Source organism: Hemitrygon akajei, chromosome 11 (genome assembly GCF_048418815.1).
Source record: "Hemitrygon akajei chromosome 11, sHemAka1.3, whole genome shotgun sequence".
NCBI classification, from domain to species: Eukaryota; Metazoa; Chordata; class Chondrichthyes; order Myliobatiformes; family Dasyatidae; genus Hemitrygon; species Hemitrygon akajei.
This window is the reverse complement of record NC_133134.1, coordinates 165,454,930-165,527,018: the sequence shown is the minus strand read 5'-3', so window position 1 is coordinate 165,527,018 and position 72,089 is coordinate 165,454,930.

The following is a 72,089-nucleotide window of genomic DNA, read 5'->3' as shown; positions in this document are numbered from 1 at the left end:
TTGCAGACCATTAATAAAGTTATCGTTTGCTGCTACGTTTGTCTTCACTGCCCTGCCCTTGGGCAAGCCTCCTTTGCACGTCCTGACGCCATGTCCCCTTGGTGTGATGACCAATGCACCACTTGCCCCCAGGATGGCTCACTGCACCTGCACGCTTGCCTTTCGACATTGCCGAACTTTAAAAAAAAGTTATTCGCTCAACCAAATTGTTGGTATGTATTATGAATAGCTGAGTTCTCTAATGTATCCCACTGGTCAATGTCTGCTGCCCTGGAAAGCTTCCACTCATTTCTACTCCCTATTCGCTATCTGTCAACAAATTTTCAATCCTCGCCAGTACGTAACCTCCAATAACATCTGCTTTAATTTTACATACTAACTTTCCTCATGGGACTTTATTAAATGCCTTCTGAAAATCCTAGTACACACATTCAGTTTTCAAAGTCAGATTCAGATCAGTTTGTCAAGTGCCCCAGTGTGCAATGAAATTCTTTGCTTGTGTGAAGTTTCCAGAGTAAACAGTGCACACATAATAAAAAAAATACACCTTCAAGCATAAAATGGTTCTAAGCAGAAGTTAAAAGAGCCTTAGGTCCCACACCACCGGCTTCAGAAACAATTATTACCCCTCAACCATCAGGCAGGAGATAAAGAACCTCAGGTCCTTCACTACCAAGTTCAGGAACTGTTATTACCCCTCAACCATCAGGCAGGAGGTAAAGGAGCCTCAGGTCCCACATTGCCAAGTTCAGAAACAATTATTACATCTCAACCATCAGGCAGGAGGGAAAAGCAACCTCAGGTCCCACACCACCATGTTCAGGAACAGTTATTACCCCTCAACTATCAATCAGGAGCCTCAGGTCCCACACAGCCTCACCAGGTTCAGGAACAGTTATTACCCTACAACCAACAGGCAAAGTTCAAAGTAAAAAATTTTTATCAGAGTACATACGTATCACCGCATACAACCCTGAGATGTATTATCAGAGTACGTACATGTAGAGCTCTCAGTACCATTAACTGTGGTGTTAACTGTTCAGGCTAACAACATGGCTTCTCTGTAATGTTATTTAATGCTGTAATGGGTTTCTGTGTCTGGGATGTTTGGGTTATAACTGCAGATAAGGGGGGGAACTAACCAATGGAGAATTGTTATGCTATGTTGTATGTGTGAGCTGAGTGGGAGTTCGCGGTCTTTTTTGGGAGGCGAGTGAGGAGGACAGAAGTGTGAGAAGTGGACAGCGGTTCCAGGGCGGCAGATACTGGACGTTGGCAGTTCGGACGGTGGCTGAAGGCTCGGAAGGTCGTTGTGGATGGAACCGGAGGCGTGAGCTCCAATGTATTAAAATATTATGTGCACAAACTGATAAACTTATTGATTTGGCGCCTTTAGGTCATCTGTTTCCACTAACCCATCACTAAGAAATAACTATAAAGTTGTGATTATTTATTTGCCTTTGGTGTATTGTCTGATATTTGTGTTGTGAGCGTGTACTGGGAGGGGGGGAGCATTACACCGTATTCACACCGAAGTATTGCACTATTGGCGGGGCGATGGCGGTTCACCCTAGGCGAACGGGGGTAAACTGGGGGCACAGATGCTACATACATATCACCACATACAACCCAGAGGCTCTGTTCCCGTGGAGATGCTTAGTGAATCTATAGACCAGTAACTGCCAACAGGCTTAAAGAACAACAAACTCAGCAGATGCAAATATAAATAATTACAATAAATAACGAGCACATGAAATAACAAAATAAGGAGTACTTAAAGTGAGGATACCAGAAATGGATGAGCGTAGTTATTCCCTTTTGTTCAAGAGCCTGATGGTTGAGGAGTAGTAACTGTTCCTGAACCTGGTGGGAGCCTCAGGTCCCACACCACCAGGGGCAGGAACAGTTATTACCCTCCAACCACCATGTTCCTGACTCACTCACCTCAACACTGAACTGATCCCACAACCTGCCATCTCATTTTCAAGGTCTCTACAAATCATGTTGTCAGTATTATTTATTTTTAGTTTGCACAAGTTGTCTTCTTTTGCACATTGGTTTTCAGTCTTTGTTTATGTGTAGTTTTTCATGAATTCTATTGTATTTCTTTATTTTCCTGTAAATGCCTGCAAGAAAATGAATCTCAAGACAGTTTATGGTGACATAATGCACATGTACAATACCGTGCAAAAGTTTAAGGCTCTTAAATATAGTTAGGGTGCCTTACTTTTGTACAGCACTGTAGTAATTTTATGTATTGCACTGTACTGATGCTGCAAAAAAACAAAATTCATGACATATGTGAGAGATGATAAACCCAGTTCTGATATGAGTCTCTATTGTGAACTGAGAGTGGGAAAGGTGCAGGGAGAGGGGAATCATGGTTGGGAAAAGGGAAGGGAGTGGGAAGCACCAGAGAGACATTCTGCAATGATCGATACACCAATTATTTGGAATCAAATAACCTTGCAGGCAAGGTCTTCAGGCTTCAGGCTGGGTGTGTCTGCACTCATGTCAACCACCTGTCCTGACACTCCTTCTCTGCCACCTGTCCCACACCTCTCCCGCAGTGCTCCACCCTCACAACTCCCAACATCCTTTGCTCCCACCAGATTTACAAACGTGCTCTCCGCTCCACATTAACAAATGCAGTACTGTGCAAAAGTCTTAGGAACAAAACAACAACAGCAAAACACGCTCTGTTCCTCCCTCCCACCCACGCACCTAGATAGTCCTTTAACTCCAGGACAGGCCTCCAACAGACGTGAACTTGGGCCTGCAGATACCTGCCTTCGACCATCCCAGAGGACTCACAGAGATTTGTAGACTTGATTCCAATCAATGGGCCTCGACCTCTAGACTTCCAATTCGTCCTCAGGCCTCGATCCTCATCATCAATCTCAGGGAATGCTGATCACCAAACATCAGGCCTTAAAATCTGGAGTTATCAATGACAGGAACCTGAACACTAGGCCTCAAACTCTGGTCTCATCAACTTGCAAATCCAGGGGATCATCTGAACTCGATCTTTCTGCCACATGGATCTTGCTGACAACTTGCCGATCCCTCAAAGTTACCACATGTTGATAGGGTGGTTAAGAAGCTGGATGTACATTTGTCTTCATTAGTAGGGGATTGAGCTCAAGAGCCATGAGGTAATGTTGCAGCTCTATAAAACTCTGGTTAGACCACACTTGGAATATTATGTTCAGCTATGTTCCCTCTAAGCTGTGTGCACACACGTTTTTCAACCAGTGCAAAAGGAAATTAATGTGCGCACAAAAGGTTAGTTACCTAAAATAATGTAGTAATTAATAATTATACTTATTGAAAATAATCTTTTAGCTGAATGTTTCTGTTAACTAGTTAGTCAGTTTTTTAAATACCACGTCAATAATTTACGTCACCTCACCTTCCCTGTCCCAGTTTGTACAGCTGCATCACGGTGGCAGCCATCTTTGGAGGACAGTGTTTATATCATAAAGTTTACAAAGATCTGTTTCAAATCCTGTAGATAGCTTACGAAGTTTTTATTGATAAAAATATTGATTCACTATGTTGAATTCAAAAGAAGCGAAGGGCGTGAAGTGCAAAAGAACTGCAATTTTGTTTAAAGTTGAATGGCTTAACAAAATAGTAGAAACTACTACACCGAAAGCTCATGAGGTCATGAACGTTCAGCTACCAGAAATATTTATGTATGATTCGGAAACTGGAGTTATCTGTTTGTATTGTCGTGATGCGAAAGTTGCTGGAGAATTTGCTAGTGGAAAGAAGTGGGATGATATTTGGAAACTTGACTTTTTGAAGCGCCATTTGGCAAGTAAATCGCATTTGGACGGTGTACAAAAGCTCAGGCAACAGGACCTGTCATTACCCGTTACAGGAGTGCTACGCATGTTACGGTTGAGTGCAGACGAACAAGAGCGAAACCCAGAGAAGATCAAAGTCTAAAATGTCTGAAATATCATGTTATTCTGTGCAGTTTTATGTCAAGTATTTAGTAAACCTACATAAACTGTGCCACATGTGCATTCAGTGCGCACACACTTTTGTCACAGGAAAATAATTTGCACAACATAAGATTTTTGCGCATACTGACTACTACTAAAAGTTAGAGGGAACATTGGTGTTCAGTTCTGGTCACCTCATTATAGGAACAATGTGGAAGCTTTAGAGAGGGTGCAGTGGATGCAACCTGGATTAGAGAGCATGTCTTATGAGAATAGGTTAAGTGAGAATGGAGAGAATGGGGATGAGAAGTGACTTGATAAATGTGCACAAGAAGATTGGAAGTATAGACTGAGTGGATAGCAGCAGACTTTTTCCCAGGGCAGAAATAGTTAATATTAAGGGACATTATTCTATGATGCATGGGGGAAAGCATGAGGAGGATGTCAAATGTAAGTCCATTTAGAACAGAGAGGAGGAGGAATTTTGTTAGCCAGAGGGTGGTGAATCTGTGGAATTCATTGCCACAAATGGCTGTGGAGGCCAAATCATTGGGTATATTTAAAGCTGAGGTTGATAGATCTTTGATTAGTCAGAACATCAAAGGTAATGGGGAAAAGACAGAAGAATGGGGTTGAGAGGGAAAATAAATCAGCCAAGATGGAATGGTGGAGCAGACTCGATGGGCCAAATGGCCTAATTCTGCTCCCATGTCTTCTGGTCTTATGGCAAGTTTTTTTACGCAGAGAATGATAGTTGCGGGGAAGGTGCTGCCAGGGACAGATACATGGGGATATTTTAAAAAGACCTTTAGATGGGCAGATGGATGAAAGGAAAATGAAGGGATATGTAGGAGAGAAGGAGTAGATTGATCTTAGAGTAGGTCATATAAGTTCAGTGCAAGATTATAGGCCTAAGGGTCTGTGGTGTTCTGTTTTCATTGGCATTTCCTTACTCCGAAGATGTATCTCTGAGTTGTATACTGCACACATACTTAGATAATAAATGGACCTTGAACCTTACTAACAAAAATTTGCAAGATTCTTTCTGGAACATTTCTGGAACATCACTTATGTACTCTTGTGTGAATACAGGATCAAAGTCCAGTATTTGTTTAACAGCTCTGTCATTTCCTAGTCTCTCGTTCCAAACTCTCTGCCTCGGTCTGGGGAGAGTTACATTTCACCTAATAGAAACTTTTTTTTGGCTTTCTACATATAACTTCATTACAGCAATACATCTTTACTGAATTGTTAATTCAGTAAAGAATTACTGAATTATTTGTTAAAGAATTGTTAATTATTGATTACAATACTTCTGTTGATTAGGAATATCGATGCTGCTGTAAATTTCTAACTGTGAGTATTTCTTCCTATAGATGGCAGCTTCTGATTGCTGCTTCCTATGGATTGAATATTAGTTCTCACCAGAGTTTGCAGACGTAATAATAGCCTGTCATTATAAAATACTACATATGAGTATTACTTGTAGTTAATTACTTACAAATGGAGTATTGATTCTTTCTCTACGAAAACAACACACGCATTGTTCCATAGATTATAATCTGTGCAAGAATTCTTGCATATAGTAAATTGCTAAGAGAGTGTGTGTGTGTTGGTCATTACTGTAGATGGTAGGCTGTGATTATTGGTCTTTGACCTAGAGTTAAACCATGTGACTGCATCACTGTCTGGTACGGGAATTGCAAGGCAGCTGACCGCAAGACCCTGCAAAGGATTGCAAGGACTGTTGGGAAGATCATCGAGGTCTCTCTTCTACTCATCCAGGACATTTATCAGAAGTGCTGCATACACAGGACCCTTATCATCGTCAGGAGTCCGTCCCATTCATCCCAGACTCACTTTGACCCCTGCCAACAGGCAGGCGGTACGGCAGCAATAGGACAAGAACTGTTAGGATCAGAAACAACTTCTTGCCCAAAGCCGTGAGACCACTGAACTCTCTGCCAGCACACAGATCTCATTGAATATGAAGTGTTATGCTGCTTACTTTCTGACTGGCATCATAAATGCACGTTATGCTAAATGCCAATCTTCTGGAGTCTATTTTATTATTTGTTAGCAACACACACACACACACACACACACACAGTGCTGAAGGAACTCAGCAGGCCAGGCAGCATCTTATGGGGAAAAAGTACAATTATTTAATTTATTTGTGGTAATATTACTTTATGTGCTGTGTGTGAGTTATATGTGCTGTGTCGTGCCCTTTGGTCTGGAGGGACATTGTTTTGTTTGGCGCTATGCATGTGTACGGGTGAATGATAATAAATCTGAACTCGAACTTGTGACTGTTGATTGCTATTTTAGATATCTCAGAACCTGAATATTGGTTCCTAATGTAAGTTGCAAATAGGGTGAACATAAAGCTCTCGTAGGTGAATTGTGTGTATTTTTTCATTGATTCCATTGTGTGTCTTTGTTCTTCTGGGAATGCCTTCAAGAAAATGAATCTCAGGGTAGCATATGGTGACATATATGTACTTTGATAATGAATTTACTTTGAACTTTGAACATTGATATCAACTGCAAACAGTTCTGCCCACCTACCCACAGGCAGTAGGTCATGAAGCTGGAAAGGGCATGGAAAATATTCACAAGGATAATATCAGGAGCAGAGGTGCTATCGAAACTTAACAACCCAGGTACCAGTCTGCAGGTGGGTTACAAACTTCCTCTTTGACAGGAGGCGGCACGTGACACTAAGCAAGCGCATCTCCACGTTCTGCTCCGTCAGCACCGGGGCGCCCCAGGGCCGTGTTCTCTTCCCTCTCCTATTTTCATAAATGCGTGCAGATATTTATGTATTTTTACACATTTTATTGCATATAACATTTATTCATTTATCCACATTTTATTCCATATTTCATGTTTTATGTAATTATTTGTCCTTTATAATCATGGAATAGAGTTTTTGTTGCACATCATGCCCTAATCATCACACCACAGTAAATTCCCAATTCAGCAAATTTATTACCAAAGTACATGTACGTCACCATGTATAACCTGAAATTCATTTTCATGTGGGTGTACTTCCAATCTATAGCATAATAACCACAACACATAAGAGGCTGAGGTGTGACCTTAGATTTCATGAGGTATATGGATATGGTGAATAGTCAGTGTTTTTCTGCTCCAAGGGTAGTCATAGCCGAAGGGTGGTAGTGGGGACGAGCTCCCACTGCTAAACAAATGCTCTTCATGCCGTGCGTCTCAAATAGCCTCTGAGAACCATGTCCACCTCCTGGCCTTCACGTGTGGCATAGTTCTTATGCCCACCGGAGCTGTTCTCACTGACAGGAGAAGGGGCAAAGGCGGGCCACTGGCACCTTAAAACCAGCTGCTCCGGGCAGATGGGGCTCGTTAACCACTGATGGTAGCTCATCTAGGAGAGGGAAAACTCTGATTTCAAACCTCTGCTGCCTTGCGGCTATACCTGCTCACGGGAAAGGCTTTGGGAGTAAACCCCGAGGAAAAATCCGGAGTCGGAGTCCGGAGGGCGGCTGACTGCTGTACCCAGCACCGGCACGGCAACTCCTGCGATGCTGCTAGCACCAAACTGTATCGACTTCCGTCGTTCCTTTGGGCCAGCGGTCACCAATCACAGTTCAATTCCCGCCACGGTCCGTAAGGATCTCCACGTGATCGTGTGGATTTCCTCCAGGTGCTCCAGTTTCCTCCCAAATTCCAAAAGTGTACAGGTTAGTAGGTTAATTGGTCACATGGGAGTACCCTCGGTGGCCATTTTATTAGGTCCACCTGCTCATTAGTGCAAGATATTGGGTCAGGTGACCAATAGCCTGGGCAATCCAAGTTGGCTTGAAGGAGGCAGAAGAGACTACAGATGCTGGGATCTAGAGCAGCACGCAAAAAGCTGGAGGAACTCAATGGGTCAAGCAGCATCAGTAATATCTACTAGAGACTCTGCCTCAAGAAGGTATTATCCGTTATCAAAGATCCTCACCATGTGTTCCATCTTCTCACAGCTATCAGGAGATGCAGAGGGCAGGCAGAAGATACAGACATTGGACGTCCTGGACCACTTGGTTGCACTTTGTCCGGAACCTCCCCCATGACCTTACTGCCACGTGTGACCCTACAGGGAGCTAAACTGAAGACCACACCACTCTTGGGGTCTCAATAACTCACAAGTTTCTCCACCTGTCCTGAACCCCATGGGCCTCCGCAGTGAGCCATAAAGCGATGGGCTTCTATGTTTCTCAAGCACCCGTATGTGCTAATTGTTGTCTTAACGAGAGGCTTTCTGTTTAATCTTGGCAAGTTAATTGTGACTGGCACGGGTTTTCCACTTTCTGTGATTATTTAAAGCGGAGTCCCGGTTAACATTCATCATAGGGGACCTTAAGTTAAGAACGGTTCATCTTTTGATGTCGCTCCATCTGTTGGTATTCCTATGTATAAACTTCTGTTTCTATCTCTTCATGGGAGCCTGTCGTTCCTCCGCACCTAGGTTCAGTCATTACCGGCGTTCGCTATGACACCACCATGACAAGGTGATGATCCTTGAAAGGTGCTCTCTGAATACAATGCCCTATTATAGCCAAAACCACCTGCATACTTCCAACTGTTCACTTCAATAGCACAAATAAAGTAACATCCCAACCAGCTGAAGAGAACTAAAACACAGATAACGTTCGGTTACCCACCAACATGTGGGACGGCCCCTCATCCTTGCCTGGATGAGCTTGTGCTTGGCACTGAAAGGGTTAACTGTCTGGTCCCGTCATGGTGACATCAGAGCGGTGGTATAAGATTGCAAGGAAAATATTAGTAACTGCTTGTTATTTCACTTTTGCAATTGATATTTGGAAGATATTATTGCACCTGTGATATCAGGGATGTTCATTCCCTTATGCTGAGTGTGTTTGTGTATACTTGTCAGAGTGATGAATGGTATTGCTTTGACATACACACATGGTGCTCCAGCGAAGAAATGAAATCTCTTCTACTCATTAATGGGATGTGGCCATCTCTGGTGAATACGTCCCTGACAGCCCTGGGAAATGATAGGGAGCTCCAGGATGTTTTTCAGACGGTTAGATATTTATTTCCCACAAATCAAAGTCAGACATTTAAATGGTGAGCTTTCTGGCAATGTGCTTGGGCACCAGGTCCACCAAATTTGTTGGCCTCACAGTGATGAGGATCAGCAAGCAGCAGAGTCCTGTCGTATTGTATGAGGATGTCCTTGATCTCGATCCTGGAGGCTTTGTCTCCATACCTCTGGTAGTAAGTCTCCAGTGTCTAGTACTGGATAGATGGTTAGCGTAGATTTGAGCTTTGTGACCACCACCCTTCACACGAACTCTGATGTTAATACCAGCAAATCTTTCTCTGCTCATGAGCAGAACTGGACCACAGTTGTAGACTCATTTCGGGGACTCTGAAGTTCATGTTATTTTGTTTATTTCCTTTTTTACTGTTTGCACGATATGATCGGGGTGCTTCAGTGCTGAGCTACCTCTGCAGCTGTGACCTGTGGCCATCGGCACAGTGCAAAGAACTAACTTCAGAACAGAGCTGAGGACACACTTCGCTGACTCTGTGGATAATATTATTTGCCTACTTTTTATTGTTTGCACAATTAGTTTCTTTTCGCACATTGGATGGTCTTATTGTATGGGGCCTTTCTTTGACTGAGTTCCATTATGTTTGTTTTTTCCTGCAAGAACAGGAATCTCAAGGTTGTGTACTACAGGCATACAACCTCATTCATAGCTCAAACTCCACCTCCATCCCCTCTGCATCAATAACCCCCATCCTCCCTCCCCAACACCCATTCACATTAATCACTATATCTCCGACACCTCAGGTGACCGCTGTGCGTGTGGATTTACTGGTAAAAGACTCACCCTCCCTGCCGATTCCCTATAGTCCTAAATCTCCTGATCTTTCCAACATTTATCAATCTCTGCCTTAAATATATCCAGTGTCTGACTTCCACCACCCTTGGGTGTGGAGAATTCCAGAGATTACTGAGAGATTCACCACACTCTAAAAATATTCTACGCACCTCCGCTTTAAGTGACTAGCCCCTTATTTTGTAAACATATCCCCTTGTTCATTACCCTGCCACCTGTGGACACATCTCAACGTCTACGCTATTAAATCCCATAGGATTTCATATATTTTGAAAAGGTAACCCCCAATTCTTCCAAATTCCAAGGAATACTATCCCAAACTACCTTGATAGAACCTTACTCACATCCCATTAATTATCCTGGTGAATGCCTTTTGGAAATCCTTCAGTGCTGCTCTATCCTGTTTCAGGTATGTGGACCAGAACTGTGCTCGGCATTTCAGGTGTGGCCTCCCTGACACCTTGTACAACTGGAACAAATTCTTAAACTCCAACCTCTTCACAACAAAGGCTAAAGTATCATTTGCATTCTTAACTATTTGTTGGACCTGCCTGCTATCTTCCTGTGATTAATCAACTACAACTAATATTTGTGTTGTCTTTCCATTCAGTTAATACTGGGTGGCAGGGCGGAGATACGTCTCTACTAAAGGAGGTGTGAGGTGTTCCTTCCCCCTGCTAGCCTGCAGGTCAGCCTTGGACAAGGAGAAGCACCTGATTAGTGCCCCCCCACTCCCCACACCCAATTGGGGTCATGTGAAGCCATGGGAGCAGGTGGTGGACGGTCGTACGAGCAGCCGGTGCATATCACAAGTCCTGGTTATGTGATCACTGATGCCAGGCAGACAATCTCTGAAGAGTATTGATAATGGCTGGAGACACCTGTCTTGTAAAGACACTGCCCAGAAGAAGGCAATGGCAAACCACTTCTATAGAAAAATTTGCCAAGAACCATCATGATCGTAAGACCATGATCACCCATGACATATGACACAGCACGTAATGATGACGATGATAGGAAGATGCATTGAGAATATACAACGCAGTATCTCAGAGCAAGGAAATCGAGAAACAAAATCATGTCTGGTTTTGGGGGTGTCTGACTCTGCTAATCGTTTTAAATGATTATTCAAGTCCAGTTATAACTAACATCAGTGTAGGAAATCCACATTTCGCTGATGAAACAAAGATTGGTGAACTATGAGCAACACACACAAAATGCTGGTGGAATGCAGCTGTCCTGACGAAGGGTCTCAGCCCGGAAGGTCAACAGTGCTTCTCCCTATAGACGCTGCCTGGCCTGCTGCATTTCACCAGCATTTTGTGTGTGTTGCTTGAATTTCCAGCATCTGCAGATTTCCTCATGTTTGGTCAACTATGCATCTTCATAGGGATAAGGTGACTAAGAATAGACCATAATCACCCACGTCATGCGACATGGCACATAATGATGATTATGGAATTCACCTTAGCTCAGTGAATACCCACATTAAATCGTTTGTCAGGATTTTGCCCAATTATCTATAGGGATTCTGTCTTTTCTATCTATAGGGACGTAGGATGCAGAGCTAGGCTGAGAAGTGGCAGATGGAATGCAACCAGAAAAGTGTGAGGTGATTCACTTCAGAAGGTCAAACTTAAAGCCAAATTAACCTTGTAATGGCAGGAGTCTTAGCAGTGTGAAGGAACAGACAGAACCCGAGGGTCCACACCTATAAATCCCTCAAAGTTGCCACCGAAGATTGAGATAGCATATGGTGGGTTAGCCTTCATTAGTCAAGAAATTGAGGTAATGTTGCAGCTCTATTAAACTCTGGTTAGGCCACACCTGGAGTATTGTGTTTAGTTCTGGTCGCCTCACTATAGGAAGGATGTGGTAACTTTGGAGAGGGTGCAGAGGAGATTCACCAGGATGCTGCCTGGATTAGAGAGGGTGCAGAGGAGATTCACCAGGATGCTGCCTGGATTAGAGAGGGTGCAGAGGAGATTCACCAGGCTGCTGCCTGGATTAGAGAGGGTGCAGAGGAGATTCACCAGGATGCTGTCTGGATTAGAGAGGGTGCAGAGGAGATTTCCCAGGATGCTGCCTGGATTAGAGAGGGTGCAGAGGAGATTCACCAGGATGCTGCCTGGATTAGAGAGGGTGCAGAGGAGATTCACCAGGCTGCTGCCTGAATTAGAGAGGGTGCAGAGGAGATTTACCAGGATGCTGCCTGGATTAGAGAGGGTGCAGAGGAGATTTCCCAGGATGCTGCCTGGATTAGAGAGGGTGCAGAGGAGATTCACCAGGATGCTGCCTGGATTAGAGAGGGTGCAGAGGAGATTCACCAGGATGCTGCCTGAATTAGAGAGGGTGCAGAGGAGATTCACCAGGATGCTGCCTGGATTAGAGAGGGTGCAGAGGAGATTCACCAGGATGCTGCCTGGATTAGAGAGGGTGCAGAGGAGATTCACCAGGATGCTGTCTGGATTAGAGAGGGTGCAGAGGAGATTTCCCAGGATGCTGCCTGGATTAGAGAGGATGCAGAGGAGATTCACCAGGATGCTGCCTGGATTAGAGAGGATGCAGAGGAGATTCACCAGGATGCTGTCTGGATTAGAGAGGGTGCAGAGGAGATTCACCAGGATGCTGCCTGGATTAGAGAGGGTGCAGAGGAGATTCACCAGGATGCTGTCTGGATTAGAGAGGGTGCAGAGGAGATTTCCCAGGATGCTGCCTGGATTAGAGAGGGTGCAGAGGAGATTCACCAGGATGCTGCCTGGATTAGAGAGGGTGCAGAGGAGATTCACCAGGCTGCTGCCTGAATTAGAGAGGGTGCAGAGGAGATTTACCAGGATGCTGCCTGGATTAGAGAGGGTGCAGAGGAGATTTCCCAGGATGCTGCCTGGATTGGAGAGGGTGCAGAGGAGATTCACCAGGATGCTGCCTGGATTAGAGAGGGTGCAGAGGAGATTCACCAGGATGCTGCCTGGATTAGAGAGGGTGCAGAGGAGATTCACCAGGATGCTGCCTGGATTGGAGAGCACATCTTATGAGGTTAGGCTGAGTGAGCTGGGGCTTTTCTCTCTGGACTGAAGGAGGATGAGATGTGACTTGATGGAGGTGAGCATGTTAATAAGAGGCATACATAGAGTGAACAGCCAGGCTTTTTCCAAGGCAGGAAATGGCTAATACACAGAAGCATAATTTTAAGACGATTGGAGTAGAGTATAGTGAGGGGATGTCAGAGGGAAGTGTTTTACACAGAGAGTGCTGGTGCATGGAATATGGCACTAGGGGTGGTGGTAGAGGCAGATACGTTAAGCACATTTAACAAATTCTTATTCACATGGATGAAAGAAATATCGAGGGCTATATAGAAGGGAAGGTTTAGATTGGCCTTGGAGTAGGTTAAAAGGTCAGAACAAGATCGTGGGCTTAAGGGCTTATGCTGTGAGGGATTAGTGAAGTCTATCTGCCTGAAATGTCAACTGTTTATTCATCTCCATAGAGGCTACCTGACCTGCTGAGTTCCACCGGCACTTTGTGTGAGATGCTCTGGGTTTCCAGCATCTGCTGAGTGAGGATTTGCTGCTCATTACAAAGTGCTTTCCCAACTATTGCTGAATGTTTGGCAATCTTGGAGACTCTACATTTGGTTCCCTCCTCTGGATCATGGCCCAGCTGTACTGTACAGGACACTGCTGAGGCCAGATTTGGGATATCGTGTCCCGCTGTCGGAAAGTTGTCGTTAATCTGGAAAGAGCACAGAAAAGATTTATGCTGTTGAGACTTGAGTGACTGAGTTATAAGGAGAGATCTGGCAATACACACAAAATACGTACTTTGATTAACAAATTTACTTTGAATTTGATTTTATTTGCATTCTAATCTTTTTATGATTCTGTATTAGAACTCTAAATTCCTTTACATGGAGAGATTTTGTAGTTTTACTCCACTTAAAAATTAATTTGTTTTTCGATTCTGCCTTCCCAACACTTTTCACATTGTACTCCCTCTGACATCTCCCCACACAAAGACACACTTCTCCTACCCATATATAGTTGTACTTTACAAGGTGCAACTACATCTTATGCAGTTTACACTCAATTGAGACTTTATTATCTAATAAAGTGGGTACTGAATTTATGTTCATGGTCTTCTGCGACTGTAGCCCATCTGCTTTAAGATTTGTAGCCCATCTCTGTATGTTCAGAGATGCTCTTCTGCACACCACTGCATGATGTGTGGTTAGTTAAGTTTCTGTCGCCCTCCTGTCAGTTTGGACCAGCCTGGCCAATCGCCTCTGACCTCTCTCATTAACAAGGAGTTTCCTCCCACAGAACTGCTGCTCACTGGATGTTTTTTGCACCATTCTCCATAAACTCTAGAGACTGCTGTGCACGGAAATCCCAGGAGCTCAACATTTTCTGAGATACTCAAACCACCCCATCTGGCGCCAACAATCATTCCACGGTCAAAACCACTCAGATGACATTTCTTCTATATTCTGACATTTGGTCTGAAAAACAACTGAGCCTTTTGACCATGTCTGCATGCTTTTATGCATTGAGTTGCTGCCATATGATTGGCTGATTAGATATTTGCATTAATGAGCTGGTGTACAGGTGTTCCTAATAAAGTGGCCACTGAGTGCATGTCTTTCCACTGTACTGCAACCACAGACAACAAATTCAGAAACATCATATAAGACAATAATAATAACCTGATTCTGCTTCTTATTCAGTTCTAATCACTCCGTTACAGGAGGATGTAGAGGTTTGAAGAGAATGCAGAAGAGATTCACCAGGATGCTGCTTGGCTTAGGGAGAGCTTGGACAAACTTGAGTCATTCTCTGTGGGGCAACAGAGGCTGAGGGAAGACCTGACAGAAGATTAAAGATGTACTTTATTTGTCACATGTACGGTACACTAAAACATTGAGAAATGTGTTAACGACCACCACAGTCTGACGGTGTGCTGGGGTCAGCCCAGAAGCGTTGCCAGCCTTCAGGCGCCAACATGGCATGCCCCCAACTCACTTAGCCTAACCCGTATGTCTCCAGAATGTGGGAGATGACCGGAGCACCCGGAGGAATCCCACACGCGGTCATGAGGAAATACAGACAGCGGTGGGAATTGAATCCCAATCTTGCTGCTGGTGCTGTAAAGCATCGCGATGACCACTGCGCCACCATACTCTGCTACACAGAGCCATAGCTTTACGTGAGGGCCCACAGCAGATAAAAACTCCACTACAGTTTCATCGCCCAAAGGCAGTGATAGGGCAGACAGTCAAAATCTTTTCCCAGGGTGGAAATGTAAGTACTAGAGAGCGTGCATTTAAGGTAAAGGGGTAGGGGGAAGGTTCAAGGACAATTTTTTAAACAGAGAGTAGTAGGTGGCTAGAAATGTCTGTTGGGGGGAGATGGAGCAAGCCGATGTGATAGAGGCAGTTAAGAGGTTGTTAGATAAACATACAGGAATGGACGGATGTGGATCATGTTCAGAAAGAAGAGATTGAGTTTAATTCTGTATTGTGTTCAGCACAGACATCATGGGCTGAAGGGCCTGTTCCTACTCTATGTTCTGTGTTTTCTCCCTTCCCTTCTTTAGACCTGTTCAATTAGGACGGTAGACGGGACAGTGGAATGCTCCTCTTGCAGCATGTGGGAGATGGCTACCAGTGTGTGAAGTGCGAGAAATGCATACAGCTGCATTTTCTAACATACTTCATTTAGGAGCTGGAGCTGGAACTGGATGAACGCTGGATCATTCAGGTGGCTGACGGGGAGATAGAAAAGGCATATAGAGAGGTAGTTACAACCAAGGTGCAGGACACAGGAAACTGGGTGACAGTTAGGGAAAGGGGTCAAGGAGCCAGTGCAGAGTGGCCATCCCCCTCAACAACAGGTATATCACTTTTGAATACTTTTGGGGGGGGGTTTGTCCTAACAGAGGCAAGTCACAGTGGTCGGGTCTCTGGCACTGAATCTGGCTCTATGATTCAGAAGGAAAAGCACACTGTAGTGATAAGGGCACAGACAGGAGGTTCTGTGGGTGAGAACAAGATTCCCAGTTGGTATGTTGCCTCCCGGGTGCCAGGGCCCAGGTTATCTTGGCTTGAGCCCTCAGAGTGAACAGCTAGAGGTTGTGGTCCATGTAGTTACCGATGACCTAGGTATGACAAGTCATGTTCAGGGAGATAGGTCTTAACTTAAAGGGCAGGACCCCCATGGTTGTGATCTCAGGATTGCTAGTGAGGCCAGAACTGTGAAGATTATACAGTTTAATATGTGGCTAAGGAGTTGGTGTGGGGGGGGGGGCATATGATCTTCCAAGGAAGGTGAGATCTGTACAGAAGGGACAGTTTGCACCTGAACTGGAAGGGGATTAATATCCTAGCAGGAAGGTTTGTTAATGGTTTAATGGAAGGTTTCCTAAGAAGGTTGGCGTCATTCAATGTCTGTAGTGAGATGCTGAAGATGTTCTATAGGTCAGTTGTGGAGAGCGCCCTCTTCTTTGTGGTGGCGTGTTGGGGAGGAAGCATTAAGAAGAGGGACGCCTCACGTCTTAATAAGCTGGTAAGGAAGGCGGGCTCTGTCGTGGGCAAAGTACTGGAGAGTTTAACATCGGTAGCTGAGCGAGGGGCGCTGAGTAGGCTACGGTCAATTATGGAAAACTCTGAACATCCTCTACATAGCACCATCCAGAGACAGAGAAGCAGTTTCAGCGACAGGTTACTATCGATGCAATGCTCCTCAGACAGGATGAAGAGGTCAATACTCCCCAATGCCATTAGGCTTTACAATTCAACCGCCAGGACTTAAGAACTTTTTAAAAGCTATTATTAATGCTTTTTGAGATAGTGATTTAGATGCATATCATATTTTTTTACTGAGTTAAGTATTGTATGTAATTAGTTTTGCTACAACAAGTGTATGGGACATTGGAAAAAAGTTGAATTTCCCCATAGGGATGAATAAAGTATCTATCTATCTATCTATCTATCTATGTGTCACAGTGGGTTTTAAACTAGAGTTGCAGGGGGATGGGAATCAGAGTGCCAGAACAGTTAGTAGTGAGGTTGCTGAGGCAGATATTGGTAAGACCTCAGAGCAAGTTAGGAATTGTGGTGCGACCAGTGTCCTGAGCTGTGTATATTTCAATGCAGGTGGATAATTGTGCTGAAGATGAGGCAGTTGGTCAACAAACAGAGGCAATGTGTAGTGAAGAGAGACAGCTGATAGGGTATAATTGTGGTCAACAGGATGAATTGTAATGTAAAAGACAGACAAAATCAAACGAGGTGAATACAGGAGTGAAGGTGTTATATTTGAATGCGTGCAGTGTATGGAATAAGGTAGATGAACTTGTAGCATTGTTACAGATGGTAATGTACGATGTTGAGTGCTGACGTTATTGTTCTGTATTTGCAGCACAAAAATCACACACAATAAGATAAAGAACATATTGATTAAAATATATATATAAAAATACATTATATACATAGCAAACATGAGGAAATCTACAGATGCTGGAAATTCAAGCAACACACACAAAATGCTGGTGGAACGCAGCATATTATATACATAGATTGATTTTAAGTCAATAAGTGACACTAGGCACAGGAGTGTCTGTACATTAAGTGACTCTGACAGGAAATGATAAAGTAGTGGTGGATGGAGGTGTGGAGGGGTGGGTTAGTGGCTGGAGGTGTTGATCAACCTTACTGCTTGGGGAAAGTAACTGCTTTAGAGTCTGGTGGTCTTGGTGTGGATGCTACATAGCCTCGTCCCTGATGGGAATGAGTCAGACAGTCCATGAACAGGGTGGGGGAGGGTGTTGAGGATGGTGTAGGAGGAACTGAGTAGATCAGGAAGAGAGGAGAAATGAGACAGAGGGAGACCAAGGTAGCTAAAAATGGAGAATTCAATGTGACAAATTAGGTCTGTAATAAATACTGAGTAGGATATCTGGAGAGTTTTCCTGACTTTGGAAAGGGAATGTTGACATTCTTTGCATCCACCTGACAGGCAAAAAGAGCTTGGCTTACCTTCAGAGCCAAGGGGTGGAATTGTCAGTTTGCTTATCTGCCCTACCATCGCCTGCTGAATTTATAGTCACGTAGGGCTGGGGTGGGGGGGGGGTCAAATCATTGGGTGTATTTAAGGCATTGATAGATTCTTGATTTGTGGGGTGGAGGCGTTAATGGTTATGGGAAGGGGGTGGAGTGAAAGGGGTTGAAAAAAAAATCAACATCAAGGTCGGAGTTGGGTTTATTGCCAGATGAGAAGTACTTTGTATGGTGGAGGGGACTAAATGGGCTGAGTGGCCTATATCTTATCAAATTTCAAAGTTCAAAGTAAATTTGGGGCGGCATGGTAGTGGTTAGTACAACACTTTACAATACCAGTGATCTGGGTTCAATTCCTGCTGCTGCCTGTAAGGAGTTTGTATGTTCTGCCTGTGATCATGTGCGTTTCCTCCAAGTGCTCCAGTTTCCTCCAACAGCCCAACTGGTAGGTTAATTGGTCATTGTAAATTGTCCTAGGATTAAATCAGGGGTTTGCTGGGCAGTATGGAACAGCCTATTCCACGCTGCGTCTAAATAAATAAATTGTTAGAGAGATTGACAGATAAATAAATAAATAGATTTATTATCAAAATATATATATTTCACCATGATATTTTTTCTTGCAGGCATTCACAGTAGAATAAAGAAATACAATCGAATCAACAAAAACTGCACACAGGCAAAGACTGACAAACAACCAATGTGCAAAAGAAGATAAACTGTGCAAATACGATAAATAATAAACAATACTGAGAAAATGAATTGTTTGTTGTGGAATCAGTTCATTGTTGAGGAGAGTGAAGCTATGCACGCTGGATAAGGAGCCTGATGGTTGAAGGGTAATAACTGTTCCTGAACCTGGTGCGGTGGGACCCAAGGCTCCCGTACCTCCTGCCCGTTGGTAGTAGCAAGAAGAGAGCACGGTCTGGGTGATGGACACTGGTTTCTTGTGGCAGCGATACTTGCAGATGGGAGGGTTTTTCTTGCGATGGGACGGGCTGTATCCCACCACTTTCTGTGGGCTTTTCCATTCCATACTGGTGTTTCCATACCAGGCCTTGATGTAGCCAGTCAGTATACTCTCCGCTCTGCATCTATAGAAGCCTGGCAAGTGACGAGCCGAATCTGCTCAAACTTTGAAGGTCTAAAGGTCGACGCTTCACGTGAATATGGTAAGAGTGGCAGTGCTTTTAAGACAGGAAACGTCCCACCCCAGGGATTAGCACCTCTGGTACGATGCTGGAAACATTGACACAGTGAGGAAGTGAGGCTGAACCCGACGTGACCAAGCTGTGGGCAAATTGCGTTTAAGTTCACTTCTTGAACTAATTGGCAAGCCCCTGATGTTGGACTGTTGGACAGGATTGGAAGTTTCAGCTTTCAAGATATAGAAATAATAAAAGATTAGCAGAAATATTTTGTTAATTTACATCTCAAACTGTTAGCTGTCAGTTTTGCATGAGCTGTAAGCTTCTGATGTGATAGCAATGTGAGGGACACAATTTCCCTGCAGCTGAATAAATAGTCTCGCAATTAAGGGTCACAGGACTTTGCCTTTCATATTAGCAGGAGATTAAAATATGAAAACATTGCAGTAACTAAGCCGTGTTGTTTCATTTGGATAGTGACTATATTACTTTGTTACGACCCACAGTGATTTCAGTCCCTCTTTGGGAGGGAAAGAGTAAAGGAATTTACTCATGAAATGTCAAGATGAGCAGGAATGTTCCCTCTGTTCTTTAGGGTGTACCAGTGGCTTCGACTCATCAGGCTTAGGCGAGATCGGGCTTGGGCAAAGTTAAGTATTGGGTAGGTTTCTCAATTTCTGTTCTCATTTGTTCATCCTTATCTGTTAGGGTGTGGTAATGTCATGACAATGACTCCAGGGATAGTGTTTTGTACTCTGTGTGGGATGTGGGAAGTCTGGGAGATCTCCAGTCTCCCAGATAAACACATCCGCACCAGGAGCACCGAGCTGCAGCTCCTCAGAGAACATATTAAGGAACTGGAGCTGCAGCTCGATGGCCTTTGGCTCATTGGAAGAATGAGGAGGTGGCAGACAGGAGCTACAGGGAGGTAGTCATCCCTAGGTTGCAGGAGACGGGTAACGGGGTGACTGTCAGGAGAAGGAGGGGAAATGCACAGCCAGTGCAGAGTACACCAGTGGCTGTTCCTCTCAGTAATGGGTATAAAACGTTGGATACTATTGATGGGGATGACCTACCGGGGGAGCCACAGTGACCGGCTCTCTTGCTCTGAGTCTGGTGTGGCTCAGAAGAGCAGAGAGGTGAAGAGGACCGCAGTGGTGATCGGAGATTCCACAGTCAGAGGAACAGAGACGAGGTCCTGTGGGCATCCGGATGGCCTTTGCCTTCTTAGTGCCATTATCAGGAATGTCTTGGATCATGTCCTTGGCATTCTTAAGGGCAAAGGGGAGCAGTCAGAAGTCTTGGTACATATTGGCACCAATGACATAGATTTGATTAGATTCAACTTTATTGTCGTTGTGCCAAGTACAGATACAAAGCCAATGAAATGCAGTTAGCATCTAACCAGAAATGCAAAGAATAGTGTTATTTACAAAATAACTGTGTATAAAAAGTAAGTGCTACAGCACACAGACATAAAAGTACTGAGACAAAGTACAACGTGGGTGCAATACTGCTTAGCGCTGTGATGGGAGGTTCAGCAGGGTCACAGCCTCAGGGAAGAAGCTCTTCCTGATCCTGCTGGTGTGGGAGCGGAGGCTCCTGTAGCACCTACCGGATGGGAGGAGAGTAAAAAGTCCATGGTTAGGGTGAGATGCATCCTTGATAATGCTTTTCGCCCTGCCCAGGCAGCGTTTATGGTAGATGTTCTCAATGGTGGGCAATTGGGTGCTGATAATCTGCTGGGCAGTTTTCACCACTCGCTGGAGTGAGAAGCATGAGGATTGAGGAGATAAGGTGAGGAGATCCTGAAGAGAGATTTTAGGGAGCCAGGTATAAAGCTGAAAAATAGGATCTCCAGGGTAGTAATCTCTGGATTGCTTCCTGTGCCACGTGCCAATGGGGGTAAAAATAGGATAATCTGGCAGATGAATGTGTGGCTGAGGAACTGGTGTGGGGCACAGGGATACAGATCTATGGATCATTGGGGACTCTTCTGGGGTAAGAATGACCTGTAAGTCACTGAATCATGGCTGAAACAAGCTTATAACTGGGAGCTTAACGTCCAAGGATACACATTGTGTCAAAAGGACAGGCAGGAAGGCAGAGAGGGCAACGTTGCTCTGTTGGTAAAAAATGAAATCAAATCATTAGAAAGAGGTGACAGAGGGTCAGAAGGTGCTGAATCATTGTGGATGGAGCTAAGCAACTGCAAGGCTAAAAAGACCCCCTTGGAAGTTGTATATAGACCTCAAATAGTATTAAGGATGTGGTTTAAAAATTACAATGGGAGATAGAAAATGCATGCCAAACGGACAATGGTACAATAATCATGGGGGATTTCAATATGCAGGTAAATTGGGAAAATTAGGTTGGTGCTAGATCCCAAGAAGGGGAATTTCTAGAATACCTACCTTTTTTAGACCAATTTGTTGTGCAAGTGCAGTGAACCAACATTAATTGGAGAGCTTAAGGTAAAGGAACCTTTAGGTTTAAGTGACCCTAATATGATCACATTCACCCTGAAATTTGAGAAGGAGAAGCTAAATGTCAGATGTATCAGCAATACAGTGAAGTACAGGGAATTAGAGAGGAATGAGAGGGGAGCTGGATTGGAAAATAACACAGGCAGAGATAGTGGAGGAGCAGCAATGGCTGGAATTTCTGGAAGCAATTCGGAAGGCACTGGATATATACATCCCAAAGAGGAAGAAGTATTCTAATGGTGAGATGATACAACCATAACTAACAAGAAAAGTCAAAGCCAACATAAAAGCCAAAGAGAGGGCATATAACAGAGCAAAAATTAGTGGAAAGTTAGAGGATTGGGAAGCTTTTAAGACCCAACAGAAGGCACCTAAAAAGTCATTAAGAAGGAAAAGATAGAATACAAAAGTAAGTGAGGCAATAATATTAAAGAGGATGCAAAAAGTTTCTTCAGATATACAAAGTGTAAGGGACAGGCAAGAGTGGATATCAGACCTCCGGAAAATGACATTGGAGAGGTTGTAATGAGGAACAAAGAAATGGCAGATGAAATGACTAAGTATTTTGTATCAGACATCACTGTGGAAGACACTAGCATTATGCTGGAAGTTCGAGAGTGTCAGGGGGCAGAAGTGAGTGAAGTTGCCATTACGAGGGAGAAGGTGCTTAGAAACTGAAAGGTCTGAAGGTAGATAAGTCATCTGGATGCCCCAGGTTCTGAAAAGGTGGCTAAACAGACTGTGGAGGCATTAGTAATGATCTTTCAAGAATCACTAGATTCTGGAATGGTTCCAGAAGACTGGAAAATTGCAAATGTCATTCCACTCTTCAAGAAGGGATAAAGGGAGGAGAAAGGAAGTTATAAGCCAATTCGTCTGACCTCAGTGGTTGGGAAGATGTTGGAGTCGATTGTTAAGGATGTGGTTTTGGGATACTTGGAGGCACAGGATAAAATAGGCTGCAGTCAGCACGGTTTCCTGAAGGGAAAATCTTACCTAACAAATCTTTTGGAATTCTTTGAAGAAATAACAAGCAGGATAGACAAAGGAGAATTGGCTGATGTTGTCTTTGGATTTGACAAGGTGCCACGCATGAAGCTGCTTAACAAGCCTTGAGCCCATGGTATTACAGGAAGGATTCTAGCATGGAGAAAGCAGTGGCTGATTGGCAGGAGGCAAAGAGTTGGAATAAATAGAGCCTTTTCTGGCTGGCTGCTAACGACTGTTGGTGTCCCACAGGGGTCTGTGTTGGGACCCCTTCTTTTTACATTATACATCATTGATTTGGATGACAGAATTGATGGCTTTGGTGCAAAGATAAGTAGAGGGACAGGCTATTTTGAGAAGCTACAGACAGACAGACAAATGAAGAGAATGGGCAAAGAAGTGGCAGATGGAACGCAGTGTCAGGAAAAGTATGTTCATGCACTTGATTAGAAGATGTAATAGGATAGACTATTTTCTAAATGGACAGATAACACGAAAAGAAAACTGAGGGGCAAGGGGACTTGGGAGTTCTTGTGCAGAATTCCCTGAAGGTTAATTTGCAGGTTGAGTCTGTGGTGAGGAAGCCAAATGCAATGTTAGCATTCATTTCCAGGGGATTAGAATATAAAGGCAAGGATGTAATGTTAAGACTTTATAAAGCACTGGTGAGGCCTCACTTGGAGTATTGTGTGCAGTTTTGGCCCTTTACCTTAGAAAGGATGTGCTGACATTAGAGAGGGTTCAAAGAAGGTTCACAAAAATTATTCCAGGATTGAACAGCTCTGGCCTGATATCATTAAAATTTGGAAGAATGAGGGATGACCTCACTGAAACCTATCAAATGGTGAAAGGCATTGATAGAGGGGATGTGGAGGGGATATGGTGGGAGAGCCGAAGACCAGAGGACACAACCTCAGAATAGAGGGGCGTCATTTTAGAACGGAGATGAATTTCTTTAGCCAGAGAGTGGTGTATCTGTGGAGGCCAAGTCTTTATGTATATTTAAGGCAGAGGTTGATAAATTCTCGATTGGTCAGGGCATGAAGGGATGCAGGGTGAGGGCAGCAAATTGGGGCGGAGAGGAAAAGGGTATCAGCCATGATGAAATGGTGGAGTAGACTCGATGGGCCAAAATGGCCTGATTCTGCTCCTATGTCTTATGGTCTTAGGGTCTTAATGATGACTCGTAGAATCATCTTTACCCTTCACCTTCTCCCAAAACGCAGAGTCATACAGCACAGAAACAGGTCCTTCAGCCCAGCTTAAACAACACATGCAAAATGCTGGAGGAACTCAGCTGGTCAGACAGCGTCTATGGAGAGGAACAAACAAGTAACTTTTCAGGCCAAGAATCATTGGTCCAACTCACTCATACTGACTGTTTTAGAAGATCGAACACAGAACATCACAGCACATTTCAGGCCCTTAGGCCCACAATGTTGGGCTGACTTTTTAGCCCACTGCAAGATCAATCTAACCCTTTCCTCCTCCATAGCCCTCCATTTTTCTATCATCCATGTATCTATATAAGTGGCTTTTAAATGTCCCTAATCCATCTGCCTCTACTACCATTCCTGACAGGGCATTCCACACGCTCACCGCTCTCTGTGTAAAATGAAGCCTATCTTGGACATCCCTCACATACTTCCCTCCAATCACCTTAAAGCTATGCCCCCTCTTATTATCTTGTACAGAACTGTGCAAGGGTCTCAGGCACATATATAAATGGTGCTAGAGTACCTAAGATTTTTACACAGCATAGCAGTGTAGTAATTTTATGTATAACATTGTAATGCTGCCTGCAAAAAAAACAAATTTCTTGACAGGGTCTGCACCCATGCCAGCCCTCGCCCCTGGCACTCCTTCACTGCCAACTGTCCCACACCCCTGCCACAGTGCTCCACCCTCACCATTCCCAACATCTTTTGCTCCCGCCAGATTTACATATGTGCTGTCTGCTCCACGTTGACAAATACAGTATGCCGCAAAAGTCTTAGGCTTATATATATATGTGTGTGCATAAGAGTTTTGCTGTACATTTCTGTCAAGCTGCCTCTTACCTCCCTTTTGCCCAGCAAATTAGTCCCATCTGCTCACATTTGGCCCATAGCCCTCGAAACCTCTCCTATCCATGTACCTATCGAGATGGTTTTAAACGTTGCTGCTGTACCTGCCCCAGCCACTACTTCTTTCAGCTCATTCCGAGTACACACCACCCTCTGTGTGAAGGAGCTGTCCCCTGAGGTCCCTTTAAAATCTCTCACTTCTGATCTTAATCCTATACCTTCTTGGGTTTTGCACCCACTCCCCGGGGAAAGATCTATGTGTGTTCACCCTGTCTGTGCCCACCGTTATCACATCAGGTTGCCCCTCACTTTCAATTAGTGAATAAACTCCTCATCCATACAGCCTCTCCTCGTAACTCGGGCCCCCTGGTCAAGGTAACACCCTGGTGAATCTTTTCTGCAGTCTTTATAGTTTAATAATATCTTTCCAATAACAGGGTTGAAAGGTTCAAAATGTTCAAAGGTTCATTTATTATCAAAGCAGGTGTCCATGTACAACTCTGAAATTTGTCTTCTCCAGACAGCCACAAAACAAAGAATGAAGGTGAAAGTTGTTCAGAGAGAAACACCAAACCCACCCTCCTGCACAAAAAGGGAGCCGTAACCCCCCCAATCATCAACCCCCCAAAACTCCTCCCTTCACATAAAACAGAACATCGATCCCCAAACAACCCCTCCTCGGCACAAAAAGAATAACTGAACACAGCAGAACAACAAAACAGAAAAGGAACAGGCGATAAAAACCACTGAATGTAAAAATCCCAAGTCTGAAAAAGTCCACAACCCATAAACACAGAACCACGAAGCCATCCTCCGATATCGCCGACATTCGTTGGAAGAGAGGGACACCGCACGAGGCAGAGAGGCCTGCCCACCTGCCACAGTGAGCCACACAGCAATAGGCCACTCGCAGATCCCTTCTCCGGCAGCGATCAAAAGGAAGACAGTCGACACTGAACCCTCACTCGCCTTCTGCAATCGCCTCGGTGTCAGTACTCTGCAAGAGGCCTCAGCAGCATCTTGTACATCGCCAGGATAACTTCCCTGTTCCTATACTCAGTGCCCTGAGTCATGCAGGTCGGTGAGGAAAACACCTTCACCATCCTGTCTACCTCCGTTGTCACGGATACGAGGAAGAAAGAGGGTCATAGATCAAAGCACAGGAACAGTTCCAGCTGGCTGCATGTGTGACAGTCCATGGCACTGGAACACTAGAGGCCGTGGAGAGTGCTGGAGCCAGCCACTTGTTTGCACAGGTTTGCCCTTACAGGAGGCGACGGCTTAGGAATGTGACGCCCATCATCAGGAACAGCCGCTCTCTGGCCTTGCCGTTTTCTCGATGCTGGCATCTGCAGGAGGTCCAGGAGCCTGAAGACCCACACCTTGAGGTTCCACAGTAACTTCTTTCCCACTGCCTTCAAGGTCTTGAACTGACCTTAAATTCCTCAGCACCGATTCACACCTATTTCTCTCTCTCAGTCTTGCACAAGTCTCATTTACTTTACACACAGGGAAGTTACGTATAATTCATGTAATTCTCCCCATCTTGCATTGTGTTGCTGCTGCAAAAGAGAAGTCTTTTATACCCTGTGTACGGGGTGTCTGTGGAGGGATAACACCTCTGGTGAAAGGGCTTGTCGTGTCCCCACCGGACAGGTGTTTGCGTGAGACAGCGGCCACACCCCAGTACAGCGCTCCGGCAGACAGGCTACACCGGGTGAGGGTAGTCGGTGCAACTCATACCCCAGTGACATAGGTACATGCCTGTCCCAGCTCCGGCGGACTGGGCAGGTGAAATCTACAGTGAGATCCAACGGCCAGGATGACAGTACTGTGACGCTCCGTGCAGAGTGAAGGGTGTGACACGGCACAGAAGACGTCACGGTCATCCACTGCAACCAAGGAAGACCCCAGTTTGTGACGCTTGTTCGTACCACTGGACCCGGACGTCTGAGGTTGAGAGACTGGAACTGCCCCAGTGCAAAGGCTTTTCCACTTTAAAAACGCCTCCCACACAGGATTCCTGCCATCATCGGACACAATGGACACCAACATGATGCATGCTGGCAATGAATTTGAACTCAAACTTGGGGAGGTCTGTCAATCTGTTGAGTTTGTCAACGAACTTCTTTTGGAAGACAGCCAGGTCAGGCAGGATCTGTGGAGAGAGAAGCAAAGTTTCATGACTGAATCCATTTGTCCATTCAACGGAGTGAATGAGTCAGCCCCTCGAGCCTCACTACTGAGGTCAAGACTTGCACCCACCTGATACAACTCCATCACAGAGCTCCTGAGCTCCGTCCATCATGGCAAGCAGGTTTTCCCAGTGGGCATGCATTTCAAATTGACTTCCTATTTCCATTCTGACATGTTGGTCCATGGCTTCCCCTACTGCCATGATAAGGGCACAGTCAGGTTGGAGGATCATATTCTGTCTGGGTTGTCTCCAACCTGATGGTATGAACATCAATTTCTCTGGCTTCTGATAATTCCTCCGCCTTCCTCTTTCCTCCTTCTCTCTTTTTCCATTCCCATTCTGATTCCCCTCTTACCCCTTCTCTTCTCTTCACCTGCCCCCTCCTCCTTCCCTTTCCCCTTTGGTCCACTTTCCTCTCCTATCAGATTTCTTCTTTTTCAGCCCTTCATTTTTTCCATCTATCACCTCCCAGCTTCTTACTTCACTCCTTTCCCTCACCCACCCAACTTCCACCTCACCTGGTCTCATCTGTCATCTTCCAGCTTGTATTCCTTCCCCTCTTCCCACCTTATTCTGGCTTCTCTCTTTCCAGCCCTGATGAAGGGTCTCAGCCCGAAACATCGGCTCTTTATTCCTCTCCATAGACGCTGCCTGACCTGCTGAGTTCCTCCAGCATTGTGTGTGTGTTGCATGGATTTCCAGCATCTGCAGATTTTCTTGTGTCCATCATCTTCCTTGGCATTTGGCCAGGAAAATATTCCCTAATCCTTAAGTTGAAGAATATAGAGTTTGGCAGTGGAAGTGTGTTCCACATTTCCACCACCCTTTGTGAAAGGAATTGTTCTCGCCCCATGGAAGATCTGCTCCAGTTTCCAGATTATGTCTCCTTACCCTTGAGCGGGAAAGATCTACAACTCCTGTCAATCAATTTAAGAAAATCCAAATCCCCACTAAAGGCACTGTTTAGTCTTTAGCATTCTGGGAAATCCTGCTCAATTGCCTCACCTCGGATGTGATGACTTTTATAGACAATACTGTATGTCCTGGCAAAGTATTCTTTCACAGACAGAATGATGTCTCAGCACTCCAGATGTGCTCTGGTCAGATGTTCTTACATCAGAAGTTAAATTAGACCATGAGACCATATGACATACTGTAGGAGCAGGAGTAGGCCATTCGGCCCAGCAAGTCTGTTCTGCCAAACAATCATGTCTGATTTATTATCCCCTCAACCCCATTCTCCTGGTTTTTCCCCATAACCTTTGATATCCTAGCTAATCAAGAACCGATCAGCCTCTGCTTTAAATGTACCTAATGACTTGGCCTTCACAGCCATCTGAGGTAATGAATTCCACAGATACACTACCCTCTTGCTAAAGGAATTCCTCCTAACCTCTATCCTTAAGGAACATCCTTCTACACTGAGGCTGTGCCCTCTTGTCAGACTCCCCCACTGTAGGAAACATCTTCTCCACATCCTTTCTATCCCAACCCTTCAATATTCAGTAGGTTTCAATGAGATCCTCTCCTCATCCTTCTGAACCTCAGATCTAGAGCCATCAAATACTCCTTATATTTTAACTCTTTCATTCCCGAGTTCACCATGATTATTGCAGCCCCAGAGAAAAAGGGAGAGCAACACCTCATTTTCCAACTAGGTAGCCCAACCTGATGGCATGAACGTCAATTTCTCCTTCCACTGATAATAATTTTTCTCTCCTCCTCCCTCTTCTATTCCCCACTCTGGCCTCTTACCTCTCCTTCTCACTTACCTATCACATCCCCCTGGATACCTCCCTTCTTCCCTTCCTCCCATGGTCCACTCTCTTCTCCAATCAGATCTTTTGTCTAGCCCCTTACCTTTTCCACCTATCACCTTCCAGCTTCTTACTTCATCCTCCTCCCCCCACCTTTTTCTTCTGGCACCTTGCCCCCTTCCTTTCCAGTCCTGATGAAGGGTCTCAGACCAAAGCATTGACCATCTATTCATTGCCATAGATGTTGCCTGCCCTGTTGAGTTTCTTCAGCATTTTGTGTCTGTTGCTTTGGATTTCCAGTGTCTTCAGAAGGTTTAGCATTTTTTGTTATAAATAACCATTGCACTCATGTGACCTGTCTGTATGGCTTCCCAAAGTTCATTGGGTCTTCAATGAAGTCCTCTCATTGCACTGTCTCTTTCCTGTTCATTCAGACATACACAAGTATACAGCCAAATGGAACGTCGTTGCTCTGAAGCCAAAGAGCAAAACACAGAACATACACAGCACCTATAGTTACCAAAAGACCATAAGATATAGGAGTAAAATTAGGCCATTTGGTCTATTGAGTCAGCTCCTCCATATCATTGCGGTCTATCCATTTTCTTCTTGGCCCCAATCTCCTGCCTTCTCCCGTATTCCTTCATGACCTGACTAATCAAGAAGCTATCAACCCCTGCCTTAAATATACCCAATGACTTATTCTCCATAGCCTCCTGTGGCAATGAATTCCACAGATTCACCAGTCTCTGGCTAAAGATGTCCCTCTATCCTAAGGCTGTGTCCTCTGGCTGTAGACTTCCCCACCATAGGAAACATCCTCTCCACATCCGCTCTACTGAGGCCTTTCACCATTTGATAGGTTTCAACATGGTCACCTCTCATTCTTCTAAATTCCAGTGAATACAGGCCCAGAGCCATCAAACGCTCCTCATATGACAAGCTTTTCAATCCTCAACTTATTTTCATGAACCTCCTTTGAACCCCCGCTAATGTCAGCACATCCGTTCCAGGATAAGGGGCCCAAAACTGCCCACAATACTCCAAGTGAGGCTTTCTAAAATCTCAACATTACATCCTTGCTTTTATATTCTAGTCCTCTTGAAATGAATGCTAACATTGCATTTGCCTTCCTCACCACAGAGTCAACCTGCAAATTAACCCTCAGGGAAATCCTGCATAAGGACTCCCAAGTTTCTTTATACTTCCAATTTTTGAATTTCTCTCCATTTAGAAAATTGTCTGTACTTATATTTCTTCTACCAAAGTGCATGACCGTACACTTGTTGACACTGTATCCTATCTGCCACTACTTTGCCCATTCTCCTAATCTGTCTAAGTCCTTCTGTAGCCTCCCTACTTTCTCAAAGCTACCTGCTCGTCCACCTATCCACAAAGCCATCAATTCCATCATCCAAATGAAAAGAACCATTTGTCACCAGTAGCTAACCTGTAAAGGCTCCCGTTATCCCACTAGTTCCTCCAGCCAATCAGCTACTGCTTTATCCATGCTGGAATCTTTCCAGTAACACCTCGGGCTTGTGGCTTGTTAAGAGGCCTCATGTCCAACAGATTTTCTCTTCAGGAAGCTATGGTGACTGAGGCCTCCACCAGTCAGAGTCGGTCATTGATATTGCGTCCGAGATGTCTACGCGATACGCAAGCCTGGGCAGTGTGATATGGAGAACAAGCTGTTGTCTATACGGCAGGATCCCCCTCTCCATGCACGTGATGAACCCAAAGGAACGGCAGAGCCCGATACAGTTTGGTACCAGCAGCATCGCAGGAGTTGCCGGATGTAGGACTGCCTTAGGGTCTCCACCTCCAGATTTTTCCCTCCGAGTTTACTCCCGAAGCCTTCCCCTTAGGTGGATATAGCTGCAAGGCAGTGGGGGGTTTGAGATCAGAGTTTTCTTCTCATAGATGAGCTGCCGACCATGGCTAATGAACCCTATGTTGACCAGGACCTATTTGATCATGTACCTCCAAGTACCCCCAAACCACATCCTTAACAATTGACTCCAACATCTGACAATCCAACCACTGAGGTCAGACTAACTGGCCTATAATTTCCTTTCTTCTGCCTCTCTCCCTTCTTGAATAGTGGAGTGACATTTGCAATTTTCCTGTTCTCTGGAACCATTCCAGAATCAATTGATTCTTGAATGATCATTAATAATGCCTCCACAATCTCTTCAGCCACCTCGTTCAGAACCTGATGTACATCATCAGGTCCAGGTGACCTATCTACCTTCAGACCTTTCAGTTTCCCAAGAACCTTCTCCCTAGTAATGGCAAGTTCATACACCACTCTCATAGTTACAATAGCACTTGCAGGCACATAATGTTAGCACAAGTCCCAGAGTGGCATGGCCTGAAGATTGATGGTGCATGAGATGTTGTTCTAGAGCTACGTTTCTCCAAGAGCAAGCACACAGCAGTTCCTCATCCCTCGCCGGTTTAGCCGCAGATAAAGACTAATGAGCTTGTCTCATGCTGGGTCAGCAATCCAACTTGTCTTGCATGGAGCAAACGCTGAGGAGCAGCCCCAATGGGAACCCAGCACGGATCCCAGTGTCTGCCACTCCACCGTTCTCTCTGGGTGGCTGTAACGACAGTAAGAGGGCGGCTCACCCAACAACCCAAGTCACGCTGCTCCCTCCGTCGGTCTCTGTAACGAAACCGTGAACCAGACTTGTAGGATTTTGTAGTACCAATGTCCAGCGGGTCTTGCGTTCACAAGTAATATGTTTAAGACACACACTTGCACCATTTGTTGGACCTGGGGAGGCCACAGTGACCAAGTGCGCCACCATCTTCCCATTTTCCCTAGTTGCTTGTTCCTTTGTCCTGTCCTCCTATTCCAACCCTCTCTAGCTCATGGCCCAGAGAGTGATCCTGAGATTACTTCTCTGGAGGGCCTGCTGTCTAAACTTCAACCTGTCTCCCTATACTATCCAGGATCTCTTCTCCCTTCCTGCCTATCTCTACTTGCACCAGAAACGTCTTGGCTTTATACTTTCCAGTCCCACTCTCTTCTGTGTAGGTCAGAGCCGCTGTACTGGATCAGGTGTCAAGCTGATGCCCTCTCAGGGTGAATAAAGACACTCCATAGGGCTCTTCTGAAGCACAGCTGGAAGGTCCTCCCGAGTACTCCAAGCCAATGCTTAAACTAGCCTCCCCTCTAAGGTCTCTGTCTGTACTTCTTGCTGCCTTGGGAAAGCAGCCAAAGACCCCTCCACCCCGTGTACTCTCTCTTTTCTCCTCTCCCATCGGCCAGTAGATACAAAAACCCAAAAATATCTACCACTGGGCCTAAAGACAGCTTCTATCCTGCTGTTATCAGACCAACGAACAGCACCCTGGTTCAATATGATGGACTCATGACATCACAATCTGACTCATTATGACCTCGCACCTTATTGTCACTATGGCGACACTATTTATTTATTATTTATTGAGATACAGCGCAGAATAGGCCTTTCCCCTTCACCTTATCCACACCCCCCGTAATTATATAAACCTCTGTAAGGTCACCCTGTAGCCGTCTTCACTCAAGGGGAGAGAGTCCTAGGCTATCTGGTCTCCATCACCGGACTCTCAGCACCACGTTCAGGAACCTCTCAACCATCAGGCTCATGAACTTCACACAGCTTCACTTGCCCCATCACTGAACGACCAACGGACTCACTTTCAACGACTCTTCATCTCATGTTCTCCATGCTTATTGCTTATTTATTTAATATAATTATTTTGCTTTTTTTTCATATTTGCACAGTTTGTTGTCTTCTGCACTCTGATTGAATGCCCTAGTTGGGCAGACAATCCTTGATTCTGTTATGGTTATTATTCTATAGATTTATTGAGTATGCCCACAAGAAAATCATTTTCAGGGATGTACATGGTGATATATATGTACTTTGATAATGGATTTACTTTGAACTTTCAAGTTTAACTCAACATCCTTGTGATCTTTGTGGTACAGCCCATGTTCTGTGTCCACCTGTCTCCATCAGTCTCCTCCACCACAGCTGAGAGTAACACAGATACCTTAGAAGGTGAATGAGGTTTGGTAAGTCACCTCCTTCACCTTCTAAGAAAGTAAGGACATTGGCGCCCTTTCCTTGTGAATGCATCAAGGTGCTGAGCCCAGGTCAGGCCCAGGACACATCAGTGCCCAGGAATTATAGCTGATGACTCCCTCCACCGTCCATCTCCAGTGTAGATCTGGTGCATGTACAGAAATCTAAAAAAATTCACGGCAATTTCAATGAGGCAGGAATCTAAGAATCTGCAGAGAGTAGTAGGTTCAGCCCGATACATCACGGGTACATCCCTCCCCACCATCAGTTGTTTATACAAATGGCACTGCCTCAAGAAGGCAATATCTGTCATCAAAAATCCCCACCATCTGGGCCATGCCACCTTCTCCCAGCTACCCCACAGCGGCAAGCCTGAAATTCCACAGGCCCAGGTTCAAGAACAGCTACATCCCTTCAACCATTTGGTTCTTGAACCAGTTGTAAATCCCTAACCCCTACAGTTTAGCAACACGGTGACTTTTGAACACTTTACACTAAACTGGGCTTTTTCAGTTTTTTTATTTTACTTGTGGTTTTCTTGTAAAATTTTTGTTTTTGTTGTGAAGGTTGTGTATCCGATGCTGCTGCCAGTTGTGCTCTGTGCCCATGTACTTGTACAAAGACCCCACCACCCAGGACATGCTCTCTTCTCACTGCTGCAGGAGGTACAGGAGTCTCAGGAACCACACCACCAGGTTCAGGAACAGTTATTACCCCTCAACCATCAAGATAACTTCACTTACCTCAACTCTGAAATGATTACACAACCTACAGACTCACTTTCGAGGACTCTACGATCCATGTTCTCAGTGTAACTATTTGTGTTTTTGTATTTGCACAGTGTGTAGCGTTCCATTGACTCTGTTGTATTTCTTTCTACTACTATGAATGCCTGCAAGTAAAGGAATTTCAGGGTTGCATAAGGTGTTACAAACCCACTTTGATAATACATTGACTTTCAACTTTTAACTTTAAAAACAGGCTTGACCTTGAGTTGATAATTGATGATGACATTCCAAAGCATGACAGTTAGAGAGTGCAGTAAGATAAAGTGACCACGTTTTGTAGTGTTATAGTTGGAGACTACATTACATTACAGCTGCAGAATATGTGTAGTGTAGGCAGACATATCAAGTGCAAGGGCCACATTGGGATAGACTGGGAGACCAAGAGTTCATCTTTGGCATATTAGAGATCTCTTTAAGAGCCTGATAACAGAATCTGTCTTTGAGCATGGTGGTACGTGTTCTCAAACTCCTATGTTTTCTCCTTGGCAGGAGGAGGGAATAGAGAATGAGTGGCAAGAGAGAGGAGAGAATGACCGAGTGGGATGTGTCCTTGATTATGTTGGCTACTTTCCCAAGGCAGTGAGAAGTTTAGACAGAGTCACTGGTGTAAAGGGTGGTTTGTGTGATGGACTACCTGTCCATGTATCTCACTGGGGAGGGGGTGTGTGACGGACTACCTGTCCATGTATCTCACTGGGGAGGGGGTTGTGTGACAGACTACCTGTCCATGTATCTCACTGGGGAGGGGGTTGTGTGATGGACAACCTGTCCATGTATCTCACTGGGGAGGGGGTTGTGTGACAGACTACCTGTCCATGTATCTCACTGGGGAGGGGGTTGTGTGACAGACTACCTGTCCATGTATCTCACTGGGGAGGGGGTTGTGTGATGGACAACCTGTCCATGTATCTCACTGGGGAGGGGGTTGTGTGACAGACTACCTGTCCATGTATCTCACTGGGGAGGGGGTGTGTGACGGACTACCTATCCATGTATCTCACTGGGGAGGGGGGTGTGTGACGGACTACCTGTCCATGTATCTCACTGGGGAGGGGGTTGTGTGACGGACTACCTGTCCATGTATCTCACTGGGGGGGGGGGGTTTGTGTGATGGACAACCTGTCCATGTATCTCACTGGGGAGGGGTTTGTGTGATGGACAACCTATCCATGTATCTCACTGGGGAGGGGGTTGTGTGATGGACAACCTGTCCATGTATCTCACTGGGGAGGGGGTTGTGTGACGGACTAACTATCCATGTATCTCACTGGGGAGGGGGTTGTGTGATGGACAACCTGTCCATGTATCTCACTGGGGAGGGGTTTGTGTGATGGACAACCTGTCCATGTATCTCACTGGGGAGGGGTTTGTGTGATGGACAACCTGTCCATGTATCTCACTGGGGAGGGGGTTGTGTGACGGACTACCTATCCATGTATCTCACTGGGGAGGGGGTTGTGTGATGGACAACCTGTCCATGTATCTCACTGGGGAGGGGTTTGTGTGATGGACAACCTGTCCATGTATCTCACTGGGGAGGGGGTTGTGTGACGGACTACCTGTCCATGTATCTCACTGGGGAGGGGGTTGTGTGACGGACTACCTATCCATGTATCTCACTGGGGAGGGGTTTGTGTGATGGACAACCTGTCCATGTATCTCACTGGGGAGGGGTTTGTGTGACGGACTACCTGTCCATGTATCTCATTGGCTGTAATATTCTGTTATCATATTTGTTTCCACCAGCCCCCCAGACATTCACCATCGTCAGCGTAAAAACCTTGTCTCATTAGCCTCCGTTGTGATTTCACTCTCTTGTCTTACTTATTTATTTCTTGAGATACTGCGAGGAATCGGTCCTTCTGGCAATTCGAGCCACACTCCCAGCAACCCCTGATTTTATTTATTTATTTATTATTATCGATACAGTGTGGAATTGTCATTTCGGCCCTTCATGCCACCCAATTAAGTCCTAGCCTATTCAAAGGGCAATTTACCATGAGCAATTAAACTACCAATTGGACTGTGGGAGGAAATTGGAGCACCCAAAGGCAACTCACACAGTCACGGGGAGAACGTACGGGCTCCTTACAGGCAGTAGTGAGACTTGAACCCGGGTCGCTGGTACCATAGAGAGTTGTGCTAACCACTACGTTTCAGCATGCCCTTTAATATCTGGCATTTCTACCCTGAAAAAGGACTCCATCTATACCCTACACAACTCTATAAACTTCTATCAGTTCTCCCTTTAGCCTCTAATGCTCCAAAGAAAATGACTGAAGTTGATGCATCCTCTTTCTCCTCCCCTCATCTTCTTTTTCCAGCTTCATCCCCTTTCCTTTCCAGTCCTCATGAAGATTCTCAGCCCAAAATATTGACTGCTTAACCCCACCACCTACCTTCCCCCTCACCTGGTCTCACTAATCATCTGTCAGCTTGTATTTCTCTCCTTCACCCCAGTGTCTTGCTCCTTCCTTTCTAGTGCTGATAAAGGGTCTTAGCTCAAAATGTTAACGGTTTATTCCCCTCTACAGATGCTGCCAGACCTGCTGAGTTCCTCCAGCATTTCGTGTGTGTGTGTGTGTGTGTGTGTTACTCTGGAATTCCAGCGTCTGCAGAATCTCCTGTGTCTTGTAATTTTCTGCTGCAATTTGGAGATGGGACCTTGATGTGAGTCCCTCATGAGTTAGCACAGAACCACAAGGAAGATGGGGTGCAGTGGGCACTGTCAGTGTCCCTAGTCTCCTGGTAAAATATAGCAATACTGTCACTCCTGGACAGTGTGGAGTATGGCTCTGCCACTTTATGCTTTACTGTGACCCTCATTAAGCCGAACAGCCATTGATGACCCTCTCTCAGCCGATAAATTTACAACCCTCTGCAGCTTCTTTCGGTGCTGTGCAGTGGCCCCTCCGCCCCCCATACCAGGGAGCGATGCAGCCTGTCAGAATGCTCTGTTAAGTGTAACCTGCGTAGATGCAAAGGTACCTTTCTACCAGTAATGCCAAATTTCGGAATGATTTAATAGCACCACAATATTCTCAGTGATTGGGTTTGAACCTTACCCAAGGGGTTTAAGACCACTGGTGAGGCTGACCCACACACCCACAATCAAAGACAGCTGATTAAGCAATATACGTTTGTTTTAAAGTGACCTCCTACTCGCACCCCATTCACACCTAACTAAGCACCTGAGCACATTAAGGGCTTTTTCACACCTCTCTAGAATTTTATTCACATGCACCATCCACGTTAGCCTTGTGTCCATCCACGTACAGAACCTAGAAACTGTGCCTCTGACTCGTGTTCAAAGGAATTACCAAATAACTTGAGATCAACTGTGGGGTAACGTTCCTTGTAGAACAACCAACTTGAGTCTTTGCAACAGAATATTTAACCACTCCCCCACCCCCGTCAACATCCCCATTCCTCTACTTCATTAATAGCTGCCTGCATTTCAGAATCAGGCTTAATATCACTGGCATATATCATAACATTTATTATTTTAAAATTAAATAAGTAGCACAAAAAAGAGAGAAAAACAGAGGTGGTGTCCATGGGTTCAATGTCCATTCAGAGGGGAGGGAAGAAGCTGTTCCTGAATGGTTGAGTGTGTGTACCTCCTGCCTGATGGCTGCAATGGGAAGCAGGCATGCCCTGGGACATGGGGGCCCTCAATGATGGACTCTCCTTTCTGAGGCATCTCTAGTTATTTAATTTAAAATCCCGACTCTCTTCCACACTGCACCATCGTCAGTGTATGACAATTTGGAAATGTCTGAGCCAACATTTAAGAAGATATCACTAATCATAATATAACAAAGGAGTGGGTTACACACACTCCCCTGTGGGGTCCCATTCCCTATCTCCTACTCCTTAGAGAATGTTGTTCTCACCCTAACTTGTATCACATTAAAAAATTGAACGTTCTGCCACCTATTTCCATCTTTTCCAGTTTAAGGAGCAACCCTTAACATATCATAGCTTTCTCTATATCAAAGAAAACTGTTACCACTGATTCTTTATTAACTTGGCCCTTATGGTGATCAGATTCCAGACTTAACACTGAGGCAATGGCCATTCACCTTTACAAAATTCAGATTGGTCTACAGCTAATCTCCATTACTTTCCTCAAAATAAGAAAGCCTTGATGTGACCATTCATTCCATTATCTTACATGCATGTGAATTTAGTGAAATGGAAGGCGCTGATTGATCCTTATCAGATTTCAATATAGGGATAACAACCGCTAATTTTCAGGAAGCAGAAAGTTGCCCTTCAAGCCATATTTGGAATCCCATAACAGTGTAAACGTACCATCTTCCCCATGTGATGTCTCACAGGCACCATTAATATCCCTTTTAAGTTCAGACAATGTAAATTCGACATTCAGGCAGGAAGTGAAGCATTCGTTTTTCTCAGCAGTCTGGGGATTACTTGCCAAAATTGTTTCTCTATAAGACCTCTCTTCTTTACTTGAATTGGCCAAACTATGTATACTGACATATGTTTTGCTAATAATTCTGCTTGTTCAGAGTCAGTAACTGCAACATTCCCCCCCCCCACCACTCAAAGCTGGTAATGCATCAAGTTTTCTAACTCCCCCCATTTTCTATATCGAGTGAAGCTTTATGGAGAACAGTTCATTTTAAAAAGCCATAAGGTGGAGCACTGGTGCCCTCTGGTGTCTCGGGGTGGTGGTGCCTCAACTCAATAAACACAGGAGATTCTCAAGTCGTCAAGTCGCTTTTTATTGTCATTTCAACCATAACTGCTGATACAGTACACAGTAAAAACAAAACAACGTTCCTCCAGGACCCTGGTGCTACATAAAACAACACAAAACTACACTAGACTACCTGAAACAACACAGAACTCTATTAGACTTCAGACCTACAGGGGACTACATAAAGTGCACAAAACAGCGCAAGACAGTACAATAATTAATAAACAAGACAATAGGCACAGTAAAGGGCAAATTACAATATAATAATAAATGATGTAAATGTAAATGTAAATGATGTAAACAATGTTTTAGCAGGAATTGAGAAAGAAATGAGCAAAAATTGCAAAGGGAGTGGAGTGGTGTTCAGGTGTGTGTGTGTGTGTGTGTGTGTGTGTGTGTGTGTGTGTGTGTGTGTGTGTGTGTGTGTGTGTGTGTGTGTGTGTGTGTGTGTGTGTGTGTGTGTGTGTGTGTGTGTGTGTGTGTGTGTCCTCCCACCACTTGTCACCTCAAATACCGTAGATCCTTTCTCCCTCAATCATTCACCTAATTCCCCTTAGATAAGTTGATGCTGTTTACTTTAAAAAGCAAAATCTTGGCAGAGTAGGAAAGCGGGAATGAGGAGAGGACATGGAGAGCACTGGGAAGTGGGAATCCAGACTGGAGTCAACCCTGTCACAGCAGACAGCGAAGTCATCATTCAGAGAGTTTTGTCAAGTTGTGACTGTATTCGTGAAAATCAAAAAACTGCAGATGGTGGAAATCTAAAATAAAAGCAGATAATGCTGGAAACATCCCGCAGATTGGAAATAACATCTCCTCCTCGCTGTCCGTCAACACTGCCACACCTGAAGGATGCGCGTTTGTCCCACTGCTCCGCTCTCTCTACACCCACAATTGTGTGGCTGGGCACAGCTCAAACACCATCTATAAATTCGCCAATGACCCCACTGTTGCTGGCACAATCTTAGATGGAGACAAGGAGACATACAGAAGCGAGATTGATCAGCTGGATGAGTGGTGTCACAACACTAGCATTAACTAGCCCAGGGAATTGACTGTGGACTTCAGGAAGGGAGAGTCGAGGAAGCACACATTGGTCCACATCAAGGGTGGGTAGCTTCAAGTTCCAGGTAATTGACATCTCAGAGGCTCTATCGGGGGCCAAAAATATTGATGCAATTATGAGGTAGACATGCCAGTGGCTATATTTCATTGGGAGTTTGAAGAGATTTGGTTGAGTCACGGATGTACCATGGAGACCACTCTTACTGGTTACATCACCACCTGATACAGAGGCTCCTCTTCACAGGATCTCAGCAGGCTGCAGAGGGTTGAGGACTCAGTCGTAGGCACCACCCTCCCCACCTCTTCAAGAGGTGTCTTCCACCATTAAGGACCCTAATCATATGAACTCATTGCTACAGGTACAGGTACAGGAGGTACAGGAGCCTGAAGACACACACTCAGCAATTCAGGAACAGCTTCTTCCCCTCTGCCATCCAATTTTTGAATGGTCAATGAACCCATGAACACCACCTCTTTTACACTACTGTATTTAGCTATTGTTTGTAACTTATAGAATATTTTATGTATTACACTGTACAAATGCCACAAGACAACAGCTTTCACAATATATGTCAGTGATAATAAAGCTGATTCTAAGTTTAAAGTTCAAAATACTGTACACAACCTTGAGATTCATCTCCTTACAGACAGCCACCTGTTATGATATGGCAACAATGAATATAGAATATAGACAGCTTTTTTATAAACAAATAAAACATTTATTTAAACACTGCTCAATAAAAATGAAAAGTAAACAAACGACTAACTTAACCAGAAGTTAACTGCTATACGGCAACTCGAACAGTTCTTAAAGCGATAAATGCGACCACAGTTCTTAAAAGTGGTAAATACGGAAGTCCAAATGATTTTCACAGTCAATTAGGAGAGACTTTCCTGAAGTAACGAATTCCTTGATGACGTGACGTTACTGCTGATCCCAGCCAAAATATGCCTTGCCTGAAGGATTTACAACGAAGGAAATAAAAACGGCTTAAAGAAACTGACCTTCTCCTTGGTGAATAACCCTTACTGCTTTCACAATGCAGAGGCTATCTCGAATGCAGGTTACTACCTTCTGAATGAGGATTAAATAAGGTCGATCCTGTATTACCACCGACGACACCAACTTTACTCGATCCTTTGGGTTCCCATACTTCGATAAATTCTTCACTCTCCTACTGGACTAAACTGGCACTGTTGTGCGAGACTGCCAACAATAATCTTTAAGACTTCATATAGAAATTAAAACTCCACTTTAAAACAAAACTGTGTCATGAGATGAATACGCAGCATAACGGAGTAACTGTCACAGCAAGGCTTTCCCGTTTTATACCTGTTAGAACAGGCCATCACATGACCTCCCACTGGCGAGAAAATTGCATCATGTGACCTCACTCTGGCAGGAAATTACATCACCCCACCATCACAAGACCATTACATCATGCTCACCAGATACTCAATTACATCATGGTCATAAGACAGTCACAAGATAACCACGGGGCATGTAACACACCTCACCAAGAAACACAATAGATCTCATTAACAAAGAAAGCTGTCAAACACACTGTGCAAAAATAAAGAAGAAATTGTGTAAATGATAAAAAGTAAGCAAAAAGCATTCAGAAGCAAAGTTCATGAAAGTGAGTTCACAGCCACGACGCCGGCTATGGCTGCAGCCGATTCAGGAGCCTGTCAGGCCACCGCCTCAGTTCACCCCCAGGACGAGTAAACCTGATGGAACACTTCACCTCTGGCCCTGACACCCTGACCTTTGCAGTCTAGCCCAGCGCTTAAGTTGGCCAAGTGTTGGCCTGTTCCTCGCTCTTGGACCAGGTCCCTGCCACTTTGGTTCCAATTCTGTTCCTGATTCAGGTTGCTATTGTGATTCAGAGCAGGCTGCACCTTATGGGAAGAGATACAGAGTTCACGGTTTCAGGTTGATGGACTGAGAAGAAAAGACAGTAGCTTGCAGGGACGAAGGTTGTCCCTGATCAAGCTGCAAGCAAGATTATCTGAGCAATCAGTGACTGGGAACAGTTGAGAGAGTGAGGACCCTCAAATCCAGCTAGAGAGGTCTAGAGATGTCAACGCCTCCACCCAAAACGCTGACTGTCCATTTCCCTCCATAGATGCTAGCTGACCTGCTGAGATCCTCCAGCAGTTTGTGTGTGCAGCTCGAGATCACAGCGCCTGTGCTGCCTTTATGGCAGTTATTTAGTTTATAATATTTCCGCTTAGTAATTTGTTAGCATTTTTTAGTTAAAGTTAGGATTGTTTAAGTAAATTCATTTGTCTGTAATATATCGCGGCTGCGATGACATCACATCCGGTTTCGCCGCGTCTTGTGGGAAAATACCGGTTTGGGATAAACGCAAGGGTGGGGGTCGCTCACATGTGGCAGTCCAGCGCAAGCAGTTGTTCTCTACGCACCAGAAACACAGTGAAAGCAACGCTGTAAGTCATTAGATAATCGATATGTTGAATTAAAATGTTAACGCCGATTCTGTTAAAAGTAACGACGGTCAATAAGGTTTATGTTTTCGTTAGTTAAAGAGTCGGGATAGTTTGTGTTGAAGTGTATTTAAAGCAGTCAATGGAGCAGGTAGATTCTGACTGTATGCTGCACTTTAATGTAATGTAGTTATTGTAGTTTTACCTTTGCAAGTATTCACGATGTAAATGTGATATTTAGAAGGAAACAAACACTGTACCAATCTTGTATTGTTTTATCAACAGTTTTCACCATACGTTAATGTGAAGAGTGAACAGTAAACGGTTAATCTTACTGCGACCTTGTTTTCATTGACTCCGGTTTACCTCGATGTTTAACTTGGCGTTCCGTTACACCCGAGCGAGAACGTTACAGTGAAAAAGCGGCATTATCAGGTGTTTCAAGTGCAGCAATGTCAACTCGGTCCAGCATCAAGTCGTTGCCAAAGTCGTTGCCATCCTGCGACAGGGGCAGTAGGGCATCAAGTAAGGCCATCCAAGCAAGAGCTAAAGCAGAAGCCGCCAATGTGCGAGCGTGCTTTGCCAAACAAGAAGTAGAAGTAAAAATGGAAGCGGCTGCCAGAGAAGCCGAAAACCAAAAGGAAGAGGCTGCCAGAGAAGCCGAAAACAAGAGGAAAAAGGCTGCCAGAGAAGTCGAAAACGAGTTGGAAAGAAAAAGGGTAGAGGCAAAGTTAGAAGTGCTGAAGCTAGAACGAGAAGCAGCAGCTGCCAGGGTGGAAGCAGAGTTAATAGAAGATGCTGAAGAAATGCATGATCCGGTTGACGGAAAATCTACTTCAGAAAAGATCAGGTTGGAACGCACAAGAGACTATGTCCAATCTCAAATAAGCTGGAAGATTCGTTCTTCCGCTCCACACTCATTAGATAACGTCCCACTTCATGAGGAGTCTCAGAGAGGCCCGACCGCACCACATCCATCCGAGGAAAGCAATTTACCCTCGCAACCCCGCAATGAATCCAGGAATGAAAGGGCTCACGACAAGCACTTCTCAACACCAAACTTACCAGATTTGGGGAGAAGAGAGGCAAAGACCGAGTCCAGAACAGCAAATTCCATAACAGATGTACGCCCTCAGTCGTGTACCCGCAGACATGTTCCCTCAGCCCGCACGCCACTTGCAGACGAACCCGTAGCACGGTATTTAGCACAACGGGATCTCGTCACTTCAGGACTATACCAGTTCGACGATAAACCTGAAAATTACCGTGCATGGCACTCCACATTCACCAACGCTATCGACGGAGTCCAGCTCAGAGCAACCCAGAAGTTGGATCTTATGGTAAAATGGCTGGGAAAAGAATCATGCAAACAGGTGAGACGCATACGTTCAGTGTACATCAACAAACCCGAGCTACCATTGAAGAAAGCATGGGAGAGACTTCAGGAGGGCTATGGAGCCCCAGAAATTATTGAAGCGGCGCTATGCCAACGTTTGGGAAATTTTCCTAAGGTGTCAGCCAAGGACCACACTAAGCTAAGAGAATTCGGAGATTTACTCATGGAGATTCAAGGCGCCAAAGAAGATGGCTACTCAGCTGGTCTAGTATACCTAGACACTCCAACCGGGATTAGACAACTCGTGGACAAACTTCCATTTGGGCTGCAGGACAGGTGGTTGTCTGTTGCCTCAGAGTACAAGGAAGAACACAGAGGTCGATTTCCTCCCTTCGAGTATTTCACTAGGTTTGTGTGCAAGGAGGCGAAGAAGCGAAATGATTCTAGCCTCATAGGTCCAGGAAGCAGTACAATTTACACCAAGCCAGATAAATCCTCTCCGAATAATTTCAACGTTATTAAACCAGTCTCAGTGCTTAAGACTGAAGTCTTTACAACTAACAACGACCCTAGCAAGAATTGTCCATTGCATAACAAACCCCACCCCCTCAAGAAATGCAGAACGTTTAGGGAAAAACCCCTTGAAGAGAGGAAGGCCCTTCTCAAGGAGAAAAGAATATGTTTTAAATGCTGTTCCTCTACCTCTCACTTTGCTAGAGAGTGTACGATCTCCGTGAAGTGCCCGGAATGTAATAGCACTAATCACGATGGGGCCATGCATCCCGGCCCGTTACCGCGAACCAACAACGCTCCTTCACCCCCACAACAGGACGGCGGGGAGGGAGAAGCTCACTCTAGGACAACTGTTGTCAGCTCGAGCTGTACAGAAGTTTGCGGTCAAGCTCAGTCAAGCCGTTCTTGTTCAAAGATCTGTCTCACTAAGGTGTACCCTAAGGGAGCCAAAGACAAGGCCATCAAAGCCTACGTAATTCTGGATGATCAGAGCAATTGCTCGCTAGTCAGTCCAGAGTTCTTTAACTTGTTCAACATTGAGAGTGAGCAGTTCCCATACTACCTTAGAACTTGCTCAGGCAACATGGAAACTTACGGAAGGAAGGCTGAAGGCTTCCAGATCGAGTCCCTGGATGGTAAAGTCCTCATCTGTCTCCCTCCACTCTTAGAGTGCAATGAAATCTTGAACAACCGCACTGAGATCCCGACGCCAAGTGAGGTGCTACACCAGCCACATCTCCACCACATCGCCAAACACATCCCAGAGCTGGATCCAGAAGCAGAATTACTCCTGCTATTAGGAAGAGATGTTCTCCGGGTACACAAGGTTAGGCAGCAGGTCAATGGACCACACAACGCCCCCTTTGCGCAACGCCTGGATCTGGGCTGGGTGGTGATAGGAGAGGTGTGCCCTGGCAACATACACAAATCGACGGTTAACACACTCAAGACCAATGTGCTAGAGAGTAGCCGCCATTCGATTCTTCAACCCCGCACAAGTTCCATGTGTGTCCAGGAAGCACAACAAGGCTTCAACAAGCGCAAAGTAACTGACGAGACGCTGGGTCAGTCAGTCTTCGCTCAAACGGAGCATGATAATAAAATTGCTCCATCGGCTGAAGACGCCATCTTCTTAAAAACAGAGGACACCAAGGTCTTCAGAGACAAAGCAAATAGTGGGGTCGCCCCACTACCTTTCAGAGAACCACGCCAGTGCTTGCCAAACAACAAAGAGCAGGCAGTCAAGCGGTTCACATCCTTGCAAAAAACCATGAAAAGGAAACCTGAGATGCAGCAACGCACCCGATCGACCCACGAGGTACTGTGCACACTAATGGCAGAGGTCACAGCCATTATAAATTGCACGACCACTCCTACTCGTGTCTTCTGACCCGGAAAACCCCTTCATACTCTCACCATCAATGCTCCTTACGCAGAAGGCAGGAGCTGCCCCTCCACCAGGGGACTTCTCTGATAAGGATTTGTACACAAAGCAATGGAGACAGGTCCAGGCCCTGGCAAATCGGTTCTGGTCTCGTTGGAGACAGGAATATCTACCTTTGTTGCAACACAGACAAAAGTGGACAGAACCCCGCAGGAACCTTCAAGTAGGAGATTTAGTCCTGCTCAGGGACAAGCAAATCGCCCGCAACTGCTGGCCAATGGCCAGAATCACTGCCACATTCCCTAGTAGGGATGGACATGTCAGGAAAGTCGAGTTGAAAACTACCGACCAAGGCGATGCGAAAATTTACCAAAGGCCAGTTACAGAAGTCATTCTACTTCTACTTAATGACTGATTTAGAGACTGAAATTTGTATTATGTTCATTGTGACCTTACGAAGGTCAAGCGGGGAGTGTGCTGCCTTTATGGCATTTGTTTAGTTTATAATATTTTCGCTTAGTAATTTGTTAGCATTTTTTAGTTAAAGTTAGGATTGTTTAAGTAAATTCATTTGTCTGTAATATATCGCGGCTGCGATGACGTCACATCCGGTTTCGCCGCGTCTTGTGGGAAAATACCGGTTTGGGATAAACGCAAGGGTGGGGGTCGCTCACATGTGGCAGTTCAGCGCCAGTAAGGTTGTTCTCTACGCACCAGAAACACAGTGAAAGCAACGCTGTAAGTCATTAGATAATCGATATGTTGAATTAAAATGTTAACGCCGATTCTGTTAAAAGTAACGACGGTCGATAAGGTTTATGTTTCGTTAGTTAAAGAGTCGGGATAGTTTGTGTTGAAGTGTATTTAAAGCAGTCAATGGAGCAGGTAGATTCTGACTGTATGCTGCACTTTAATGTAATGTAGTTATTGTAGTTTTACCTTTGCAAGTATTCACGATGTAAATGTGATATTTAGAAGGAAACAAACACTGTACCAATCTTGTATTGTTTTATCAACAGTTTTCACCATACGTTAATGTGAAGAGTGAACAGTAAACGGTTAATCTTACTGCGACCTTGTTTTCATTGACTCCGGTTTACCTCGATGTTTAACTTGGCGTTCCGTTACACCCGAGCGAGAACGTTACAGCGCCCACAGCCTCTTGTGTCTGGGTAGCGGAGGAGGTGGTGAAGAGAACAGAAAACTGCAAAACAAGATGCAAACACAAAGAGGATAAGACCGAGGAAACACACACCCGTCCTCGTGGAGGGGTCAGAAGTGGAGAGAGTGAGCAATTTCAAGTTCCTGGGCGTCAGTATCTCTGAGGATCTAACCTGGACCCAACAAATTGATGCAGCGACAAAGGAGGTATGACAGCAGCTGTGTTTCATTAGGAGTTTGAGGAGATTCTCAAATTTCTACAGATGTACCATGGAGAGCATTCTAACTGGCTGCATCACCGTCTGGTATGGATGGGGGGCGGGGGGTGGCTACTGGACAGGATTAGAAGAAGCTGCAGAGAGCTGAGTCAGCTCCATCACGGGCACTAGCCTCCCCAGCATCCAGGACATCTTCAATGAGCGATGCCTCAAAAAGGCAACGCCCATCATTGAAGACCTCCAGTGCCTGGGGCATGTCCTCTTCCCATTGCTACCACCAGGAGCCTGAAGGCACACAGTGAGCGATTCAGGAACAGCTTCTTCCCCTCTGCCATCCGATTTCTGAATGGACATTGAACCCATGAACACTACCTCACTACTTTTTTGCATTGGATTTTACAGTTTTATTATTATGTATTGCTGCCGCAAAGCAGCAAATTTCATGACATTTGCCAGTGATATTAAATCTGATTCTAATGCCAGTCCTGTCAGCAGCAATACACCTGGTGAAATGATCCCCTAGAGGGGGCTGTTCACTCAGTAACAACATTTCTCCAAATCTGCCCAACCACCTAAAGTAAAATGTTCCTGTCAACAAACTTAATTAAATTTGAAACAGGTTAATCAGGTTAAGCAAGACAATGAAGTAAGCAGAAAACAAATACAGACACTAAACGTAGAACATGCCAGAATGTAAAACATACAGCATAGAACACAGAACACAGAACACAGGACTTGGACTGTAAAACATAGAACTCAGAGTACAAACATAAAATGCGGAACTTAGAGCAATTTTAAGCCTTTGAACTGTACAGCTGTGGTAAAACCCCAAATTTTGTGCCAAATAAGTCAGCAAAAATAGAGTCACAGAATCTTGGAGCACTGAAGCAGGGAAACAGGCCTTTCAGCCCATCTAATCAGTTGGCCTGGTCTTCTGCCTAGCCCATCGACCTGTACCTGGACCATAATCATCCATACCCCTCCCATCCACGTACCCGTCCAAGTGTCTTTCAAATGTTACAATTGGATCCACGTCCACCATTTCCACTAGCAGTTCATTCCACACCCTCACCATCCTGAGTGAAGAAGTTCACCCTCAGGTTCCCCTCAAACATTTCACCTTTCACCCTTAACCCATGGCCTCTAGTTGTAGTCCCACCCAACATCAGTGGAAAAAGCCTGTCTGCATTTCCCTTATTTATACATCCCATAATTTTATATATCTCTATCATTCTCCTGCACTCCAGGGAATAACCCATTCAACCTTTCCCTAGGGTGGCTGGCGTAATGCTTTACGGTGCCAGTGGCCTGGGTTCAATTCCCGTATGTTCTTCCCGTGACTGTGTGAGTTTCCTCCCAGACGCATACTTCAGTATTACGTGCCATGCCACGTTGCCACCGGAAGCACGGTGGCAAATGTGGGCTGCCCCGCCACAGCCTCAGACTCTGTCGGGCGCAAGCGATGCATTCCGCTGTATGTTTTAAACACAAGAGGTTCTGCAGAGGCTGGAAATTCAGAACGGCGTCCCACTCACCTTCCCCCTCACCTGGCCTCACCTGTCACCTGCCAGCTTGTACTCCTTCCCCTTATTCTGGCTTCTTCCCCCTTCCTTTCCAGTCCTGATGAAAGGCCTTGGCTCAAAACATTAACTCCATCAATGCCGCCTGACCTGCTGAGTTCCTCCAGCTTTTATTGTGTGTTTAAATATTCCTGTTCACTATCCTGAGCCTCAGTCCCTCCAGTGTTTTGTGTGCATTTCACTGAACGTCTCGATGTTTTGATATAGATAAAACAACCCCTTAAATCTTGAGAGCTCAGGTTCTGAAGTCCCGACAACATCCTTGTAAAATCTGGTTCTGATTCGGTGATTGCTGGTGCTTTACCACAGACTGGCTGGCAAGAGCGGACAAACACAAAGAGCGGTAATTAGATGCTGCTGGCACAGGAAGGGTGGGTCCCCACCAGGTATGACAACTACACAGAGACGCTTCAACTACTGATAACCGCCCGCCTCTGATCATCAGCAGCCTGGGGCACGAACTACGTCAACCCCTCACGGGCAAGGAAGCACCCACGTACCGGGGAGGGGCAGGCCACTGACGCACAGCAGAGCCCCAGAGATACAAGACACAGGCTGGAGCAGATGGAAATAACTCCTGTTCAAAGTTCAAAATAATGTAAATTTATTATCAAAGTACATACATGTCACCGTATATACAACCCTGACATTTGTTTTTTTCTTGCAGGCATTCGTGTTAAATGCAAAGAAACACAATAGAATCAACCACACATAACAAGACGGGCAAACAACCAATGTGCAAAAGACAACAAACTGTGCAAATACATTCAAAAACAGAAAAATAAATAAATAAACAATAACTATCAAGAACGTGAGATAAAGAATCCTTGAAAATAAATCCATTGGTTGTGGGAACATTTTACTGATGGGGCAAGTGAAGTTGTGTGAAGTTGGTTCAGGAGCCTGGTGGTTGAGGGGTGATAACTGTTCCTGAACCTGGTGGTGTGAATCCTGAGGCTCCTGTACCTGCTTCCTGATGGCAGCAGCAAGAAGAGAGCATGGCCTGGGTGGTGGGGTCCCTGATGATGGATGCTGCTTTCCCGCCACAGGGTTTCATGTAGATGTGTTCAGTGGTGGGGTGGGCTTTACCCATGATGGACTGGGCCGTATCCACTAATTTTTGCAGGATTTTCCATTTAAGAACGAGACCTGGACTTCTGAGGTCGAGAGAATGGAACTGACCCAGTGCAAAGGCTTTTCCACTTTTAAAAACTCTCCCACACAATTTTCCTGCCATTTAAAGCAGAGGCTGATAGGTTCTTGATAAGAATGAGGTTGGGGGGGATAATAAACAGGCCATGATGGAACAGTGGAACAGACTAGATGGGCTGAATGGCCTAATTCTGCCCCTGTGTTTTACGGTCTTCCAGTCTAACTCCATTTGGAATTCTTGGACCACACAGGAGTGCTTCTGGAAGAGCCTGGTACCATACAAAATCTTTGAATTTTTTGCAGATGCTTATTAGGAAGTTAAGCGTTGTCATAACAACACAAAAAATTAGGACCAGTTCAAGGCTGACTTCAAGGGAGTCAAAGGCTACAGGGAGAAGACAGGGGAAGGGCATGGAGAGGGAAAATAAATCAGTTATGATGGAACAGACTAGATGGGCTGAATGGCCTAACTCTGCTCCTATTTCTCGTGGTCTTTTGTTGTCCCTTTTAAATCTCTAGGCTCTGCTCTTAAACCTGAATTTTCTTGTTTGTAGCACCCCTCCCTGGGGGAAAAAGGTCTTTGTCCTTTCACCCTACCCATGCCCTTCACGATCTTAAATACCTCTATAAGATCACCCCTCAGTCTCCTACATTCCTTGCAAACTATAACCTTCTGGCTGTAAACCTGTGTCAAACACAAGAGCTCCATCGCTTTCCTTAGTAATCAGATTCCTGCACTAATAGCCTTTGTGTTTTGGCTTATGAATGACAGGGGAATCTCACTGAAACCCATCAGAAGCTGAAAGGCCCAGACAGAGTGGGCAATGTTTCCCATAGTGGGGGAATCTAGGACCAGAGGGCAGAACCTCTGAATACCAGGACATCCCTTTAGAACAGAGCTCAGGAGGAATTTTGGTAGCCAAAGGTGGTGAATCTGTGGAATTCATTGCCACAGAAGGCTATGGAGGCCAAGTTATTGGGTATATTTAAAGCAAAGGTTGACAGGTTCCTGATTAGTAAAGGTTACGGGGAAAAGGCAGGAGAATGGGGTTGAGAGAGATAATAAATCAGCCGTGATGGAATGGCCGAGCAGACTTGATGGGCCAATTGGCCAAATTCTGCTCCAATGTCTAATGGTCTTTATGGTCCTATCACCTTCCAGCCTCTCTCCCCACACTCACCTCCCATTCCTCCACCTGTCCGTCATCCTCAGTCCAGCAAACACCTACCAGTCCTTGTCTCGTCCCTCCCGCTCTCCACCAGCAGCTCATTCCCTCGTGTCCCCTCACTCCCTGTGGTGGAGACACGGGAGGTCCTGCAGACGCTGGACATCCAAGCACCACGTGCAAATGCTGGACGAACTCAGACTTAATCATTTTCATATTCTGTTTTTTTATCGCCCGTTCCCTTTCTGTTTTCTTGTGAATGGGAGGGTATTTGGGGGTTGATGTTCCGTTAATTTTTTGTGTGGGGGAGGGGTTGTTTCTTGGGGGGGTCGAAGTTGCTTTTCCATTTGTGTGGGGGGAGAGGGGTTTTGAGGGGGTGATAATCAGGAATGCCATTCTTTTTTGTACGGGGCAGTTGATTTAATGTTTCTCTCTGAATAACTTCCATCTTCCTTTGTTTTGTGACTATCTGGAGAATGCAAATTTCAGAGTTGTGAATGGATACGTGCTTTCATCATAAAAAACCTCTGAACCTCTGTGGTCAGGCAGCATCTATGGAGGGGAATAAACGACATTGACATTTCGGGCCAAGACCCTTCATCAGGACTGGAGACAAAGGGTGGAGAAGTTAGGAAGGAGAAGGGGGAAGAGGGAGAAATGGGAATGGGAACTCGAATTGAGGGACTTCCCAGTGGCCACCCATTTCAAATTGACATCCCATTCCCTGTTCACCATGTCGGTCCATGGCCACATCTACTGCCACAATGAGGCCCAACTCAGACCGGAGGAGCAACACCTTGTATTCCATCCTGATGGCGTGAACATCAATCTCTCCAACTTTCAGTAATTTCTCCCCCCTCTCCGCCTCTCTCTCTTTTTCCATTCCACAGTCTAGCTCCTCCCTTACCCCTTCTCTTCTCCTCACCTGCCCATTGCCTTCCTCTGGTTCCCCTCCCCCTTCCATCTCTCCCATGTTTCACTCTCCTGTCCTGTCAGATTCCTTTATCTTCAGCTCTTTACCTCTTCATCATTCTCAATTACCTGCTCTGTGCATTGAAGGTTGTTGCTACGTGGCCGTAGAGAGTAACACTGGTACGACTGACTCTGATCCGGTACGCCTACAAGTCCTCTGCAATGTCCTTTCTTACGATGCTGACAGATGTGTACAGAACAGGGAACAAAGCTGTGAGCTCTCTCCAGACAAGTGATCTTCAGAGGTGGAGTGGGAGTTTAACTTCCACATTCTGCAGCTTTCGAGCGGAGGTCAGCGATACCCACACGGAAAGTGACATCAGGAACATGACGGTAAACGCTGTGACATTTCATCTGCAGGCAGCCCACTGGTGGAAGGGTGTGATCTCTGAACTTCAGATCCTCAACCCAGAGGTCCAACCACAAAATCTCCTCGCTCCGTCACATGCAGCCATCTGCATCTGTATACACACAGAGTTATATGTACATGAACACACACACACAGTTATAAATAAACACACACGCAAGCAGATAAAATCACAGATAGTCAACCATAAATACACCCACACACACACACGTGCTCATACTCAGAGTTATAGACAAACACACTGTGGAATTCTTTACTACAGACGGCTGTGGAAGCCAAGTCACTGAATATATTTAAAGTAGAGGTTCTTGATTAGTAAGGGTCAAAGGTTAGAGGGAAAAAGCAGGAGAACGGGGTTGAGAGGGATAATAAATCAGCCGTGATGTAATGGCAGAGCAAACTCGATGGGCTGAATGGCCTAATTCTGCTCATATTTCTTATGGTCCACACACACACACACACACACACACACACACACACACACACACACACACACACACACACACACACACACACACACACACACACACACACACACACACACACACACACCTCCTGTGCCTAGTAAAGTGGATACTGAGTGTATGTCCATGGTCTTCAGCTGCCGTAGCCCAGCCACTACAAGGTTCGACATGTTGTGCATTCAGAGATGCTCTTCTGCACACCACTGTCGTAATGCATGGTTATTTGAGTTACTGCCGCCTTCCTGTCAGCTTGAACCGGTCTGGTCATTCCCCTCTGACCTCTCTCATTAACAAGCTGTATTTCCCCACAAGACGGCTGCTCACTGGATGTTTTTTGTTTCTCACACCATTCTCTGTAAACCCTAGAGACCGTTGTGTGTGATAATCCCAGGAGATCAGCAGTTTCTGAGATACTCAAACCACCCTGTCTGGCACCAACAATCATTCCACAGTCAAAGTCACTTAGATCACATTTCCTCCCTGTTCAGATGTTCGGTCTGAACAACAACTGAACCTCGTGACCATGTCTGCCTGCTTTTATGGATTGAGTTGCTGCCACATGATTGGCTGATTAGATATTTGCATTAACGAGCAGGTGTACAGGTGTACCTAATAAAGTGGCCACTGAGTGTGTGTATATACATATACACACAGACACACAAACACATGCACATACAGACTAACTCACACAAGCATACACACATACTGATACAATCACACATAACACACTCAAACTCATGCACACTGCCTCTCATGCTCAGTCACACAAAAAAACACACACACATTCAAATCCAGAAAATTGCCCCACCTCTGACTGCTAACCTGTTCTAACTTTCAACCAATAACTAGTTCCAATCCCTGTTTTCCTTGCTGCCTCCCTGATCTCACACAATCTGATCTGATTAGTCATTTATTATGAAAGAACTTTGAGCAACCTACACCCGTGAGATAAAATGGTGGAATTCAGCTGTGGAAATCACTGACTGAGCTGTAGTCCCTTTCCTGTACTCTCCGTCCTGCCCCACTGTTAGCTCTTTCCAGTCATAGCATCCCAGCCCAAACCAAACACTCAGACTTCAGACTGTGTAAAATATATAGTCACCACATCATATGCAAGTCAGCTCCTTTACTTATTTGTAACACACACAGATTTCTGCTAAACTCAGCAGGTCAGCCAGTATCTATGGAGTGGGAGAAACAGGCCGAGACTCTTCATCAGGACTGGAAAGGAAGGGGTAGAGGCCAGAATAAGGAGGAGGAGGAGGGAGGAGAGGATCCAGTTCCAGCCAGCAGGTGATAGGTGAAGCCAAGTGAGGGAGAAGGTGGGTGGGTGGGAGGGGCAATGAAGTGGGAAATGGGAGATAGAAACATAGAAAACCTACAGCACGATACAGGCCCTTCGGCCCACAAAGTTGTGCTGAACATGCCCTTACCCTAGAAATTACTAGGCTTACCCATAGCCCTCTATTTTTCTAAGCTCCATGTACCTGTCTAAAAGTCTCTTAAAAGACCCTATGATATCTGCATCCCCACCACTGTCACCGGCAGCCCATTCCACGCACTCACCACTCTCTGTGTAAAATCTGTGTAAAACCTGACATCTCCTCTGTACCTACTCCCCAGCACCTTAAACCTGTGTCCTCTTGTGGCAACCATTTCAGCCCTAGGGAAAAAGCCTCTGACTATCCACACGATCAATGCCTCTCATCATCTTATACACCTCTATCAAGTCACTTCTCATCCTCCGTTGCTCCAAGGAGAAAAGGCCGAATTCAATCAACCTATTCTCATAAGGCATTCTCCCCAATCCAGGCAACATCCTTGTAAATCTCCTCTGCACCCTTTCTATGGCTTCCACATCCTTCCTGTAGTGAGGTGACCAGAACTGAGCACAGTACTCCAAGTGGGGTCTGACCAGGGTCCCATATAGCTGCAACATTACCTCTCGGCTCCTAAATTCAACTCCTTTAATTATTTGTAACACACACAAATTTCTGCAGGAACTCAGCAGGTCAGGCAGTATCTATGGAGTGGGAGATGATAGGTAGAAAAGGCTGAATCTGATAGGAGAGGAGAGTGGACCATGGGGCATCAGAGGGAGTTGATTGACAGACTAGGAGGGGTGAGGATCAACTTTATTCACTATATACATCCTTTTACATATATTAGCAAGTTCCTAATACCTGTAATTGTATGTGATGAATGAAGTCCATTCTTGAAGTTGAGAGGGGAATCTCCTTGGGGATAGCAATTCCTCTGTCCAGGAAGATGGCCAATACTCTGGACTGGCCTCTGCACCAATCCTATCTCTCCACTGCTTTCACACGGGCAAACCCCATTACTCAGAATCAGCTTAAATATCACCAGCAGACGTCGTGAAATTTGTTGTTTTAGAATCATAGAATATTACAGCACAGAAACAGCCCTTCTGGCCCTTCTTGGCTGTGCTGAACCATTTTCCTGCCTAGTCCCACTGACCTGCGCCTGGCCCATATCCCTCCATACACCTCTCATCCGTGCAGCACATTGCAATTCCCAATAAAAAAGCATTAGATTACAATAATTTTATATATATAAATTAAATAAGTGGTGTACAAAGAGAGAGAAGAAATGAAAAGTAGTCAGGGAGTTCATGGGTTCATTGTCCATTCAGAGATCTGATGGTGGAGGTGTGGTGAACTAGATATACCTGTCTGACTGCTCCTGTGGCTCCTCCCACAGACCCCTGTATAAAGGCGACTGTGGGCTGCTGCTCTCCCTCATTTTCCCCAGGATGTAGTGCTGTTTATTCTTCCAGTCAATAAAAGCCGATATCTCACTTCCTAAGTCTCAGCGTGAGTTATTGATGGTGCATCAGGAGGGGAAGACGCTGTTCCTGAAACGATGAGGGTGTCTCTTCAGGCTCCTCCTTGCTGAGAAGAGGGGGTCCTCGCTGCTTAGTGGATACCAATCGTCACAAGCTCCTCCACTGATTGACCTCATCTTCCTTATTGCCCAGGCTTTGCTTTGAGGAGCTGTATGGGGCTCAGGCCGGCTTCCCAGCCCGGCTGCTCTCGCTTCGGACCGGCGTCCGTGTCCGGGGTCGTGCACCGGCTACCGCTGGAAGGTCGTCAGTTCAGGAAGGTCGCCCACTGGCCTGCCAGCACGTCGAGGTAGCCGTGAGGGATTACTGCTGACTGCACAATGCAGGTTGCAGGAGGAGCTGCTGAGGGGTGGTGCGAGGGTCCACAGTCTGGGACCCGGCGGGGCTGCTTCGGGTGGACGGGCCTCTCAAAAGTTGACCCGGGGGGCCACGAGTGCCAATGATGCTACAATTGACCAATTGACACTAAGAAAGTAAAGGGCTTTTGCACTGTGTTTATACTTTTTTACCTACGTACATTTTTTTTAATTCCAAAAGTCAAGTTTATCATCAGGTGCACAAGCACACGAGTGCACGGGAGCATTGAAAAACTTCCTTGCAGCAGCACCACAGGCCCGTTGCGTCAATACCCAGCACTTACAAGATAAAACTGGAATTAAACATAAATAGTGCACAAGTTTTACAAGAAAGAAGACAATTAGAACAAAAAGACAAGGTGCATTTTAGTGCAAAGTGATCACGGAGTTGCTAAAGTGACGTAGTGGTTGGAGTTTCGCAGCGCCCAGTGAGTGGCTGAAGGGAAGTCACTGTCCTTGAACCTGGCGGTGTGGGACGCCAGGCTTCTGCACCTCCTGCCTGGCGGGAGCTGTGAGAGGGTGGCATGGCCCGGATGGTGGGGATGATGGATGTCTCCTGTAGATGTTGCTGATGGTGGGGAGCGGTGTGTCTGTGACGTACGGGGTAGATTCCTCTCCTCTCTGAAGCCTCTTACACTTCTGTGCGTTCGTCATGCTGTACCCGACCATGACACAAGCAGGCAGGGTACTATCAACAGGACATCTGTAGCAGCCTGCTCAGTGACAAACCAAACCTCCTTAGCCTCCTAAGAAAGGCACACCTTGTGGTTCTATCTGTGCGCTGGGACCAGGGCAGGTCGCCTGATATTTTAAAGCTACTTCCTGATGCTCTCCACCTCTGATACCCCTCTGGAGATGGGCAAATCTCCACCCTCTTTCCCCTTCCTGAAGTTAACCATCAGCTCGTTAGCTTTGCTGACATCGAGAGGATGTTTTTACGTACCACCTGTCTCTCTCCAGTAAAGATAAAGGTTATAAAAATCAGCTTTCTTTGTCACATGGAAAATACAGTGAAGTGCCTCATTTGCATCAACGACCAACGCAGACCCAGGGCGTGGTGGGGCAAGTGACACCAATAAAGCAACTCACAGACAGCGCTGGAGGAGCTCAGGCAGCGACTGTGGAAATGAATAAACAGTCACGGTTTGGGCTGAGACCCTTCTCAGCACTGGAAAGGGAGGAAAACACCAGGATTAAAAGGTGTTGGGAGGGGAGGAAGCTATCCAGAAGGTGGGTGGGAAAGGTCAAGGACTGGAGAAGAAGGAATCTGATAGGAGAGGAGAGTGGACCATAGGAGAAAGGGAAGGAGGAGAGGACCCAGGGGAGGTCAGAAGAGGTAAGAGGCCACAGTGAGGAATAGAAGAAGAGGGGCGGGGGAGGGAATTTTTTTTACCCAGAAGGAGAAATCGATATTCATGCCATCAGGTTGGAGGCTACACAGAGAGAGTATAAGGTAATACACACAAAAGGTTCAAAGGTCCAATTTAATGTCAGAGTAATGTATACAATATACACCCTGAAATGCTTTTTCTTCACAAACATCCACAAAAACAAAGGAGTGCCCCAAAGAATAAATGACAGTTAAATGTTGGAACCCTGAAGCCCCCCCACCACAGCTCTGCTCCCGCGTATAAGTGGCAGCCAGTCACAATCCCCCCTCCACCAAAAAAAAGCATCGGAACCCCCCACCGAGCACTCAAGCGTGAGCAAAGCAACAGCAAAGACACAGACTTGCAGTTACCCCAAAGCCTACTCGTTCACCCGGTATCGACATACCACAGGCTCTCTCTCTCCCTGATAAGGGAGAAGGAGGTGTCTCCATTTTTCCCAGCGAGCGGTGAGGCACAACAAACAACTCGCTGGTTTATGATGCTAAAAGACTGCTACGTCGCATTTTTTCGAGCTCTGTGCCTGAAGATCGCAAAGATCCCGGGTCTCCAGGCACACGGCAGATATCCTGACTGCCCCAACGACACACGGGTCTCCTGTCGTGACGCCAACCCTCTTAGGCTGAGCCTTTGGCGTGCCGAACAACAGCCAGTTATGGAACCCCGAGAACGGGTCCCATTCCCGCAAAGAACCGTCAGCGTGTAACTCCAGGTCAGGGTCGTCAACAGAACCCTGAAAGGGACAAATAGAGAGATTAAAGATGGAAATAGAGCTATTTCTGAAGATGCAAGCAAAGGAGTCTCCGTTAGGCGCCATTAACCCTCCTAATCTCCACTTTCAAAATGCGTGAAAACCTCAAAAGGTCAGGCGGCATTTATGGAATTGACTAAATGGCCAATGTTTTGTGCCGAGACCCTTCATAAGGACTGAAAAGGAATATAAGGTGTTGCTCCTGCAGCCTGAGTGTGGCCTCATCATGTCACAAGAGGAGGCCACGGACCAATATGGGAATGGGAATGGGAATGGGAATGGGAATGGGACCGGGAAGTTCCGCTTTTGGTGGATGGAGTGAAGGAGCTCAACGAAGCAGTCCCCCAATTTACGAGAGGTCTCACCAATGTAACGGAACACCGGACACAACAGACAGCCCTAGCAGGTTCACAGGTGAAGAGTTGCCTCACCTGGGAGCAATGTTTGGGGCCCTGAACGGAGGCCCTAACCTGTACGTCTTTGGAATGCGAGGGGAAACTGGAGCAACTCTTTACAAATGTACAGACTCTTTACAGGCAGTGGCAGGAATTGAGCCCTAATCATTGATGCTGTTATGCATTATGCGAACCACTACACTACCGAGCTGTTCACTCAACATTGACTCATTGTCAATGTGATTCATCCAACAATTGTGTTTTCATTGGCAAATTTATTTATGACATTGATACCAAGGAAATTTGTTTTTGAAATAAAAAACAATAATCATTAGACAATAATATCACAAGCCAGGCTGACTCAGTGTCTGCAGATTCCAGACAAACTGTCCGGATTGTTCCTGCTATTGGTGTTGATTTATTATTGTCACACCTACCAAGATACAGTGAAAAGCTTGTCTTGCAAACAGTTCATACAGGTCAGGTCATTACACAGTGTACTGAGCTAGGATAAAGTAAAACGATGACGATAAAGAATAAAGTGTAAAAGCTCCCAGAAAAAGGTAAATGATAAAGTGCAAGATCATAACAGGGCACTACGGAAGCATAGAGGTGTCAGAGTTCAGAGTTCAAACTGACGCTGCCTGTAAGGGGTTTGTACATCCTTCCCGTGACCACGTAGGTTTCCTCCGGGTGCTCTGACCGGTTCCTCACACCGATTGGTAGGTTCATTGGTCATTGTAAATTGTCCTGTGATTGGGCTAGGGTTTAAATAATTGGGTTGCTGGGCAGTGTGATTATTTGAGCTGATATTGCCTGTTCCACACAGTAATAGGCATCATGGATTTGCACCTTGGAAAGTTTCCAGGGCGCAGGCCTGAGCAGGGTTGTATGGGAGACTGGCAGTTGCCCATGCTGCAAGTCTCCCCTCTCCACGCCACCGCTGTTGTCCAAGGGAAGGGCAAGGGCCGATACAGCTTGGCACCGGTGTCGCCGCAGAGCAATGTGTGGTTAAGTGCCTTGCTGAAGGACACAACACGCTGCCTTAGCTGAGGCTCGAACTAGCGACCTTCAGATCTCTAGACCAACGCCTTAACCACTTGACTATGCACCAACACTGTTCCACACAGAATCACTAAACAAATAAATATATAAACCATTATCATGCCAAGGATGATGGTAGAGGCAGATACATCAGGCATATTTAAGAAACTCTTAGATAGGCACATGGATGAGAGAAAAATGGAGGGCTGTGTGGGAGGGAAAGGTTAGATTGATCTTAGATTACGTTAAGAGGTCTGTACAACATCGTAGACTGAAGGGACTGTACTCCACCATATTCTATGTTCTATAAGACCATAAGACATAGGAACAGAATTAGGCCATTTGACCAATTGAGTCTGCTCCGCCTTTCAATCAATGGCTGATCCTTTTCTCCCCTCCTCAACTCCATTCCCCAGCCTTCTCCCTGTGACCTTTGATGCCATGTCCAATCAAGAACCTATCAATCTCTGCCTTAAATACACCCAGTGACCTGGCCTCCACAGCTGCCTGTGGTAATAAATCCCACAAATTTCACAAATGAAATTTCTCCGCATCTTTATTTTAAATGGACAGCCCTGCAATCCTGGGACTGTGCCCTCTTGTCCTAGACTCCCCCACCATGGGAAACATCCTTTTCACATCTACTCTGTCTTGATCTTTCAACATTCGAAAGGTTTCAATAAGATTCATAGAGGCATAGAAAGCCTACAGCACAATACAGACCCTTCGGCCCACAAAGCTGTGCCGAACATGTCCTTACCTTGGAAATTACCTAGAGTTACCCATAGCCCTCTATTTTTCTAAGCTCCATGTACCTGTCCAGGAGTCTCTTAAAAGACCCTATCATATCCGTCTCCACCACCATCACCCAATCCTTCTTCCTTCTGATTTCCAGCGAGTACAGACCCAGAGCCATCAAATGTTCTTCGTATGATAACCCTTTCATTCCTGGAATAATCCGTGTGAACCTCTTCTGGACCCTCTCCAATGCCAGCACATCTCCTCTAAAATGAAGGACCCAAAATTATGAATACTTAAAGCTTCACCAGTGCCTTATGAAGCCTCAGAATCACTTCTCTGTTCTTATATTCTAGATCTTTTGAAATGAATGCCTTCCTCAGCACCGACTCAACCGTCAAGTTAACCTTCAGGGTGTTCTGCACAAGGATTGCCAAGTCCCCTTGCATCTCAGATTTTTGGATTTTCTCCCTGTTTAGAACATAGACTGCACATTTATTTCTGCTACCAAAGTGCATGGCCATGCATGTTCCAACTTTGCATTTCATTTGCCACTTCCTTGCCTATTCTGCTAATCTAACTCCTTCTGCATCCTACCTGTTTCCTCAACTCTACCTGCCCCTCCAACAATCTTTGTATCATCTGCAAACGTGGCAACAAAGCCATCTATTCCATCATCTAAGCCATTGATATACAGCGTAAAAAGCAGCGATCCCAACACCGGCCCCTGCAGAACACCACCAGTCACCGGCAGCCGACCAGAAAAGGATCCTTTTATTCCCACTCGCTGCCTCCTACCAATCAGCCAATGCTCTAACCATGCCAGTAACTCTCCAGTAATACCATGGGCTCTTAAGTTGTTAAGTGGCCTCATGTGTGGCACCTTGTCAAAGGCCTTCTGAAAGTCCAAATATACAACATCCACTGCATCCCCTTTATCTATCCTACTTGTAATCTCCTCAAAGAATTTCAAAGGTTTGTCCTTAAGGAATTTTTTCTTATGGAAACCATGCTGACTTTGTCCTATCTTGTCATTTGTCACCAAGTACTCCGTAACCTAACGAGGTAGATTGTGAAGTCAAGAGTCCATCTCATCGTACAAGAGGCCCATTCAAGAATCTGATGCTGTCCTTGAGCCTGATGGTATGTGCTTTCAGGCTTTTGTATCTTCTGCCTGAAGGGAGAAGAGCGAGAGAGAATGACTGAGCTGTGCACGTCAATGCTGACAGTCATGAGAGACCTATTTGTAAAGCCAATGGGAAGTAAAAGTCAGAGTGTGCCAGCCCAGGCTGGACAGAGCTTGAGTGGCAAAAGGGTGCCACAAAGGCATCGAACGGAGAGCCCGCTGTCCCCTCCGGTGAGTGGGAAAGCTCCTGGGCCAACCACATCATAGGACAGTAGAAAAATTTATTCCAGGGACTGCGACTAATGTTGGTTCCAAGTCCTGTCAAGTGCACGGGTACAGAGACAATGAAAAGCTTGTTAACAGCACCATCACAGGCACGTAAAGTAGGTACAGACAACACTCAGGGTATAAATAGCCTGTTTATTATACAAGATCTACCAGTCGAGATGGTGGCTGCGAACTATGCTTCCTCAGGCAACACCTTCCAGATAGCAAATTGTTCCAATTTTTTCACTTTTTCTACATTTGCTGCTTGTTCTTTTTTTGTCTTGTTTGGGTTACGGAAACTGCTGGAGCCAGTGACGTACACTTTGAATCTGGATCGAAGAATGGATCTGGACGTTGAGCTGCGACCAGAGAGCTGCCTCCTGGATCAGAGATGTGGGGGAGGGACATTGGGTGGGTGAATAGGTCCGAGAAGACAAGCAGACTCACAGAAAAGACCACGGACGAAGCGAGGGGTCATGAACGACTCCATCTCAAAGCGGCGATGAAAGTTGAAGCATCGGGGTGAATGCAGAGGGGTCAGCGATGGCTCCCAGTGGAAGCGGTCAGCAGCCGAATCATCGTGCTCGGCTCCGGATCAGCATGTTTGACATGGATGAGTGGTGTATGGACCCAAGTCGGTGGCATTTGGACCCAGGTCAGCAGTCACTCTTTGTGGAACGACTGAGTTCATACAGCTGCTCTCCTGGTATGCAGACATCTCCCATATTCTGAGATTTATGTGACTATTGCACTGTACTTTATATTGGTTTCCATCAGTTTTTCAGTGTTTTCTTTCTTGTGGACAATTGGCAGGTGGGCGATCTGTTAATTTTTGCATGTGAGAAGGGGTTCTGGGGTTTGGTGCTACTGTCACTGTTCTTTTCTATGAGTGAAAGGGTCTGAGATTGATATGCGTAGGGGTCATTGTTATTGTGACTGTTTTTGCTGTAGGGGAGGGGGGATTTTGCAGTCTGCAAGTTTTGTTTCTTTTCATTCCTGTGCCGGTGGGGTGGGGGGGGTTGATGTTTTTCCTTTCATCAACACCCATGGTCTTTCTGTGTTTAGTGGCTATCTGGGAAAGACAATTGTCAGAGTTGTATTGTGCGTGCATAGTTTCACATTAAAATGACCCTTTGAGCCGTTGAACAAGACGGTGAGGATAGAAGCACAAAGGTCTGACAGATGGAGCCCTGAGTTTGCAAATCGCTGTGAGTTGCTAAAGAAGTGGAAGGCCCGGTGTCTGTGAATCCAGTGAAGGCAGCCTGTTGTGGGACTGGGAGACTGTGTAATGTGACTGCGCGGACGGGAAGGAAGAAAGGGGCCTGCTTTTATTCTCATTTTGTTGCTTGTTGTGCCCTGTGTTGTTCTGCCGAGCACAGTCGGCGTCAAGTTGGCGTCGGAATCTGTGGCGACACTTGTGGGCTGCCCCCAGCACATCTTGAAGTTTTTTTTTCAATTCCATTTTTAATTTCTTAACTTTGCAAAGAATTTTGTGAAGAACATGCGTTCAGCTTTCCATCAGAGTAACTTGTTTGAAGGAAATAGGGCAGCCAGTGGATTTTGCTTCTCAAAGGACACGTTTTCACCATCGGAAGAGACCCGGCTGCTCCAATTCCACAGAGACGCTGGGCCACTGTACACACCTACCTCATGCCACAACCTCTCCAAGGCTTGCCATGTGAGGAACGTCTGATGCTTCTGGCCCCTGTACTCACTGGAATTCAGAAGAATGAGGAGTGATGTCATTGAAACCTATCGAATGTTGGAAGACCTTGATGGAGTGCATGCAGAGAGGATGTTTCCTATGGTGGGAGAATCTAGGACCAGAGGACAGCCTCAGAATAGAGGGACATCCATTTAGAATGGAGATATTTCTTTAGCCACAGAGTGGTGAATCTGTGGAATTTGTTGCCACATACAGCTGTGGAGTCCAAGTCACTGGGTATATTTAAGGCGGAGGTTGATAGATTCTTGATTGGTCAGGGCATGAAGAATTAGGGGAGAAAGCAGGAAATTGGGGCCGAGAGAGAGCCATGATGAAATAGCAGAGCAGACTCGATGGGCCAAATGGCCTAATCCTGGTCTAGCTTTATATCTTATGTTCTTATGGTGTTCAAACAACACATTTCTCAGAACGTTTTAATGCAGATCTGATAAACGAATCTGAATCTGAAAGAAAGTAAACAGACTGCTGTTACAAGACAGAGTGAAAATGAGAGTGAGAAAGGACACAATCAGAGAAAAGTCAATGGTAGTCCGTAGCGTGATAGTTGTGTACATTCCTCAAGCAATCTCACGAAGCCAGATTATCTCATCATTGCCACCTTGCAGTGGGCAGGTTGGCCCACGCCTTTCCTGTGCTGGAACGATCTGGGTCGTGTCTGGGAACGGAAGATGACTTGTCTCCCGCTCTGCGTCTGTGGGCTATGAGGGGAGCAGTGAGGGAGGCATGGGGCTCACGGATAGGGTAGGAGGTGGATGGCTTGTGAAGTGCTACACTCCTCTGCCATTACACAGGGACTCCGTCTCTGCTCGCGACACACGAACATGAGGTTCACGGCGTTGGCGCAAGTCCATTTCGAACAGACATGGACCAGGGATTCCCCAAAAGTCACTGTGTTTTCACACGAGGTTTGCATGTAGAATCCACCTCTTGCTCTGACCGTCTGAGAATCTCCTTCCGAGACACAGCTCAGAGTAGAGAAAACGCAAGAGCTTCTGCAGGTGCTGGAAATCCAGAGCAATAAACACAGAATGCTGGAAGAACTCAACAGGTCAGGCAGCCTCTATGGAGAGGATATTTCAGGCTGAGACCTTTCATGAGGTCTCGTGAGATCATGATGAAGTGTCTTGGCACAAAATGTCGGCTCTTTATTCCTTTCCGTAGATGCAGCCTGGCCTGCTGAATTCCTCCAGCATTTTGTGTGTGCTACTTGGAGCAGAGGAGCTGTTTGCACGTGCTTGGCCGTTGTTGACTCACTCACTGAGGCGTAATGACAACAAATGTAGTTCAATAGGGAAGTTCAGCATTTTGGTCATGGTAGGGCTGTGGAGGGTGCTGTACAAACGAGTGTCTTTCATCGTTAGTTTAACAGTAAAGGTAAACTCAGACCTGCCTTCTGGCTTCATGCCGATAACAGACAGTCTGTAAACTCACTCACTCACATCAGCCTGGGTCAAAATATAGAAACATAGAAAACCTACAGCACAATACAGGCCCTTTGGCCCACAAAGCTGCGCCGAACATGTCCTTATCTTAGAAATTACCTAGGGTTACCCATAGCCCTCTATTTTTCTGAGCTCCATGTGCCTGTCCAGGAGTCTCTTAAAAGACCCTATCGTATCCACCTCTACCATTGTCGCCGGCAGCCCATTCCACACACTCACCACTCTCTGCGTAAAAAACTTACCCCTGACATCTCCTCTGTACCTACTCCCCAGCACCTTAAAACTGTGCCCTCTCATGCTAGCCATTTCAGCCTGGGAAAAAGCCTCTGACTATCCACACAATCAATGCCTCTCATCATCTTATACACCTCTATCAGGTCACCTCTCATCCTCCGCCGCTCCAAGGAGAAAAGGCCGAATTCACTCAACCTGTTCTCATAAAGCATGCTTCCCAATCCAGGCAACATCCTTGTAAATCTCCTCTGCACCCTTTCTATGGCTTCCACATCCTTCCTGTAGTGAGGCAACCAGAACTGAGCATAGTACTCCAAGTGGGGTCTGACCAGGGTCCTATATAGCTGCAACATTACCTCTTGGCTCTTAAACTCAATCCCATGGTTGATGAAGGCCAATGCACCATTTGCCCTCTTAACCACAGAGACAACCTGTGTAGAAGCTTTGAGTGTCCCATGGACTCAGACCCCAAGATCCCTCTGATCCTCCACACCGCTAAGAGTCTTACCATAAATGTCTTATTCTGCCATCATATTTGACCTACCAAAATGAACCACCTCACACTTTTCTGGGTTGAACTCCATCTGCCACTTCTCAGCCCAGTTTTGCATCCTATCAATGACCCACTGTAACCTCTGACAGCCCTCCACACTATCCACAACACCTCCAACTTTTGTGTCATCAGCAAACTTACTAACCCATCCCTCCACTTCCTCATCCAGGTCATTTAAAAAAATCACGAAGAGTAAGGGTCCCAGAACAGATCCTTGAGGCACACCACTGGTCCCCGACCTCCATGCAGAATATGATCTGTCTACAACCACTCTTATCTTCTGTGGGCAAGCCAGTTCTGGACCCACAAAGCAATTTCCTCTTGGATCCCATGCCTCCTTACTTTCTCAATAAGCCTGGCATGGGGTACCTTATCAAATGCCTTGCTGAAATCCATATACACTACGTCTACTGCTCTACCTTCATCAATGTGTTTAGTCACATCCTCAAAAAATTCAAGCGGGCTCGTAAGGCACATCCTGCCTTGACAAAGCCATGCTGACTATTCCTAATCATATTATGCCTCTCCAAATGTTCATAAATCCTGCCTCTCAGGATCTTCTCCATCAACTTACCATCCAGTGAAGTAAGTCTCACTGGTCTATAATTTTCTGGGCTATCCCTCTTCTCTTTCTTGAATAAGGGAACAACATCCGCAACCCTCCAATCCTCTGGAACCTCTCCCATCCTCATCAATGATGCAAAGATCATTGCCAGAGGCTCAACAATCTCCTCCCTCACCTCCCACAGTAGCCTGGGGCACATCTCATCCGGTCCTGGCGACTTATCCAACTTGATGCTTTCCAAAAGCTCCAGCACATCCTCTTTCTTGCTATCTACATGCTCAAGCTTTTCAGTCCACTGCAAATCATCCCTACAATCACCAAGATCCTTTTCCGTAGTGAATACTGAAGCAAAGTATTCATTAAGTACCTTTGTTATTCCTCTGGTTCCATACATATTTTTCCACTCTCACACTTGATTGGTCCTATTCTCTCATGTCTTATCCTCTTGCTCTTCACATACTTGTAGAATGCCTTGGTGTTTTCCTTAATCCTGTCCGCCAAGGTCTTCTCAGAGCCCCTTCTGGCTCTCGTAATTTCATCCATAAGCTCCTTCCTGCTAGCCTTATAATCTTCTAGATTCCTATCATTACCTAGTTTTTTGAACCTTTCATAAGCTCTCCTTTTCTTCTTGATTAGATATACAATAGCCTTTGTACACCACAGTTCCTGTACCCTACCACCCTTTCCATATCTCATTGGAACGTATCTACTCAGAACCCCACGCAAATATCCCCTGAACATTTCCCATATTTCTTCCATATGTTTCTCTGAGAACATCTGTTTCCAATTTATGCTTCCAAGTTCCTGCCAGATAGCCTCATATTTCCCCTTACTCCAATTAAATGCTTCCCTAACTTGTCTGTTCCTATTCCTCTCCAATGCTCTGGTAAAGGAAATAGAATTGTGATCACTATCTCCAAAATGCTCTCCCACTGACAGATCTGACACCTGACCAGGTTCATTTCCCAATACCAGATCAAGTACAGTCTCTCCTCTTGTAGGCTTATCTACATATTGTGTCAAGAAACCTTCCTGAACACACCTAACAAACTCTACCCCATCTACATCCCTCACTCTTGGGAGATGCCAATCAATATTTGGGAAATTAGAATCTCCCACCACAATAACCATGTTATTCTTACAACTTTCCAGAATCTGTCTCCCTATCTGCTCCTCGATATCCCTGTTATTATTGGGTGGTCTATAAAAAACACCCAGTAGAGTTATTAGCCCTTCCTGTTCCTAACTTCAACCCACAGAGACTCTGTAGACAACCCCTCCATGACTTCCTCCTTTTCTACAGCTGTAACACGATCTCTGATCGGCAGTGCCACGCCCCCACCTCTTTTGCCTCCCTCCCTATCCTTTCTGAAATGTTTAAAGCCTGGCACTCAAACTAGCTAATCCTGCCCCTGCACCATCCAAGTCTCTGTAATGGCCACAACATCATTGCTCCAAGTGCTGATCCACGCTCTAAGCTCATCCGCTTTATTCATAATACTCCTCGCATTAAAATAGACACATCTCAACCCATTGGTCTGAACGCGTCCCTTCTCTATCACCTGCCTATCCTCTTTTTCGCAGTGTCTCCAAACTTTCTCTATTTGTGAGCCAACCTCCCTTTCCTCCGTCACTTCAGTTTGGTTCCCACACCCCAGCAATTCTAGTTTAAACTCTCCCCAGTAGCCTTAGCAAACCTTCCCATCAGGATATTGGTCTGCCTGGGATTCAACTGCAACCCATCCTTATTGTACAGGTCACACCTGCTCCAGAAGAGGTCCCAATAATCAGAAATCTGAATCCCTGTCCCCTGCTCCAATCCCTCAGCCACGCATTTATCCTCCACCTCTTCCTATTCCTATATTCACGTTTCCACTCCGAAATCCATGTGTTTCAGCTTCCTCTCCATGAACTCTGTCTACACTTCTCACTGCCTTGGTAAAACAGCCAATTTAATCAAAGACCACACCCACCCCAGACAAGACCCTTCATCAGTCCAAGGTCAATTCAGTTCTGCTGCAATCGGAGGTTCCCACCAGCTTCAAAAGGGCAACAATCTTACCCCTGTCCAAGAAGAGCAGGGTGAGCTACCTCAATGACTATTGCACAGTGGCACTCACATCTACTGTGACGAAGTGCTTTGACAGGGTGGTCATGGCTAGAATTAACTCCTGCCTAAGTAAGAACCTTGATCTACTGCAATTTGCCTCTCACAATAGGTCTACAGCAGGTGCAATCTCACTGGCTTTCCATGCAGCCTTGGATCATCTGGTCAAAAGCAATATCTATATCAGGCTGCTGTTTACTGATTACAGCTCAGCATTCAACACAATCACACCCTCGGTTCCAAAACCTGGGCCTCTCTGCCTCCCTCTGCAACTGGATCCTTGACTTCTTCACGGGCAATCAACACTAGTCCACCTCAAGGATGCCTGCTTAGGTCCTCTGCTCTATTTTCTCCACAATTGTGTGGCTGGACACAGCTCAAATGCTATCTATAAAGTTGCCAACAATGCAACTAATATTGGTAAAATTTCAGATGGTGATGAAGAGGCGTACAGGAGCGAGGTAGATCAGCAGGTTGAGTGGAGTCTCAGCAATAATGTTGCACTCAATGTCAGTAAGACCAAGAAATTGAGGAGTTGATGATGAACATCAGGAAGGGGAAGTCAAGGGAACACACACCAGTCCTCATCAAAGGATCAGCTTTGGAAAGATTGAGCAGCTTCAAGTTCAAAAGTACCTATCCTGGGCCCAACATACTGATGCAATTACAAAGAAGGCACAATAATGGCTACATTTCATTAGGAGTTTGAAGAGAATTGGTTTTTCACTAAAGAAGTGAATTGTTTGAAGAGAATTGGTTTTTCACTAAAGACACTCAAAAATCTCTACAGATGTACTCGTGGAGAGCATTCCAACTGGTTGCGTCACTGTCTGGTACAGAGAGGCCACTGCAAAGGTTCAGGGAAAAGCTGCAGGAAGTTGTAAATCCTGCCAGCACCATCACTGGCAATCAGCATTTCAGGAAACCTTCGAAAGGCGATGCCTCAGAAAGGTGGCACCAGTCATTAAGGAACCCCATCACGCTGGCCATGCCCTCTTCTCATTCCTACCATCAAGGAGGTACAGGAGACTGAAGACGCACACTCAATGTTTCAGGAACAGATTGTCCCCTCTGCCATCAGATTTCTGAATAGACAATGATCCCATGGACACTCCCTCAGTAACTTACCCTCTCTTTTTGCATAACTTATTTTTTGTAATTTAGTTTTTTTATTGTTATGCATTGCAATGTCTTGCTGCTGCAAAACAACAAATTTCATGACATATGCCGGTGATATTAAACCGGATTCTGATTCTGTGTGCAAGTTTGTACATTCCGTCCAGTGTGTGTGTGTGGGTTTCCTCCTGGTGCTCCAGTTAACTCCCACAGTCCCACTGACTGGTTAGTAGCTCATTGGAGATTATCCTGTAGTAAAATAAAAGTCCATTGTATTACAGGGAAGATACTAGCATTGATAGAAGATTGGTTAATTGGCAGGAGGCAAAGAGGGCCCTTTCTGGTTGGCTGCCGGTGACTAGCAGTGTTCCAAAGGGGTCGGTGTTGCAACTATTTCTTTTCATGATATATATCAATGACTTGGTTGATAGAATAGATGACTTTGTGACCAAGTTTGCAGATGGTAGAAAGATCGGTGAAGGGGCAGGTAGTGTTTAGGAGGCAGGGTGTCTGCAGATGGAATATAGTATAGGGAAGTGCATGGCCGTGCACTTTGGCGAAGCAATAAAGCCATGGACGATTTAAAATTGGGGGAAAATTCAAAAATCAGAAGTGCAGAAGGACTTGGGAGTTCTTATGCAGGATTCCCTAAAGGTTAGCTTGCAGGTTGCGGGTGGAAAGGAATTCAAACGCAATATTAGCATTCATTCTGAGAGGACTAGAATACAAAAGCAATGCTGAGGCTTTAGAAGGCGTTGGTCAGACCACACCTGGAGTATCTTGAGTAGTTTTGGACCCCTTATCTGAAAAGAGGTACGCTGGCATTAGAGGGTCCAGAGGAGGTTCACGAGAATTATCCCAGGAATGAAAGGGTTAACAACATATGAGGGGCGTTTGATGGCTCTGAGGCTGTGCTCACTGGAGTTTAGAGGAATGAGAGGGAACTTGTTGAAAGCTATCAATTATTGAAAGGTCTAGATAGAGTGGATGTAGAGAGGATGGTTCCTTTAGTTGGGGGGTCTAGGACAAGAGGCAACAGCCTCAGAATAGAAGGACATCTATTTAGAGCAGAGATGAGGATAAATTTCTTTAGCCAGATGGTGGTGAATCTGGGGAATTCATTGCCACAGACAGCTCTGCAGGCCGAGTCATTGGATATATTTAAGCGTAGGTTGATAGCTGGGAGAGATAATAAATTAACCATGATGGAATGGCAGAGCAGACTTGATGGGCCAAATGGCTTGATTTTCCTCCCAAGTCTTATGGCCTGTGACCTTGTTAACAAACATGTGTATAGGTGTACCTAATATTTGGCCGCTCAGAGTATATTGTGAGAGGGTGTGCAGAAATGGCCTAAAAATGATCATCACTTCCTTCCCACCCCTCACTTTAGCCACTACATTCCCTCTTCCTCCCCCCCAACATTTAGATCACCACCCTTCCCTCTCTAGCACCCACTACAACTTCTCCCTCCCTCCCCGCCACCTCACCCACAACAGAGGATCTGCCACTGTCTTCATTGAAACAAGTTCTGAGGCAATTCCTGGTTGTAAGCTTGCCCATCCTGCCAAACGCATCCACTTCCCCAAAATGAGTCAGTAACTCATCATTGTGCTCCACCTTTCATTTATTCTGTTGCAATTATTCACTGCACGCTGGTGTAAAATTCCAGTAACTCTGGTGCTTGGTTTGTCTGGGTTCTTCCTGACTGGAACTGATTCATCAGTGTTTGGGAAAATGGTGCTAAGGTCTACTAAACCCACAGCCTTCGGCCTCCAGTGTGGTGATGACAGCTACAAATTCAGATTAATTTACTTATCATATGTATATCGAAACATACTGTGACATTAATCGTTTGTGTTAACACAATCTCCATTGTAATACTGATAGGGTTGCTCTTGTCCTCACCTACCATCCCATCAGCCTCCACTCTTGACACATTATCCAGCACAAATCCGCCATCTCCAAAGGGACCTTACTACTAAACGTATCTTTACCTCAACCCCACTTTCTGCAGGGATCACTCCTTCTGCGATTCCCTTGTCCAGTTGTCCCTCCCCACTAATCTCCCTCACATCACTTATCCCTGCAAGTGGCCCAAGTGCTACGCCTGCCCGTTCACTCCTCCCTCGCCTCCTTTCGGGGCCCCAAACAGTCCTTCCAGGTGAGGCAGCACTTCAATCTGCTGGGGTCGTCTATTGCGGCCGGTGCTCCTCTACGTCGATGAGACCCGTTGTAAACTGGAGGACTGTTTCATCCAGCAACTCCACTCCATCCGCCAAAAGTGGGACTTCCTGGTGGCCAAACATTTTAATTCTGATTCCCATTTTCATACCGACGTGTGATCCTTGGTCTCCTCTGGTGCCAAGTTGAGGCCCCCATCAGGGTGGAGGAGCAGCACTTTATTCTATTTGGGTTTGCCTTCCCAAGAATAAAATCCCCACCCCCACCCCTCCTCCATTCCCGCTCTGACCTTTTACTTATTCTCAGTGGGAGGTGGTGCTTTAGCACTGCTGGCCCACCACCTTGAGGGAGTCTTGATCATAAGCAGGCCGAAACTCCTGAAGACACGTGGCAGATCAACTGATGATCCCACTGATGATAGCACAAGACAGTTAACATCTTAGTCCATGTGTATTTTCAATTCAAATTCTCACCTGCTTATTAATTCCCCCTGGTCCCCTCCCCCTGCTCTTTCTCCTATGGTCCACTGTCCTCTCCAATCAGGTTCCTGCTCCTCCAGCCCTTGACCTTTCCTACCCACCTGGCTTCAGCGATCACCTTCCAGCCAGTCTCCTTCCCATCTCACCACTTTTAATCTCAGTTCTGAAAGAGTCTTAGCCCGAAAGGTCGACTGTTTACTGTTTTCTGTCGGTGCTGTTTGATCTGCTGAGTTCTTCCAGCATTTTGTGTGTGTTGCAACACAACCTGAAGATGTGTGGACTGCCTCTCATTCTGACGCCAACATAGCACGCCCACTATGCTCAGCAGAGCAACACGATGATCGTCATCAACAAGAAAACAGCAAAAACAAGCTCCTTCAACTGTGTCTCCCACACGTATACACACACACACACACACACACACACACACACACACACACACACACACACACACACACACACACACACACACACACACACACACACACACACACACACACACACACACACACACACACACACACCCAAAGACAAGCTATCTCATTTTTATCCGGATATATCTCCCTATTGCGATAGATGTAACAATGGAGAGGCTTCACTAATCCATATGTTTTGGACATGTCCAAGTCTTGAAAAATACTGGAAGGAAGTATTCCAAACTTTTTCTGTACCTTTTAAAGTAAATTTTAAGCCTAACCTGGCTTGTTTGGTATTGTTGGAGAAAAAGGCATAACGTTGGAGACATCTTATCTGCATATATTGTCTTTTATTCCTCTT